The sequence below is a fragment of the Megalops cyprinoides genome, chromosome 23, assembly GCF_013368585.1.
Source record: "Megalops cyprinoides isolate fMegCyp1 chromosome 23, fMegCyp1.pri, whole genome shotgun sequence".
NCBI classification, from domain to species: Eukaryota; Metazoa; Chordata; class Actinopteri; order Elopiformes; family Megalopidae; genus Megalops; species Megalops cyprinoides.
The window spans coordinates 10757-80262 of record NC_050605.1 but is presented as its reverse complement, the minus strand read 5'-3'; the positions used below and the strand labels follow the sequence as shown (position 1 = coordinate 80262).

The 69506-nt window shown below is 42.6% G+C and overlaps 2 pseudogenes; one reads left to right on the top strand and one right to left on the bottom strand.

Annotated features, from left to right (window-relative positions):
- The first annotated feature begins 24860 nt into the window (after positions 1-24860).
- Positions 24861-27292, top strand: LOC118770623 (annotated as a pseudogene).
- A 5832-nt stretch (positions 27293-33124) lies between these two features.
- On the bottom strand, positions 33125-40523 carry LOC118770622 (annotated as a pseudogene).
- Positions 40524-69506: the final 28983 nt, after the last annotated feature.

Sequence of the window (69506 nt, the reverse complement as noted above, 5' to 3'; positions counted from 1 at the left end):
TTGCCGCTGGACAAGAGGCTTATACTGGGGTCAGAGGTGGACCAGGTTGTGATCCGATCTGCCAAGTGGGGGCAGCTATTGTGAATTACACACAATGCCAGTCACAGCGCAGCAGCAAACAGATTGCTCTATTTCAGCTTTTGTTATTTTTGATGCTGATATGAGCAAGAGAGTCCCAGACATCGTCAGACTAACAAGCAGTTCCCCTGTAGGATGATGATCCTATAGGCCAGCATTTCCCAAACCTCTCCTGGAAGAAACCTTGTCCTGCATGTTTTAGATCTCTCCCTGCTCCAACATAGCTGATTCAAATGATCAACTCATTATGAACTCCTGAAACAGCTTAATAACAAACTGATTGTGAGGCACATGCAGAGCTTGCATTTTGTTCCCCTAAAATGATTCAGGTGCTGGCAGGTGCAGAGGAGCTCACTGAGGTCACTGACCTCTGAAAACAATGACCTGTATTGTTTTTACTCAAAGAAGGCTATTTCTGGTCCTGTACCAGACCTCTGTGAAGTCACTTTCCCTTTGTATGACGTAGAATGTAACAGTACATTTAAGCTCCTCCTCTTTTCGTTCTTTACCTAACTCGTAATCCTTGTATGGGCATTCTAGTACAACTGTGCTACCTGCTGGAGGCTGGACACACTACAGCCTATACACCTTACACCCATGGTCCTTATGTACTTTCCCCCACCTGCTGAATGGATGTGGAGGCCAGTAGGGCTGCAACCATACACCCTTCCTCCATGGAAAACTGTGTGAAAAACCCTATTCATGTCACTTTAGATGGTCTGACTTTGATGTGGCTGGTGAACTGCTTGTTGAACAGTTGCACAGGAGACAGGGAAACACCAACATTTTGGCATGAAAATGTTAGTTTTAATCTGTTGTTTTCAACCTGATCTTGATAAAACATTGTCGAATTCATCTCTTTCATCAGACGCTGGTTTGTGTGTCCTGAATTTGCAGCCTGGGGGAACAGTATTCTAGCATCTTACACTACCAGCAAAAATACACAAGCAAAGCAAGTCTGCTTTCCACTGCATCACATGAAGACATGAGGAAGCAATTTTGCTTTGTAGCAATCCTGAAATTCTCCAGAATGGCCTGTAAGTGGTGGATCCAGCATGAAAACAATGACAGGAAGTTAGGACATGACATCAGAGTTACTGCTGTGTATGCACTTGTCCATGTCAGATGTACTTTATATTAAATGCATATCCTTAAATAGGTTTATAATAATCGTCATTACAATAATTACAACATCCCTGAGGCAGAAGATGCTAGTCTCTGATATTCCCATGTTCAATGTATTTGATACATGTAGGGAGGTTCAAGGAAAAACAAGGCACAATTCCGATCTTCGCAGAAAAGACTTCTTTATTTACAGGAATGGCAGTTGTCAGAAATACGTGAAAACGCACTCTGGGTTCAGCTGAGTCGATCTGAACCCCGAGCACTCAGCGAAAGCATTCTTTATACTGATATAGAGCTTTGATCAGGATCGACAATAATTAGCATACAGGTGGTGAAATACAGGAGGTCTGGTAATTGCATTATCTTCCCTTGCAAGAACAGTTCTCAATCACCCATCACCGGTTTCTTTAGAAGTACCAATTGCTGCAATGGCCAGCCACGGCCAAAGTGACAATTGAAGTCTATATAAGGTATTAGCATACCTTAAGTGAGAGGATCTGTGCTATCTTATGCTGCACTGAGTGAGTTAGTTTAGGGATCTGGACCAAAATCTTACAGAGGCAATTAAGCAACTAATCTGCCTGAACAAAGACTGCCTACAGTCAGCCCCTCAGTGATCCATTTTTTCACTTATGATCAGGTAGATTCATATTTAAATGTGTTCTTTGGATGAATACAACTCTAAGTCATTTTCCTGACTGATTAGAACTAGCTAACACTCAGTGTACAAACACCCTACTGAGAAAAATAACACTACAACTAACTCATTATGGGTGGGTCTATGGCAAGCTTTAGATGACTCATTACAGTGAACCAATCATAATGGTGGGGAGGGCAAAGTGTCCTGATCAGCCCATGAGTTAGCCCATGAGTGAGCCCATGGGCCAGCCCAGCGAGGTGTTGACCATCACCAGGTGGTGAGTGGTGTCCAGAGCTGCCCATTCAATCGTGAGGATCTCAATGGCAAGACTGACTGAGATGCATAAAATCTGTTGTGGGTCTAAATTCAGCCATTATTTACAAAGCTTTTGGTGGCCTAACAGTCTAAACTAAAGTTTTAAGTCCTAGCGGTAGTGGCTGGAAATGTTATGGTTGCATGATTATATTTCAGCCTCATTTTAATGCACTCCAATTGTGTTTCTGCTGTTCTGAGTCTGTGCTCCTGTCACACACATTCATCCTGTCGCAATGGCCTTCTAAGGTACGTAAGAGCATCTACTGAAAAGCTACTGAAAAGCTATGACACACTTAGATCCGTGCTGTGCTTCTCAGAGGAATACTGATTCAAAGAGCAGAGTATGGGAACACTGCGTATGTCAGGCTCATGTCTCGGGGGTGACCTTCACTATACTCGACCACTTAACCCGCATCAGGGTCCAACACGATGGCCCGCGGCTCGTCTAGCCCCTGCAACACCTGGACCCTGTGGACGTCCTCACTCAATGCGGTTGGTCCTGGTGTCAGTCCAGTCCACAGCAATGCTGTCCACTTGGCTAAGCTGTGACACAGTGACCAGCGTTCGGGCATGACCACTATCCAGGCCTGCCTGGCAGAGGATGCGTGCCTCATCGCCTGCCTAGCACACACTGCTGTCAATGGGGTCGTAGCAGCAGGTAAGGAGCAGGAGCTGGCTGGCACCTGGGTGGGGAGCCAGGCGAGTGCATGTCACTTTACCAGCCATCTCAGACTGCCGTAACCCCTGCCAAACCCATTACCACACTCATTTTCATTCAGAATGTACTCACTTCTATATACAGTTATGTTTTACAAAATGAGTCATATTTCACATTTAACATTGATCACATGCTAAGTTAGCAAGTAATAAGATTTGTATTTCAGTGATGATGTACAACATCAATCTGGAGTTCTGTATGTAATTGTATATATCAGGCTTAAAATGTGACACTTAGTTAAAACAACAAATCTGACAATTCCAGCAGGTGAGGCAGTATCTGGACTGCATCAGTTCTAACTGAGAGGTAAGGCAGTCCTCTCTGAGAGGAACGGCAGTATTTAGACTGAGTCAGTTCTCTCTGGGAAGTAAGGCAGCATCTGGACTTAATCAGTCAGCAATGAAAAGCCTGTTTGCTGAAAATGGGCTGAGTATTAAGTTTTGAGAAGCTGCTGTTGTAGTTGCATAATGCAGTCCCTTCGCCAAGCTGTGGAGCAGCACTGCTCCTGAAACACTTGATCAAATCTGAGCTTGTTTACGAGTTGCAAAACTGCCCCCCGATAGGCCTGTTCCTGTTCGGACCCTCTTTCCTACGTGTTTGTGAGAAGAGGACTGAAAAGTATCATTTGCTGAGCTCAGATCAATGGATGGTCAGCTTTCAACAGCCAACCATGACCCCTGCAAGCCATGCTTAGTGCTGGGGTACGTGTTAATCAATGCTGGGGGCACGTGCGAATCCAAGAGCCCCATTCAACCCCAGCCCTTTCTCTGCCTCTACATTGGAAATGCCACAGCGCCATGCACAAAGAGCACGTGCTCAGTTAGGTGACTCAGCCCCATCTGAACTTCATCAGGATTGTTACAACTCAATTGATGTGTTTCTCCTTTAACTGATGCAGAATGTAGTTCATGGTCAGTGCTGACCTTATCACAGTGCAATTGTGTCGCATCTGAACACTGTTTGGCCTGGCTGTGTCAAGTTATTAAACTTCATATATGAAATATGTTTCCCTCTTTGTCTGTTCTGAGGTCCCCACTGCCCAGGGGTGGCACGTGCACTCCTCTTGTTCTGCAGGGGGGCAAGCGCAGAGAAATCTCTGCATTTATTGCCGCTAAGGATAGTCCAACCAGATATTAGGTTTAAGTGGGCATTTACTTTTTCACAGTAGTGATGGGTGTATGTTAACTATTTTCACTGAAGGAACAAAATAAACATAAAAATACTGTATTTTGTGTTTACTCATATTCCTTGGTTCCCCCTAGGTACAATATTACATTTTGTTTGAAAATCTGAAATCATTCAGTGCTCCACATAAGCAATCATAGAGAATATCAAGAAGGGGGCAAATACTTTTTTATGCCACTCTACTTGGCACTGCTAATTACAAAGTAATATATAAAGTTATCCACAGGTTACAAAACTGAACAACATTACACACACATACATGTCCTGCTCTCAAATCCTGCAAATGGTAGGCTCTAAAAATAGTGTTTTAAAATCTCACACACAGTATCAAAACTTTGACCCATGCATTTATCAGAAAAAAAGGTTTTCCCTTACCTTTACCTTACCTTTCCCTTTTGTAAACTTGAATGGAATGGCCACCACAACAGAAACTGGTAGATTCATCTCTTGGTTTTATTGGTTTTATTTCTAGACAATTATTATTATTATTATTATTATTAGTAGTAGTAGTAGTAGTAGAAGTAGTAGTAGTAGTAGTAGTAGTATTGCTCTGTGTTGTGTAAATAACATTAAAATGTTCCATAACAATGTGCGAATGACATGTATTTAAGAGGCACTTTTACAGTTAAATAATCTGCCTTTCAGCTGAAAACTACCTTGCGTGATACTGACCCAAACCTATCAAATAGTTTTGCAGCCGGTTAAATCTGACGTCTGTCCTCCTAGGAGCAGTCCACCTCTTGAGCTCATGGTCTGTACATGAAATTCTTGCCTGACGTCAAGGACATGTTCAGCACAAAGTACAACTGGATTGGTAAGATCGGAATGGGTTTTGAAAGCAAATCCGTATTTTTGTCTGTCATACCAACAGAATTTGTTTTATTCAAGAGAAAAACAAATTCTGGGCTATATTTTTCAAACAAAAATATGAAATATATACACATATCAGATACAGCTCCTGTTTTAGATATTTTACCCAAAAGAAGTACTATGTGCTACAAATAAAAATTATATACTGTATCATCAGGAGAAAATACTCCTTTAGTTTTAAGAATAATAGGAGTCACATTTTTGTTCCTAAGAGCAAATGCTAAAAAAAAAAGAGAAAAAATGTAATGATATCTACTGTAGTATAGTTAATCCAGCAGAGTGGATTACAGGGAAATTTATGTAATTACAATTGATTCTGTCCTGACTTCAGATTTTGGCTATCGCAGTGATGGTAGTTCATTCGGTGAGGGGCTGTAGGAACAGCTCCTGCAGGAGTCCTTCCTTTTTTGGGTGAGTGCTGCAGTGTGAGTCGAAGTAGAAGACATCAGTGCTGCAGTAAAGGGAGTCCCTTTGGAAGGATAGCTGGAAAAATTGTTGCTAAACCAACAATTTCTACTACTTTGCACCCAAGACCCCAGTAAAATGATCTTCCCTCTGGCAACCATTGCAGACCACAAAAGTAAACAAAACATCAAGGGAATTGATCAAGGGAATATATACTTTAATATTTCAACTGAATAAAATCAATTCAGACCAGTTTCAGTTCCAGTTCATGGTGATTATTAGTTTAGGCACAGCTTCAGCATCAGTTATCCTGAATCTGATTCTATCCTCACACAAGATTGGAAAGCAGATTAAAGTGAACCAGGGTCAGTGCCAGGAGAAGAATTGGAACCCACTGCTTTTGAACAAGGGAGTTTACTTCCATTACTCCAGTAAAAACCTTGTGACAACTGCACAAATATCATATAGAATTTGTTGGACAGTATGTAAGCAATGTAAATAAATAGCCAAATAGGGAATTTTAAGAGAGTAATTCAACACTGACATCAAATCAATTATTATGTGCAGTCAAACTTTATTTGCTAATAACAAAACTTTTTTCACTTACAAATGATAATCCATTACTGCACAGAATTACACTACTGTTGCACCTACAGATTGAAACTCTTTGAGACATTTTAAATGAAGTACAATTCAAACATCTGATCAACTGTATCATTTTTAGCAAAGTTCTTACTTTTAATTTGTGAAACAATATTTACTCAGTCAATACCACAGTAACTGCTGACACAATTTACCTGCATGAGAACCAATATGTGGCAGAGACCAGATAATATGCTGCTCCCTTCTGGCAAATGAGAAAAATCATATTGAAGATTTTTAAAACAGATTTTTTTCTAACAAGACAGAATAACAATTTGAAGTACAAAGAGAGTAGACAATGAAAACAATGTTTGCCATCATATTTTCTACAAGCAGCAGAAATATGGTTTCATCATATTTAGAGTAGATATGCCCTACAAGGTGGAGGATGTCATTGTTAATTCTGACAATTTCATTTGATCAGATGGTACTACAGTTTTGTGAATGTCAGAAATGGAGATATTGGCACTTTCTTCATTTATTGACATTTTTCAGTTCTCAGATAAAGCCCTCCCCCTGATTAGGCTCACCAATGAAGCGATGACAGTGCGTCTTTTCTAATTAATGGAAAGTCGGTGTGTGTGTGTGTGTGTGTGTGTATAAATATATATATAATATACATATATATATATATATATATATATATATATATATATATATACACTATATGGACAAAAGTATTTGGCCACACCTGTTTTTCAGGGTTTGGACTAGGCCCCTTATCTCCAGTGAAGGGCAATCTTAATGCTTCAGCATACCAAGACATTTTGGACAATGCTATGCTTCCAACTTTGTGGCAACAGTTTGGGGAAGGCCCTTTTCTATTCCAACATGACTGTACCCCAGTGCACAAAGCAAGGACTATAAAGACATGGTTTGATGAGTTCCGTGTTGAAGAACTTGACTGGACCGCACAGAGCCCTGACCTCAACCCCATCCAGCACCTTTGGGATGAACTGGAACAGAGATTGCGAGCCAGGCCTTCTCGTCCAACATCAGTGCCTGACCTCATAAACGCTCTACAGAATGAATGGCCACAAATTCCCACAGAAACACTCCAAAATCTTATGGAAAGCCTTCCAAGAAGAGTGGAAGCTGTTATAGCTGCAAAAGGGGGACCAACTCCATATTAAAGTATATGTATTTGAATACAATGTCATTACAATGTAATGGTCAGGCGTCCGAATACTTTTGTCCATATAGTCTATATGTAAAACTTCATTCAGACTAATTTTATAACAATTTTCATTAGGGGATGAGGTTTTGGAAAGTCTACATAGGGCTTTTTATCTGGTCATTAATTTGTATATTTTAGTCTCCTTTTTTATTGAAGTATTTGTATACTTGTAAGTCTATTGATTATTTAGGTCTAGGTTTTCCTCAGCTATGTAAAAACATCTCATTTCATGTTTACAAATATGTGTGTGTGTGTGTGTGAGACAATATATTTCTGTCCACTGATGTTGTTTTACAGTTAACTGGAATTTCAGTTTAACTTGGACAGAAGGACTGCAGGCTGTGCAGTCCCTCAGGGCGGGGTTTGAGTAGCCCCTGCTCCTCCCTGCATGTTTCTCTGCCCTGTCCTTGAATTGGCCGAGTTCACATGTCGTACTGCAGGTCGTTCAGTTCCAGACGCGTGTACTTTCTCCGGCTGAATGACTCTGTGGCCTTCCTTCCCGCCACCAGCGCAGCAAAAGTCAGCAGCAGCAGCCCGGCCACCACTGCAGCCACTAGGCTGCCCTGCAGGGCACCCTGGGGACCATGGACCCGCTCCGTGGGAGGGGTGGAACTCCCGGGGTGGGCATGGTTATGGAAGGGCAGGGCAGGCACAGCTGTGGGCTGTTCATTGACAGATAACTCTGTCACTCTCTGTGTGGGTGTTGTTGTAGTAGCAGTTGTTGTGGTTACTGCAGTAGTTGTTGTGGTTAGTGTGGTGATCTTTGCATTTGCTTTTGTAGTAGTTTTTGGCAAAACTTTGACTGGTTTGGGAATTTGGGGTCCTGTTTTTTTGCCAGGTTTTCTAACAGCCAGCTTTTGTTTTTTGGCAGGTGTAGTTGTAGTAGTGGTTGTTGTTGTAGTAGTATGTGTTGTAGTGCTTGTGGTAGGTGTTGAAGTAGTGATGGTAGGTGCTGTATTGTCAATGATAATTGCTGTATTATCAATGGTAGGTGTTGTAGTAGTTGTAGGTTTAGTAGTAGTTGCTGTGTCAATTATTATGTCCAAACCTAAAGTATGAAACAAATGAAAAATGTGTACAGGGCTCATTCAACATTAGTTTTCACTCATATAGTAAATATTACATAACAGTAATATTTTTCCAGTGAATCATATAGCTTTATCCACTTTTAAATTTGACAGAAAACCTCAAATCTTATAAATAAAATAAATATGTAACAAAACAAGCAACATAGAAATACATAAAAATGAATGGAAATATTAATGGGGTATCCTTAAAAATATGAAGATATGCTGAAACAGAAAACCATACAGCTAAACAAGATATCTTTGAAATATATAAAAACACACTTTCTAGTGAGCAGGCATAATTATAATGTAATAAAAAGTATTCTACAATGTGTGCATACAATTATAAATGTGAATGTGGCAATATTTGTGTTATTCTCCATACATTTTTACATATGCTGATAATATATTGATAATATGCACAAATATTATATATACACTATATTTTTAATCTGAAGCAACTGTTTTTTACCCTCAGCCTTCAGCATTTTAATTATGGTGTTCATGTATTGAAGTGAAGGATAGCAACAAGTATGTGCTTAACATCAGATGGGGAGAGGTTCTAGCTCACCAAAGGTGGAAGTAAAGCTTCATTTCAGTGGCCAGTCACTACCACACCAAAACTGTCAACTACTTTTGCCTATCAATGTAAGAAATGTGTCTCTCTCATTTAAGCTGTGTGTGTTTGTTTGTATTGAAAGTGTTGAAATGTATGCCATGTAGGATTACGCTAGTAACAGGCAATTACATTTACTAATCTCTGATTGGGTAGTCACCACCTGTCAATCACTGTTCTATCTTACTTGCGCCATCACCTTTTATGTTGCTGCTGAGTTTGTTCTCAGTGTGTGCCTCTGTGCGTCATGGTTGCGATAGAACATCACTTAAAGACCACTCAGTGTATTGTGCTAATCATCCCAGTGTTAGTGAACATAAACAGGGCATTTGCAATGGCAAGCTGAGTTTCTAGTCCAGGAGATACTTTTCAGAAGATTTGCACACCACTGTTTGGAAAATAAAGGGCTTTAACATACAGGTTAGCTATTACCCCTTCTAGAAGTCACATAACTTACTCCAATTCTATGATGTTGCAAACAGTGCAGGTGCTTTATGACTTGTAGTGTGGCATAGCAATAAGGAGCATGGCTTGTACCCTAAAGATTTCTGTTTCGCCATCGCCAGCTGTTGTTAGGAAATTAACCTGAAGTGCCTCTTTAAATGGGTAATAACAAAATACTGTAGGGTATGTAAGTCACACTGGATAAGACTCTCTGCTGATCCACATTGAATGTACGCCTACTGTCATTGGAGAAGATGGAATGTTTTTAGAGCAGAAAATGATTGCTGTAACCTACCTTTATAAATGTGAAAGCTGTTTACCCCCTTCATGAGTATCAGTGGACAATCTTCATCTTTGATGCACTGGAACAGGTAGCAGTTCTCATTTTCTGCTGGTTTGCCAGGCCTAAAAATGACTAGATTACAGATGAAACCTGCAGGAAACACAGTTTCACTGGGTAAGAGTTGCTGCAAAAAGCACAGAGATATCCATTTGCAGTAATTATGAACAGAAGTTTTTTTGGGGAAAACCCATTCAATATTTAAAAATTTCTAAGTGTTTAGTTGTAGATGTACCTGGCCAAACAATAGGACCCAGGTCTGTGCTTGAGATTCAGGAACATGACTAACCAGCTCTGGACAAATTTCCCATCAGCCCCTGGGCAAAACATGCCAAGGTGTTTTGCTAAGGGTTGAGAAATCCCATTCATACACACAGAGCCCCTAAGGTGGCATGGACAGAGATATGTATCTGGAGGGAATGATTTAATATATAAAAAGGAATGAATTTTTAAAGGAACAAGATCATTATAAGTTTCCCTTTAGATATTCAATTTTTACCTTCGGACGTAAAGTCATACCCTTTAGATATGCCATAGAACCTGTTTGCTTCAGTTATTCAATTATTCCCCATAGTTTTTCTCCTTTATGTCCCCTTTGGGATGAGGAAGTTTTCTTACCTGGCATGTCGCTGGAGCAGCACTCTATGAGACAGTCTTGTTGGGTTGGCCTATAGTACGCCTTCATGATCATCTTCCTGGCTAAAGCCACTCTCACGTTGAGGGTCCTCTCCTGGTATACTTTGGAGAAACACTGAGCATTTCTTTGGGCTGAGGATGTGCAGACAGCTTCTAGCAGCAACACCAGCACCACCAGTAGGCCAGCCCAGGCTCTGGACTCAGCATGAGGCATCACTTCAGTAGAGCACTGTGGAGCAGCGGTGTGGAGTATCACAGTGGAATGTTACAGCAATGTGGAGGAGTAGAGTGGAAGGGTTACAGGGCAGGACTCTCAGGTAGATAGCACAATGCATTGTGTGATAGCACAATGCTGTGATGAGCTGGGGGTGGGTGGAGAGCCAGGGTTAGGTGGTGAGTTGGGGGTAGGCGGTAAACTGGGGTTGGGTGGTGGGCTGGAGTTGGGTGTTGAGCTGGGGTTGAGCTAAACCCAATCTGAGTGACATAATCGTGCCTAGCAGAGTGGTTCCTGCAATACGTGTCTTAAAAAGAAATTTGTTATAATATGATGATTACCATATGTTATGTCCAAGTATAAAAATGCATTTTGGTTGATAGATTGTTGTGATCTAACAATAAATGTACAACACCTATAAAATTAATCATAATATACGTTGCATTTGAGATGAAAATTGGTTTAGAGGAAGCAGCTAATAAAATGACAAATTTATTTCATAAGGATTTCTGAAAGACCCTCTGTGTCTGTGGTTTTATCAAATCCTTCATCACACCTGCACTTCAAAGTTATCTTTTAAATTTCTTTCTGTTTATGCTCTTTGCTATCTGAGTTCAAAGTGCCCTGGAAATTACAGTGGGTGCTTGTCTGCTCCAGTTATTATGAAATGCAAAAACGTATGGCTTCTAAGTGTCTACAGACTTTACTCCACAAGTGTTTGAGTTTTCAGATTTACATTGGCACAGATCATGCTTGTACAAGCAATAAAATACAAAATATGACAAATGAAACCCCAAAGATGGTGTACGCAAAAGATTCATTTGTATAACACAGGAGGTTTTTATGAAGAACACTACCTGCTAATTCAAAATGATTAATCTATTGACAGTTTTGTATTTTGACACAATATTCAACCAAAGCCAGTGGTTCACATTTTATTACTGGAAGAGCCACTCTGGGTTTCTTGCTCCATAGACTTCATCCTCCATCTTAATATCTTCACTGCTGTGATACCACAGCATTGAGAACAACCCAAAAGCCACTCATAATGTATCCATTTTAACTGTTTATCCAATCACATGAAAACAGACCTTTTGAAGTGAATATACTGGGCTATCCCTTTAAAATCAGATCATCTAATCAATCAAGTTTTACTTTTAGCGCCATAGGAATCTGATAGTCATCATGACAGACTGGTATCTACATGGTTGCCTATTCATTTCACAAAGCCATTGCCTGATATAGTTTCTTTTTCGCATGCATCTCAAGCCAGAGCAAAGGAGTGGACATGCACAGATTTGACAGCCACCATATACTCACCTAAATACAGCAGCAGGTGCAGTCTGCACTCCAGCAGATGGAACCGTGACTGATGTCCACAGTCCGTCCCCCCACCCCATCCATATCACCATGGGCCAGAACTTTGCCCCATCTTCTGGAACCAATTATCACCTACCTTACAGCTGTCAGCTGTATCTCATTACAAGGTAAACAGCAGGACTCATTACAAGGTAAACAGCAATCAGTTTAAAGGAGCCATGGAGCCACACTACTCACTGCTGTATTAAATACTCACTCACTGAGGCTGTGGTATTAAGTGATCAATCACAGGGGAGGCAACTATATTAAATACTCACTCACAGGGGAGGCTGCTGCATTAAATACTCACTCACAGTTTAGATCCAAGTACTCTAGGCAGAAAATTCCAGATTTTGTAAAGGGGTCTGTGTATTTCTATGCCTATGTAACTCATGGGCAAATAGCAGACCATCATCAAAACAAAAATACAACACTAAAACAATCAATACTTGAGTTTGGAATCCTGTTTGCCACACTGCAGCAGTAGCCTTAGCTGACATTGCTACACTAGATTACTACAGTAAATATCCAGCTGAATGAATGATTAATAAAATATTGGTACGACAATAGCCTGGATAAGACTCACTTTACCCTTAAATAACTCAGACATCAATAAAACTGTGCTGTGTGTGTGCATGTGTGAATCACAAGAATTGAAAACAAAGTATAGTTTTATATATAAAAACGATTTCTCAACTTTCATGAGGATTAGCAAAGTCATTGTTTTTCCACCCTATACTGAAAATTCTGGAAATGTAGAATGTTGTTTAACAAACCTGAGTGAAAACCTGATTTTTTTTCTTGCTCTACACAGAAATGTGCATTCAAACAGTATGCTCTGGAGCCATTCCTAAAACCATGACCACAGCCCTAATCAGCCTTGTGTGAAAACAGAAAACAATCACAGTACAGAGACTGCTCTAACAAAAATAGTCAATGATCTTAGACCCAGTGCTGCTGCAAACAAGGTCTCTGTCCTTATTCTCTTAGACTTGAGTACTGCATTTGACACGATTGACCACAGCATTCTGATCAATCGTCTAGAACCGTGTTTCCCAACCCTGCTCCTGGAGGCACACTGTCCTGCATATCTTCTATGTATCCTTCCTGCTTGACTAAATCAGGTGTGCTCAGCTAATCAAAAGTGCCACTGATGAGTTCAGTCAGGTAGGTAGAGCAGGGATAGACAGAAGATATGCAGGACGGTGTGCCTTCAGGAGCAGGGTTGGGAAACGCTGGTCTAGAACACTGATTCTCAATCCTGCTCCTGGGGCCCCCCTGCTCCGCACGTTTTCCATCTTTCCCTGCTCTACCTACCTGACTGAGCTCATCAGTGGCACTTTTGATTAGCTAAGCACACCTGATTTAATCAAGAGCATGTTAATCATTTCAATCAGGTGTGTTTGGAGCAAGGATAGACTGAAGATATGCAGGACAGGGGGGCTCCAGGAGTAGGATTGAGAAACACTGGTCCATAAAACTTGGTTGGCCTCTCTGAATGTCCTCTTACCTGGTTCTGAACATACATTACAGGGAGACAATTCTATGTTAGCCGTGGAGATCATGTATCAAAGAAATATGACATACCTTTTTGCTAGATATGCTGGTGTTGCACAAGGAAGCTGTCTTGGTCCCCTTCTTTTTTCATTATATTCAATTCAATTCAATTCATTTTTATTTGTATAGCGCTTTTTACAACACAAGTTGTCACAAGGCAGCTTTACATTGTTCCCAGGCCTGAGAGCAAGCCAACAAGGCAACAGTGGCAAGGAAAAACTCCCTATCAGGAAGAAACCTTGAGCAGAACCGGGCTCATGGGGGGGCCCATCTGCTTCTGGCCGGCACTGGGCAGATAGAGTTAGACACAAAATTATGCAATGTACATTTGTGATTGACAAACAATAGCAGTTAACAGTAGAGTGATTATAAGAATGTCTCCTAGGATGTCCGGGTCTTGGAATGCAGTTGGCTTTGATGGGCAGGGCAGCGAGGTAGCAGGACTGGAAAACGAGATGAGACGCTTGGGCTACAGCTCCGGACAGGAGCCCGGAGCAGGGAATAGGAAGCAAACAGAAAACAGTGGTTAGTGGATGATAAGAATGGCAGGGATGTAGAACAGAGAGGCAGGAGAGGAGGGGCAGAGAAAAAGGTGTGCAACAAGGAAAGACCCCGGCAAGCTAACATTATGGCAGCATACCTAGGGGACGGGAGGCAAGGGACCGGCATAGTCATGTGGGCGACCCTAAGACAGTCAACACCAGATCACAGCACAGGGTCCATGAAAGCAATGACCACTTAGTCCACCAGAGACTCTATGATCCACGCCAGCACCAGGCCATGTCCCTCAGCTGAAGGATTTACTATATAGATATGTTTTGAGCCTAGACTTAAAGGTGGAGAGAGAGTCTGTTCCCCGAATCTCAGAGGGTAAACTGTTCCACAGGAGAGGGGCTTGATAGGAAAAGGCTCTACCTACAGTAGTTTTGCCCACTCTTGGAATGGTGAGAAGCCCGGCATTTTGGGAGCGAAGGGCTCTCTGCGGAAGATATGGATGAAGAAGGTCCTTAAGATAGGGGGGGGCAAGCCCATTTAAAGCCTTAAATGTGAGTAAGAGTATTTTAAAAATGATCCGGTATTTAATAGGTAGCCAATGGAGAGAGGCCAGAACTGGGGTGATGTGCTCAAAGCGTTTAGTTTTAGTTAAGATTCGAGCAGCTGCATTTTGCACCAGCTGAAGGGGTTTTAATGAAACGTTTGCACATCCTGACAAGAGGGCATTACAGTAGTCTAATCTGGATGTTACAAAGGCATGGATTAGTTTTTCAACGTCGTTAATTGATACGATTTTCCTGATTTTAGCAATATTTCTCAGATGGAAGAAGGCAGTCCTAGAGGTGTTAGTTATGTGAGTTTCAAAGGAGAGCTCGGGATCAATAACAACACCAAGGTCTTTGATGGCTGCACTCGAGGCAAGGGAGACACCATCAAGGTCCAATGTAAAATGAGTGAGTTTGCTCCTGATTGAATTTTGGCCTATGACCAATATTTCGGTTTTGTCCGGGTTGAGGAGGAGAAAGTTTCGGGCCATCCAATTCTTTACATCTGTTAGGCAGGCCTCCATGTTTGAAATATTCAGAGGGACATCGGGTTTGACTGATATGTATAACTGAGTGTCATCCGCGTAACAGTGGAAATTAATGTCATGTTTACGGATGATATCGCCAAGAGGCAACATGTATAACGAGAAGAGCAGAGGTCCAAGCACAGATCCTTGAGGTATACCATATTTTACTCTGGAACGAGCGGAGGATTCGTTGTTGATGGAGACAAACTGATATCGTTCTGATAGATAAGATCTAAACCAAGATAGGGCATGTCCACTTATGCCAACCAGGTTTTCGAGGCGGTCAAGGAGGATACAATGATCGATGGTATCAAAGGCTGCACTTAGGTCTAGTAGCACAAGAAGAGAGATACAGCCATTGTCACAGGAGAGTAGAAGGTCGTTGAGCACTTTCAGGAGAGCGGTTTCCGTACTGTGGTGAGGTCTAAATCCGGACTGGAAAACTTCCAAAATGTTGTTAGAGTGTAAAAAGGCACAGAGTTGCTTTGATACCACTTTTTCCATGCTTATATATGCTACCGCTAGGTAATATCATCAGGGAACACAATATTAACTTCCATAGCTATGCTGATGATACACAAATATACATTTCGGTTGAACCAAATGACATAAATGCATTATGCTCCCTGACTACCTGCCTGTCCACTATCACTCAATGGATGAGTAATAATTTTTTTAAGTTAAATGAAGATAAGACAGAAATACTATTAGCTGGCCCCAAAACCAGAAGAGATGCTCTTTCTACCAGGCTAAGAAACTTAGGCCATAAAAATAAACTGGAAGTAACAAGTCTGGGTGTAATTTTAGACTCAGATTTAAGTTTCAAACCCCACATAAGCAAGGTAACCAAAGCAGCCTTCTTCCACCTAAGAAATATAGCCAAAGTACGCCCATTTTTAACTCAACAGGATGCTGAGAAGGTCATTCATGCTTTTATTTCAAGTAGACTGGACTACTGTAATTCTCTTTTTACCCGTCTTCCAAAAAAGTCAATTGAGAATCTACAGCTAATTCAGAACTCTGCTGCTAGACTTTGACAAAAACAAGGAAGAGAGAGCATATTACTCCTGTTTTAGCTACACTGCATTGGCTCCCTGTATATTTTAGAATTGATTTTAAACTCCTTCTACTTGTATACAAAGTTCTTCATGGTTTAGCACCCTCTTACATCACCGATTCTTTGTCGTTTTATGTTCCTTCACGAGCCCTCGGGTCCTCTACAGCAGGTCTTTTATGCATTCCAAAAGTCCCCAAAAATAAAATTGGGGAAGCTTTATCCACTATGCACATAAACTGTGGAACACCCTACCAAAAAGTATTAGAGAGGCGTTTTTAAAAGGCAACTAAAAACATACCTTTTCAGTCTAGCATATTATTAGCAATTTTTTGCTTGTTTTATTGGTTTTTATTCATTTTATCCATTCCTTTAATTACTTTTCCTTAAATTGCTTTATTCTTTAACTTAGATGATCATTCCTGTTCTATTCCCTTTGGATTGTGTGGTCTCTTTTTTAATTCATTTTATCCATCCTTTTAATTATTTTACCTTAAACTGTTTTATTCTTTAACTTTGATGATCTTTCCTGTTTTATGCCCCTTGGATTATGTGGTTTATCTTTTTTTTACTGTGTGGTCTACTTATCACTATTTTCATTATTATTACTATTATTTTTTTTTGTTTTCTTTCTTCTGTCATATGCTGAACCGTAAAAGCACTTTGAGCTACATTATTTGTATTAAAAGTGCTATACAAATAAAGTATTATTATTATTATTATAACCCCTCACGCTGCAGCAGCTGTCCAAACCTCTTCTCCATAAACACGGACCTGAACATCAGTTTCCTTTTGAGTAAAATCTGTTCTCCTAAATATATTCTGTGCAGTTCAGTCTCTGTGCTTTGTAGCAGTTAACTGTGTAATATTGCATGCTCAGACTATATGTCCCATTTTGTCAAATATTTCTTCAACCCTAAGGGATATTTGGCTTTCCAGCATGAACCACTGGCTGAGTTAAACATGTATATACCTTTCCCCACCTACCAATAATCATCAGTCATGTCTAAGCCTTTGATACTCTGAAGAGGAAGCAGGCATGGCTCCCCATTCTCACCATTACAGGTCTATATATTTATGAGTGGGGCCTACAGGGGTTTCAAACACTGCATGTCACACATATGGCCCCACCCATCTAAATGAAGGTGTCCTCCAGGAAAGTACAGAAATGCACTGTGCTGGTATGTCAAAACCAAAATAGGACCATTTATATAATGTCTGGTGTATTGCAAACTACACCCCCAAGAGGTCACAGACAGTACAGCATCCATGGAGCTCTTTTTGGAGCATGTGGTATTGATACAGTGGTTGTCGGCACCATGGGGACTTCTGTAGCAGCATAGGAGCTTAGCTGGGATCTTAACCCCACATCCACCTGGACCCACAGCCTCACACAGGTGCGACTCACACCGCTGCAGTTGTGCCAAAGCTTGGTTCTAAGAAAGGTATTTTAAGGAATGTTACCTTAAGTGAAATCAGCCACCAAAATTTCACATCTGATGACAAAGTGTATGGTTGGCCAGAATTATTTCTGATAGCTTACCTAGAAAGACTCCCTAATTGAAGTTCATTCTCAAATATAGACTTTTTTTCCTTAAAACCTTTAAGGTTTTCCTTTAACCTTAAAATGAATCTCAAGTTCTATTCAGGTACACAACCCACACAATAATTGTGCAACAAGCAAGAAAAACCAGTACAGTGCAGTCTACTAGAAGAAGACATTTCGCGTGCACTTCTGACAGACAAGTAAACTGGTTCAGCCATCCTGCAATGAGGAAGTGGGACAGATTTCTCTGCACTGGTTTGCATTGCAGTCATTCCCGCCTCAGCATTATTCAGTAAATACTTCCACAGAGACATACCAGCATGCCAGCAGAGCAATGTTGCACTTAGTCATAAGAGCGCTCCCCGTGCCTATCCAGCTTTGCATTTGCAATAAAGCCCTTTACATATGCTTCATATATATGTTTGTGTGTGTGTGTGTGTGTGTGTGTGTGTGTGTGTGTGTTTGACTATATCTGTTTAAATGGAGGCACACATTTTACAGGCACAGAGGTGATAAATTGAAAGAGAGAGAATGAAAGAAGAGAAAGAGGAAGTGCCGATTAAAGAGATGAAGGATTGAGCAATCAAACCATAAATGAGGCACCATGTATTTATAGTCCAGTGAGCAATATGCTGCAGAGCAGAGGAACACAGAAACTGCACAGTTTACACACTGTAGCACAGTGTAGACAGAGGCGCATGTACAGTATATCTCTCCCTTCCCCATTGTACAGAATACATTTACATTTATTTATTTAGCAGACGCTTTTATCCAAAGCGACTTACAAGAGTGCATACAGCAAGTATAGCGACAGTACGGGGACAGGATGTGTACAGTTCCACAATGAGACAGTTCTCAGCTGAGAGCAAGGTCTGTTTGAGGACACAGTACTATTAGATTTGTACAATTACAGCCTATAGGGCAACTAATACGATACACAACTTCGGCGCAATGAGCGTCAGGGTAAAGGCGGCAACAAGAAACAATTTAAAAAGTACAGCAATTTACGACAGCACTGATTGGGGGGGGGGGGCAGCAATTGTGTGCTGGGTCAGTCCAGGTAGAGTCTGAAGAGGTGCGTCTTCAGGCCCCGTCTGAAGGAATGGGGTGAAGAAGCTGTACGTAGCGAGACAGGGAGTTCGTTCCACCACTGGGGAGCGATGTATGTGAAACGCTGATGTCTGGCAGAACGAGCACCTCCTGCCTTGACCATGCAAGGAGCGAGGCGTCCAGTTGCTGCTGGGTGCAGGGGTCGGACTGGTGTGTAGGGCTGGATGAGTTCTTGGAGGTAGGCAGGGGCTGTCCTGTTGATTGCAGAGAAGGCGAGAGTCAGGGTCTTGAATCTGATCCTGGCAGCGACAGGAAGCCAGTGGAGAGATTTCAGCAGGGGAGTAACATGGGAGAATTTGGGGAGGTTGAAGATCAGTCGGGCAGCTGCATTCTGGATGAGCTGGAGAGGCTGGGTGGTGCAGGCTGGGAGGCCTGCGAGGAGGGCGTTGCAGTAGTCCAGTCGAGGGAGAACTGTGGCCTGGATAAGGAGCTGCGTCACGTATGTTGTCAGGAACGGACGAATCCTCCTGATGTTGTGGAGGAGGAATCGGCAGGCCTGTGATGTGCAAGCAATGTACTCCTTGAAGTCCAGGTTACTGTCGAGGAATACCCCCCAAACACATACAAACACGCATACTTGCACACACACACACACAATCCACATATGCAATCTCTCTGCCAGCAATTTTGTATTTAGCTGGAATCACATCACAAAACCCCACCGTACAATACTGTACAAGATAGGATGCTTGGCTTTATTCACTAGAATGTTCAAGACGGCTAAAATGCAGTTAGAATGCTTAGTATTATTCATTACAACGTTCAAGTATTCTTTGCTCTCTCAGTTACAATACTATATTCTTTAGAATGTTCGAGTGTTCTTAGGCCTATCAGTTAGAATGCTTATTTTAATAGAGTACCGAGGTGGCTACGTCACACTGGTGTCGGAAGTGAAATTCCCCATTCATTTTAGTCATAGACATTTTTTAAAAAGCACTTTTAAAGTACTTCTAGTGATTTATGGTTTACCGGATTATACATTGTGATCCCAACTTGCGACTTATATTGAGGGATAGACCTACAGGGTGTCGGTGAGTGTAGGCCAGTGTAACGTTAGGTAGCATAGCTAACCAGCTAGCTAGCTAGCAAAGTCAGGTTACCACATCATCACCCATCGAGCTTGCTAAGTGGACTGATTGTTTACCCACGATTCTGAATGATGAAAAAAGCCGGTAGCCTTTGAGACATATCTACAGAGTCAGAAACACCTTGATTTTTAAGCAAAAAGATAATTCTGCTTAAACGTGTAGATTTGAGCACTCGACTTGAGTGAAAATGCACATTCAGTTAGCTACATTTGATAGATGTCTCTCTGATGGTATGCTTACAGAGATAACCTTCATGGTTTCCATGATGTAAAACTATGCTGTGGGGCATTTTGGAAACCTGAAAAATTTACAGTTGTTCACATATGTACAGTGGCTGCAGTCTGGGACAAAGCACTGAACCATTTTATAACAATTACGGTTGTTTGTTAGCTAGCTAACTACCAACTGTCGTCATCTTTGCTACTGTGTCTTCCACTAGCAAATCTAGCTGGGTTCAGAGCCAACAGTTTTCTAAACCAAAGATCCCAGAATGCCCAGATGAGATGGTGATGGCTGATTTGTCAGGACACCCCCCCACACCACCCCCACATTGCTCTATTGGATATGTCATTCGAAAAGTGGACTACAAAACGAACTACAAGTCTTAAATCTTAACATTTTCGGAAAACATCGAAACATTTGGCGAGTCCAAATATATCCTCACACTGAACAGGTTAATTCAGGAAATTCCCAGCTCCTGAAATGAATCCGAACTTGAGTAAAGATGGATAGTGTGCGAAGCCCAATGTAATTTCCCATAGGGAATTTACCTCCGACACCAGGAAGAACCAGTGATGACGAACCCACCTCAGTACTCTATTTATTCAAAAGTTCCAACACTCTTAACTCTGTTAGAATGCTTAGCTCAGAGGCAGTGAGACTGTATTCTGGCTGTCAGGGGCAGTTCTCAGCTGGTGCAAGTCTGTCAGAGAGGGCTGTGTCTTCAGTGCCTTCAGCTGTCTGTCTGCTCTTGTGGCTCTGTGACGCCCTGATTCTGGTCTTCCACAACACAGTAACCACAGCACAGATAATCCCAAGGATCACACAGCTAATGATCACAGCGCTTACTGTGTACAGTGTAGAGTCCTTGTTGTTTCTCTTTGGGACATATGTCAAAATGGTCCTTCGCCTGGAAATGCACTGGTCCACATAGTCATCCTCCCACAACATGCTGTCCCCCCCACTCAGGTTGATGTCATCACTGACCTTGTGGCCTTCACCATGTGAATAGTCATCACTTTCAGGGTAGTCTTCACTCTCTGGGTAGTCATCACTCTTCAGGGGGATATTACCATCCAGATGACTGTCTCCATCCATGTAATCATAGCCGCTTAAGACGACACACCAGTACTCTCCATTGTCCTCTGATGAGAGGTTGAAGAGCAGCAGAGAGGAATTTAATTCGGACATGTTCACCCTCCCTCTCAGCTCCTTGGGAACTGGCAGAGAGGAATCCTCACTGTCCACTATGAGGATGTCCTGCTGTGGTCTGGTGTGGCGGTACCACAGCACTCTGGAGGACTCCTTAGGAACAGGATCACAGTTCAAAACAACTCTGTCACCAAGCCCAAAGACTGCTGAGTCGGGGTCCAGCTCAGGGCAAACGTACAGCAAGTACTCTGTGACATAAGGCCGTGAGAGGCATGTGTATACTCCAGAGTGATTCACTGAGAGAAAAGGGATGGCTAAGGAGTGGTTCCTGGACTTGCCATCAAACATGTAGGCCAGCCCCCTCTGAGCCCCGGGCCTAGATGTCTGGTTGATGCGACCAAATGGGGTGTCCCAGCCAAGCTCCTGGTTCTGATCCTGGGAGAGGCAGGGCAGCAGGACTCCCTCTCCCACAGAGCGGAAGATAGCCTGAGCCTCAGGCTCGCTCGGCAGCACCAGCTTTTGGAAGCTGTGGCATCGCTCACCCTCCATCACCAGGCAGTAGTAGGACTGGCTTTTCATCACCATCTCGCTGAGGATGTGCAGGAGGGAGCCATTGTCACTCACCTGCATGTGGCCCCGCAGGTCATCCAACAGGGGCCCCTGAGACACCCCTGTGTCCAGGAACAAGGTCCTGGTTTTGCTGGGTTTTACCTCATGGTACCATCGGATTGTCCATCCTGGGCCGAGCGGGCCCAGTTTGCAGCGTAGGTTGGCAGCCCCTCCTGGCAGCAGAGAGACCTCCTGATAGCTGCCCTCCTGGAGGCACACGGAGAGCCTATGCTCTTTCTTGTTGACAAGCCGCTGGTCCTTCCAACATTCCCAGCGGTAGACACCGGAGTCAGAGCGCCTGAGGGCATGGATCTCCAGGCCCAGCAGCTCCGTGATGTAGTGCGTGGCAGTGACCCGGCTCCTCAGGTCAGCTGCGAGTGAGCTAGCAGGCTCAGGTGGCTGTACCTCATGGGATGAGTTTCCCAGCAGCAGGTCACCCCCAGGGCCAGACTTGTAGCCTGCAATGTAATCTGCGCCAAAACAGAAGCCCAGTTCTATTTGGCCACCTTCGGGGCGGAATATGGGCTCCGGCGAAGAGAGAATGGCAGGCACCTTCAGCAGAGCAATCACCAGGAATCCAGTCACACTAACAGCAGCCATACTGCCTCTTTAGCCCTGTGCGTTCATCTGTGTCTCACACTGCACTGAGCTGCTCCTCTTTAGTGGCAGCTCCCTCATAACTGCTCTGTGAGTAAGTCAAGGACCCGCCCTCTTCCCTCTCTCTCTCATTCACTCTCTCCCTGTGTATCCCATACCATTATTCTCTTGAAGGAGCAGTGGGTTCGCTTTAACATCATGAGCACTATGAACTGTAATTTATGTAATGTTTTTGTTCAGGAACTTTGTGAATATTTCACAAATGATTCTGAAACACATATGTGAAAAAAGGAGCAAACGGTTAGAAAGTGGTTAGACTGGTTTTACATAGATATGGGTGCAGTGCCACAGGCAGCTAAGGGAGCAAGTAGGGTGTGTGTGTGTTTCTGCATGTGTCCTCTTCATGATAAACTTACATACTGCATAGACTAGAAACCGATTCAAACAGTATGTTTCAGCTCATTTGCCAAACATGCTTGAAAGGAATTTCCTCACCACTGAAGAGGTAAATGACTTTGTTATCTTTATTATATATCATTGTTCAAATATCTTAAAAGCTTTCAAACACCAGAAGGCTTGGCTTGGCTGATAAGAGTTTCAAAGCTGTGAACTTGGGACTCTCAGTGGGACTAAGAAAGAAGTGAGAAGCCAGGTTAGGCAAGCATGGACACTAAACTCAGAGATACCTTTATGTGAAATTCAGACATTCAACTCAGACATACCTTTGGGTCAAACAGTGCTAGAAAGCATTTACGTGTAATAAAAAACCTAGTGTAAATACAGTGGAGAACACTTTAATGATACGAAACCCAGCAAGAACTGGCTCTATTTTTGATTTGATGCGTTGAACTGTCAACTACAATAAATAATTGCAGCGAAACAAAACTGACCAGATTATTACAACAATTATTACACTCCTCCCCGTCACACACACACAAAACACATCAAAAAAAGTCACAAGTCACTCCTATTGTCTCATGACATGTAATGTTCAAATGTTTAGTCTTTTAACTTTGGGGGATCCAATTCTAAAATCCGAAAGCTTCTAAATTGTGTTACACACTACTTAACTGATCAAATTGTAAATAAATTTGTGGCCATCAGAGAATGGCATCAGAATTTACTGAAATTTATGACCAAGGAATAGAAAGACAGTGCTTTTAATGGCTGTAGGCTAAAAGGTCTCCTGTTATTACAACATACATGCAATGTATGATCACTTCTGCCATCCTGACTTGTAGAGACGATTTAGGTCATGCCCAAAGTAACAATTAATTTGATAAAAGGCATTGTTTTTTGGGTTAATAGCTGAGTGTCAACTCAGTTCCAAGTTTAGCCCTGAGAACTTCACGCCCTCTGCTGGATTAATCACAGAGAGGAAAATTCAGTTGCTCAGATGATATCAGCACCTATCCACCAATGGGCACCCACTTCACTGTGATGAACTGTGGGCTGTGTGGTGTGAGAAAATAAGAGCAAAGTGCATATGAGGATTGCATATGTCCTGCTTCAGCGCTCCTGAATGGGTGCAGAGGTGACATGGTGAGACAAGCTTAATGAACAGTTGGTGACTCCAAAAACAGGGCTGCATAAACACAGAAGCATAAAAACAAAACTGAAAAGTGGCATAGAATATGTTTCTTAAATTCAAGCACATTTTACCAAACTTCACATGCAGTACATCAAAATGTTTACATTTAGTTGCTTAGCAGACACGCTTATGCAGAGTGGCTGATATAGGTTACTATTCTTGCATATTATGCATTTATACACTTGGTCTGTTTTGTCTCTCTGGAAAGGTTGTGTGCGGAAAAGGCAATCCAGCAATACAAAAATACATTAGTGTATACATTCTAGGGGTAAATAACTCCAAGATAACCATAAAGGCTTATGGCACCAACATTTCATGGCCCTTGGATGCATTGCAGTGTATCAAGAGCTTCATTTCACACCCTACCCTTCCATGAACTTTTGTGATGCTAATCCTGGAGTCACTTTAGGTCCAGTAGCACTCAATCCTGGTTTTGTGAAGTAATTAAACACTGAGACACCCAAGCGTGACACGGGATGGGACATGAATGATCTGGCATGTGATAGGATGCTTCAGCTAAACCAGACTCCCTCATGCACTAGAAAGGAGTGAGGCCATAATTCCCACCTTGTGGTCTGGCAAAAGGTCCCCTAAATTTAAATAGGGGGGGGGGGGGGGGGGGGGGGTTGTCAAGGATAAGTAAACAGCCCAAAGTGTGAAGTCAAAATGCCTTTAATTCAACTGAATTACTGAGTAGTGGGCTTGTATTGTCTCCTGAAAAGCAGAGCCCCCAGCACAATCACACAGACTACTGCAGCCACCACTCCAGCCAGGATCACAACAGCTAGGGAGCCACCTGCTCAAGGAGAGGGCAAGATTTACCAACTCGCCACTGAAAGATCATTTCTATTTGAGGCACCCAGCATGCTGGAATTAGGTACCTGTTGGTATAGGACCCTCTGCTTTAAGGAGAGAGCTCTGAGACTCTGGCACCACTTCATGGACTGCAGGATGCTGGATCAAGTTGGAGCCAAGGGTAGTATCATCTTCCCACTGTGTGGCTGCAAAGAGCAGGAGAACCCAAGTCAGATTCAACCCTAGGCGACTGTTAGCGAACCAAAGCTCCCACGAGTTCAGGTTCCTTCTCGCCCGTCTGTGTTGCCACCCACAGCGGTTCCTTTGCCTCCTAAGGTTGTAATGGAGGCCCCATGGCCTGTGAGGCCTGATGTTGTGAAGGTGCAGTGTGGGGAGAGCTCTGTCCAGGTACAAGTGGAGATGGATATGTTTGGCATCAGCCACCTGATCGACCTAGCTGATGTTGCCATGGGAGATTGTGGTTCCACCGGACAGGACAATTCTGGCCAGGTGCTGGTGTTCAAGACGGAGCTGCAGGGGTGTGACAGCGCACTGACGGTATAGTGACCACTCGTGGTGTAATGTGTAAAGTCTGCTTAAGTCAGCTCATTTCTGTGGCTAAAGGCTAGCTCTAAATAGTGATCCTTTTCCAGATGACAGAGGACTCTCTGATCTACACCTTTATCCTGGTCTATGAGCCAAGAGCACTTGGTGCCACTCCAATTGTAAGGACTAACGGTGCTCAGGTCCTCATCGAGTGCCACTACATGAGGTGAGGTGTGACAGGCATCACAGGCAATGGTTCTTACTGTGGAAATGGTAAATGGTGGCTGTTGTGTGGAAAGGTTAACTCATTTCCCACCCCCATACTGAGGACTGCTTGGATGAACTTGAAACCCAAAGTGAGGCTTAGGTTGTCCACTAATTGCATAGTACAAATGGATAAGGAAGCTACTGGGCAGATGGGGTGGTTACTGGGTGGAGAGATGTGTTGCTGTGATTCTTGCTGAAGTGCATGTAATTGCTCCCTTAGGCTTCACAATGTGAACAGCAATGCCCTGAAGCTGACCTGGATCCCGTACCACTCTACCATGTCTGCCGAGGAGCTCCTCGTTTTCTCCCTGAAGCTCATGACTAGTAGGTAGAACTATCTATGAGGCTGGCTTTGTGTGGCACAATACTGACTGTCCACCTGACTGCAGGTGACTGGCGGGACGAGAGGTCATCCAACGTGTTTTTCCTGGGAGATGTGATCAACATGGAAGCCTCTGTGGTCCAGGCCATCCATGTGCCCCTCTGTGTCTTTATGGACAGCTGCGTGGCCACCTTGGTCCCTGAGATGGATGCAGTCCCCAGATATGCCTTCATTGAGAACCATGGGTCAATGGTCTGCCACACTAATGACCTGCCCATTTGAAATGCTTTTACCTGCAGTGTCTGCCTTTCAGGTGCCTGCTGGATGCCAAGCTAACAGGCTACCGCTCAAAGTTCCTGCCCAGAGTCCAGGATGACAAGCTGCAGCCTCAGCTGGATGCCTTCAGGTTCTACCAGGAGAGCAGGAGCTTGGTGTGTAAGATTCATTACCTTGCACAAGCTGGGCTTCATGTCACTGTTTGTCTGGACTATTGATTGTAACCAGTAATGTTAATCCTTTCTCCCTCACTGAATCCTTACAGATCTACATTTCCTGCCATCTGAAAGCAACTGCTGCCTCTGCTGCAACAGATTCTTAGAACAAGGCTTGCTCATTCTCTGAGGCTAATGGGTCAGTCTTGAATGGCGGTAGAGGTGATAGGTTATAGTGGGTGCGGATCAGTTACAGTAACCTAATCGTCCTCTAGGTGGAGTGCTGCAGGTGGGAATAACCAGATGTGTGGCTGCTGTGAAGCAAGCTGTGGCATCAGGAAGGGGAGGAGCCTGGGAGATGGAGGTATAACCTGTTCCACAGTATTGCTGTCATTGTTCGTATTTCAACTTGACTTGGGTTCTCCTGCTCTTTGCAGCTACACAGTGGGAAGATGACACTACCCTTGGCTCCATCTTGATCCGGCATCCTGCTGTCTGGATACAGTGCAATGCGTCCAAGGGCCATGAAATGTTGGTGCCAATTACAAACTGTATAGCACAACCTGTTTGCAGTTTGAAATCCTGTAATGTCACTCACTAGCTTGCTATATATGGATACTCTTGAAATTACTGATACACTTATGACTATTCAGCTGCAGTGTTTCCAGTTAAAGGATTTAAGAGGGGGTGGTTTCACTGAGGAGCCTTCTTTGCTCAGTTGCTTCAATCTCAAAATAAGAAGGGTATGGGCAATTAGGTGTTTTAGGTTGCCTGAACTTTTTCATCAAGGACTTTAGGTTACAGTAGTTAGACTCAGATTTCACATGCAGTCACAATGTCCTTAACCAGAATATACACAACTACCATTAATCATTAATATCCACTCATGGGTTTGAAGGGAGTGGACTAATGTTCTCTAAATGTGTATTCTAACTGGAAATCCATCTTACTCCAAGTGTGCTGCTTGTGTAAAGTCTGGTCTCAGTACCCTTTCCCTCATTTGCAGGTGACTGAGGCATTAATCTGACATTTCTAAAGCCTTTATGGTTATCTTGGAGTTATTTACCCCTAGAATGTATACACTAATGTATTTTTGTATTGCTGGATTGCCTTTTTCGCACACAACTTTTCCAGAGAGACAAAACGGATCAAGTGTGTTACCCCACATTTTTAAATCAAGCACAATTCCAAGGACAATCAGTAAGTAAAAAACTTCCTGTCCACCACTGAGCTGGGATCTGCTGCGCTAAATCAAACTGACTAACAGTTTTATAAAGGGTACAGGGACAGCAGTGTGTGGAGAAGGGGGGGGGGGGGGTTGAATCCACAATCTCCATTCTAGTAACCATATTTTATAAAGTCCAGTTTGCTTGCAATACTTGCAAAAAAAGGTGTGTTCAAGTTTCACACATTGCATAATATATACGATGTTCCTGGGAGGAGCGTAACGACCGAGAAGGAGAGTAAGCCTGTATGATTGAGCTCAGGTATGTCGGAGCAGACCCAGAAGTCACTGTGTAGGCAAGCATGAGAGACTTGAATTTGATACAGGCAGCCACGGGTAGCCAATGGAGCTCAATGAGCAATGGAGTGACATGGGCCCTCTTGGGCTGATTGAAAACCAGATGCACCACCGCGTTCTGAACCACTTGTAGTGGTTTCACCGCACATGCTGGGAGGCCAGCCAGGAAGGCATTGCAATAGTCGAGGCGGGAGATAACCATGGCCTGTACCAGAAGCTGGGTAGCATATTGAGTCAGGTAGGGCCGGATTTTGTGGATATTGTATAGTGCAAAGCGGCACGATTGAGAGACTGAGGCAACATGGTTCGAGAAGGACAATTGGTCATCAATCATGACACCCAGGTTTCTTGCAACCTTAGAAGGCTGAGAGTATTTGAGGCAAGCTTTAAATTTATGCTGTGATGCATGGATGGCTTTCATCATTTTCACCATACTGAAGTCTAATATACCAGTGTTTTGTATGCTGCCAGACTATAACCTATATTTTATGTGTTTTACCCTTGTAAGTGGTGCAATACACCATTTCGTTATATTGTAGAACCTGTCCTACTATATGAAACTACATACATATTTCACAAGAGTACATTACAAACAAATGACAGCACTCACAGTTATAAAACTGTTCTTAACATTGCGCTGCACTGATTTGGAAGTTGCTCTGGCTCTGACGTAATGTAATAAAAACTATAGCAACTGAAATGTGGATATTGTTATTTTAAGCATATCCTTGACCAAAAGTGGCTGCAAAACAATAGAGGTGAGCCATAAAGTACAGAACAGTGGAAAGGACTCACCTTGCCTCACCTGCACAGAAGAAAATTGCTCTGTTTCTGGCCTGTGACAGGCACCGCTGCTGCCTAAAACACAGAAAACGCAAAGGGGGTGTATTCATTTCTCTGAAATGCTGTTATTATTTCAGGTCATCACTAATAGCAAACAAACTTAAAAACATATGGTTTCAGCTATGAGGTTTGCATCCAGCTCAGCAAACAACACTAGTCTGGAGTATGCCAAACTGATATCTGATAATCAATGATCCCACAACATATTGGATAAACTATATCAACTTTCCCTCTGTTCCCTCCTGTAGATGTGGATCATCAGCTTCATCAGCTGGCCATGTCATCTACCAAAAATAATGGGGAGCCCCCAGCATCAGAAGAAACTGGCTTCTGTTCCACCTCAGATAGGAGTGGGTAGGTCAGCCAGGATTTCCTCTTCTCACTGCTCTCAGGCATTCTGTGATTCTGTGAGCTGCTGAAATGATGTTAGTGGAGTAATGCCTATCCCCCAATGACAGCCCACTCCACTGTAGTGCACTGTGTGACATGTGGTGGAGGATTGCACTCATCTCCCCTCAGCTCTCCTGCATTGTGAAATTGTGAAAAATCATTTTCACCTGTCAAACTATAGGCCCATCTCGAATCTTCCATTCCTCTCAAAAATCCTGGAAAAAGCAGTATCAAAGCAACTCTGTGCATTTTTACACGCTAACAACATTTTGGAAGTCTTTCAGTCCGGGTTTAGACCTCATCATAGTACGGAAACCGCTCTCCTGAAAGTGCTCAATGATCTTCTACTCTCCTGCGACAATGGCTGTATCTCTTTTCTTGTGCTACTTGACCTGAGTGCTGCCTTTGATACCATCGATCATCGTATCCTCCTCGACCGCCTCGAAAACCTGGTTGGCATAAGTAGACAGGCTCTATCCCGGTCCTATCTATCAGAACGATATCAGTTTGTCTCCATTAACAATGAATCTTCTGCTCGTTCCAGAGTAAGATGTGGTATAACACAAGGATCTGTGCTTGGGCCTCTGCTTTTCTTGTTATACATGTTGCCTCTTGGCAATATCATCCGTAAACATGACACTAGTTTCCACTGTTATGCGGATGACACTCAGTTATACATATCAGTCAAACCTGATGTCCCTCTGAATATCTCAAACAAGGAGGCCTGCCTAACAGATGTAAAGAATTGGATGGCCCAAAATTTTCTCCTCCTTAACTCAGACAAAACCGAAATATTGGTCGTTGGCCAAAATTCAATCAGGAGCAAATTCACTCACTTTATACTGGACCTTGATGGTGTCTCCCTCTCCTCGAGTGCAGCTATCAAAGACCTTGGTGCCGTTATTGATCCTGAGCTCTCTTTTGGAACTCAAATAACTAACACCTCTAGGACAGCCTTCTTCCATTTGAGAAATATAGCCAAAATCAGGAAAAATGTATCAATTAATGATGCTGAAAAGTTAATCCACGCCTTTGTAACATCCAGATTAGACTACTGTAATGCCCTCTTGTCAGGATGTGCAAATGTCTCACTAAACCCCCTTCCTCCCCTACTGACTATGCCGGTTCCTTGCCTCCCATCCCCTAGTTATGATTCCATAAAGTTAGTGTGCAGGGGTTTTTTCCTTGTTGCACACTGGCACCTTTTTTCCCTGCCCCTCCTCTCCCGCCTCTCTGCTTTACATTCATGTCATTCTTACCATCCACTAATCATTGTTCTCTGTTTGTTTCCTGTCCCTGCTCTGGGCTCCTGCCTGGAGCTGTAGTCTAAGCATGACACCCCAATCTCCAGTCCTGCTACTTCGCTGCCCTGCCTATCAAGCCAACTGCGTGCCAAGAACCAGACATTCTCTAGGATACATTTTATAATTACTCTGTTATTTACTGCTGTCTATCAAAGCTCAAATGTCTTAAAGTACATTGTACAATTTCAAGTATTCTATGTAATTCTATCTGCCCAGTGCTGGCCAGAAGCAGATGGGCTCCCCCTCTGAGCCGGGTTCTGCTCAAGGTTTCTTCCTGTAAATTAGGGAGTTTTTCCTTGCCACTGTTGCCTTAGGCTTGTTCTCAGGGGGTCTCAGGCCTGGGAACAACATAAAGCTGCTTTGTGACAACTTGTGTTGTGAAAAGCGCTATACAAATAAAATTGAATTGAATTGAATTTTCTTTCATAAGAATAAATATAATATATATAAAAGAAGTATTTAAGACGAGTAATTAGGACTGCACAGGAAATCATAGGGACACAAGTCCTAGACATTGAGACCATCTACAGCTCACGCTGTCTGCGGCGGGCACACAACGTTATCAGGGACTTGACTCACCCCAGCAACCACCTGTTCAATCTCCTCCCATCTGGCAGGAGATTCAGAAGTATTTCAGCTTGCACAATCAGACTGAAGAACAGCTTTTTCCTCTGAGCTGTAATGCATTTCAACACATCCCCCCAACTCCACCTCCCATAGAAGTGACAGCAATGATGGACATGTGCAATAATGTCAGTATTATGTGCAATGCAATCCAAATCTTCCTCTTGTGCAATAATATGGGCCATGTACACCACACTTTAATACAGTACAATGTTATACAATAACACGGGCATGTGCAATAACAACATACTGTAAATCTCCATTTCACACGTAACAGCTAGGAGTACTTTTCCTGTCACTGCACAGACACTTTTACTACTATTGTCTCTTAGGAACATAAGAACAAATTATGACGAGGCCATTCGGCCCAACTAAGCTCGCCATTTCAATTAAAGGGTATCCAAAAATGCATCAAGTCTGGACTTGAACACAGCAAGGGTCTCTGCTTTCAACTACATAACCTGGCAACCTATTCCATATATTGTTGACTCTCTGTGTAAAATAATACTTCCTTGTATCAGTGCAGAACTTACTCTTAACTAGTTTCCATTTCTGTCCCCTTGTTCTACAGACTGAACTCACCCTAAAAATGTATTTTAGTTAACCTTGAGTCCTTTTATAAATTTAAAAACCTCTATTAAATCACCCCTAATCCTCCTCTCGCTAAGTCTAAATAGGTTAAGTAACTTGAATCTTTCCTCGTAGCCTTTATATTTCATGCCAGGAACTAATTTAGTTGTCCCTCTCTGAACTTTTTCAAGAACCTCAATATCTCTCTTACAGTGCGGTGCCCAGAACTGCCATATTATTCCAAGTGAGGTCTGACTAAAGCATTGTATAATTTCAATATAACCTCCTTAGATTTATAATCAGTAATTTTGGCTATATATCCCAGCATCCTGTTGGCCTTTTGTACTGCTACTGAGTCAACTATTACTCCCAAGTCTTTTTCAAATTGTGCACATTCTAGTTTTTTCCCCCCATGAAGTAGTCTTGCCTAAGGTCTCCTATTTCCCACATACAAGACTTTACATTTAGCTAAATTGAATGTCATCTGCCAGGTATCTGCCCACTTTTGGATGCTGTTTAGGTCTTCCTGTATTACCTTAGTTGATTCTATACTGTTGGCTAGACCCCCTAGTTTTGTATCATCTGCAAATTTTACTGCTTAGCTTTGCATCAAGATTATTTATGAATATAAGGAATAACAAAGGCCGATCCCTGCGGGACTCCACTTCGTGACACCTGACACAATTCCTCCCACAGTTACAGTCTGCTTTCTACTAGACAACCAACTTCATACCCACTCAGTGATAGCTCCTCTAATTCCTGCAGATTTCATTTTCACTATGAGCCTCTCATGCGGTACTTTGTCAGATGCCTTTTGAAAGTCCAAATAGATAATATCAAAAGCTTGGTTTGAGTCTAAACACACTGTAGCTTCCTCAAAAAAGGCCTGGAAGTTTGTTAAGCATGACCTCCCTCTGCGAAAACCATGCTGGTTATAACTTAAGATACCATTTTTGTCAAGGTATAATTCCACATTGTCCCTAATAATGGATTTATTAGTTAGTTAAGTGGACATGAAACAGCCTAATTTTGACGAGTTTTGTACACAATTAAGTGTGTTGGAATTTATTTTGAGAAAATTTTAGATATGACTCTCATCTACATCGTCCTCGTTTACAAAGTGCTCGCTACAAACCCTAACATCATGGCTAACTGGGGGATTCTTTCGTTTCAGTGCAGCTAGCCAACAATAAAGAACCGCTTGCCACTTAAGAGGCAAAGTATGAAAGTGGACAATCTTCAGTTTTTGACTCTATACAATTCATTGCTGCATCCAGGGGCAATACAAAAGCGACACCCCTTGCATCACTTTTTAGTTTGGCTTTTCTTATTTTCCATTGGGTCAGTGATTGTCAGTGCAGTCACTAGTTAGCTACTGTGAACTAATGTAGAATTTCCAAGACAACCAACCTCATGACGTCTCATTCTATGCTAAAACAAGATGGCGCTACACTTGATTCAAAAATGTAATTTAGATTGCTTATTATTTTTAATCCAGTTTCATTGACAGTGTTAAACCTATAAGGATTTTTAGAGTGGGAATCCATCTTGTAAATTATGTTAACTACATCTAGTGTTTCATGTCTACTCTAAGCTGACAGGCCTATAATTTCCTGGATCAGTCCGGTCTCCGAGGACTGAGGGGGAAAGCCCTCCCCCTCATCTGCATTGCTAGGGGTACAGGGCACAGTGGGCAGCAGACCTGGGGAGGGCGAAGTGTGATTAGAAAGCACTACGCACTGTATGCTGTATCAGGGTCTGCCTCACCCAAACCCTGCCCTACACTACTCCATCCTGCCTTACCTAGACCCCTACCCTACACCACCCCACACTGCCTTACCCAAAGCCTACCCCCACACAACCCCACACTGCCTTAGCTGCCTTCTGCACGCTGCCCAGGGCACTCCAAGGGTCATAGATGTACTTGGCCAGGAATCCCCTCAGAATTGGCAGGTAACGTATTCGGGGAGTTAGGGGGCATATAGTTAACATAGCATATCAAAGGTAAGCCAGCAGATGTATAACAGCATATTTCATCGAGAAAATCATTCTGATAGCCACCAATCAAGGTAATTTGCACAGTGTGGACCTTCATTCTGTTGTTCCTTACCACCAAGACCAGTGCTGTGACTCCCCCTGACGTGACAGCTTGATGGAGGCATGGGAGTGGTTCACCAGATGTAGCCTCTAATATGACTGCCTGACATGGACATGGGATGCACGATACCAACCTGATGTAGTCTCCGTTTGGGTCAGTCCTGCGGCTGAAGCCCATGGGGCAGTAGCAGTGGAACAATTGCTGGGAGAAGGAGCAACAGGAGCCACATCCAGCTGCCCGCATTCACACTCCAATCAGCATCCAGCAACAGCTCTTCAAACACCTGCAAACCCCAGCTCCCATTACACTGAGTAATACTACAGCACGCAACAACCACCATCTCAGAGCCACTGTTGCATTGAGTAACACTACATCACACAAATACCTCAGTACCTTCATGCCCTCCTCCCAGCTGATCCAAAGGTCCCCGTGGGTGAGGAAGCAAGCCACTGCGTGCCGTGCCAAGTGGTAGATCCAGCCCTCCTGCTGCAGCTGGGTCATGATAGCATCAATCCAGGTAAAGCCGCTCTTGGCCTCGGTCCACCTGGTCAGCGCCTCAGGGTTGCGGTCCTGTGGGATCTGCACGCAGATGGGGTTGCCCTCCATCTTGTCGAAGCATGGGTTGTTGGTGGCAGCCATGTAGAAGAACTCACGCCACAGCAGCTGCCCATACAGGGACGGGGGGGTAAGCTGTTCTTTTTCACCTTAACCAGCAGAGGGCACAGGCGTCACACATCACCTTTCTCACTCCTACTGCACTTTTCTCTCTCTATATATCAGTGTCCGAGAGGCTCATTAGAGATAGAAAGATACATTTTCAGCTGTATTCCGTTCTGGCACTGTAGTACACCTGAGCACTTGAGTAAGAACTTTTATAGATAAACTGTATATCTTGTGTGCTCTGATACAGGTTCTAAAGGCAGGCACATATTCAGAAACACAGGGCTTCTGTGCTTGTAGTAGAGTGTTTGACGAGGAGTCGGTAGTATGAGTTAGAGTGTGAATGTCCATCGGACAGTGAGGTCGTGCCATTCAGGTGTGGTATGAGTGCCCTGGCCTTTAACCCTTTCGCACGCAACATATTTTATGCTATGTAGCACACTTGTTATGTTACATGGTCCGTTATGTTTTCATTAGCATTATTAAGCTTCTCATAGTTTTCACGGCTGCATTTGCTATACTTTTTTAACATTAAATTGCTTTTTCCTCAAAGCTAACATTAGCTGGAAATTTTCCAATCTACTGTTCTAATCGCACTGGTTTGACCATAAGCGTTAAACGGCTAATCACACCAATGTGACTGTATGCGCAAAAGGGTTAACTCAGAGGGCCGCACCTAAAAACCCTTAGCAGACCCAGACCTGTTTCACATACTGAGATGTACCTGTCTTTACGGTCACTGAAATACCCTTATAAAATAGCTTAATGATACATGCCAAATGAGACATACTAGAATAATTCTGCTGTATATATAAAGCCAGGGGTGTCGGACCACGGGTAATGGTGGACCTGACTAACCAGGGCCCTGTTGGGGGGCCCTCCAAAAGCCTACTGTGTCCGGGGTCCAAAATTTGGTGCTACGCCCCTGTATAAAGCATACAGTCTCCTTCCCCATTTGTGTAATTGTACTGTGTAGTATGTTGTAGCTTTGTTGTTATGTGTTGTAGTTTTTCTATTGGGTATTTTTCTGCTTACTAAATATACTCTAGATGTTACGCATGGATGCAAAATGCTTGTATGAGGCCATCGTGCTGGATACATACAGATGTGTGTATGTTACGTGCGGCGCACTGGGCGTGTGGAGTCTGGGTCGCCTGCGTCAGCCCCCCCCCACCCCCCTCCCCCTCCCCCACCCCCTCCTCTTCCGCTCTCTCTCTCCTGATGCAAGTATCCCGCGGCGCTGCGCCCCGCCTCCTCGTTCCGGTTCGGCCAACCAGAAAACGGGGCGCCCCAATTTAAAGATGCTGGATGCTTGGGATCATCGTCTCGCTGTTTTTTTTTTTTTTTTTGGATCCGCCTTGTTCATCATTTCTAACAAACTTGCATGTACCGTGTTTTTGATATTGCATCGTTTATTGACTTCGATTGTGGATCTTGTCTCTGATTTGGTTGCATTCGGTTGTCGTGGGAAGAGGACAGGTAAGCTAGGGGATCCCCGTGTGAGGGTTTGCTGTGTTAGGGTTAGGTTAGAGGCGGGTGCCGCTCCTGTGTATTTTTGGTTAAGTTAGTTAGAGTAGGTAGGTTTTGTTTGGCTCTGCCACCCCTTTTGTTTTTTGTATTCAGTTGGATTTGTATAGGTATGTAGGGTTGGTTTTGTTTTGTTTTGTTCTTTTCTTTGGCACCGTCTGTTGTCCTCCCTCCCCCCTTTTCCCTGTGAATGCTTGTCATTGTATATCGTCTTGTAAATATTGTAATATATCGTGTTCCCCTACATTGCTCCCGTGTCTGTGCTTTCTTTGCCCCCCGCACTGTCCAAGCCAGCGGGGGCTGGTTGTTTCCTTTTGTGTTGCGTCCCACATACGTACCCCTGGACGCCATTACCCATCTGGGACGTAACAGTGTACAATTGCATGTTTCAATGCAAACTTTTCCTTAACACAAATCATCATTGTGAGTACACACTCAAGGGTTAAAGAAGCTCTGGCCTCACGTTCAGTGCTGGTGCAGTGATGGGTTAATGTGCTGGTCTTGCAGGGTGTACACATTGTTACGGTAGATGTGTTAACGTGCTGGTCTCGCAGGGGTTGTACAGTGTTATGTTAAATGTGTTAACATGTTGGTCTTGCACGGTGCATACACTGTGATGTTAGATGTGTTAATGTGCTGGTATTAGTGTTATGTTGATGCATAGGTCTTGCAGGGTGCATATGTAACGGAGTTAAAAATGCATTCTTGGTTTTAGTGACTTTCACCAAAATTTAAATTTCAGTTCTATGTAAATAAGTTTGAGAGACCTCTACTGATTAAATATGGCAACTGCATCTGTGCATTATTAGTACTGTGTGGTTTCTACCTCTGGCAGAAGCCACTATACAATCTGCAAGAGGTAGGTGACAATTTACAATTTACAATTTGGTATTACAGATGCTTTTAAACCAAAGCGACTCACAATTAGTGCATCAATCAGGTTTGGCTAACTACCTCATAAGCAAAAGATCGCAGTAGGAATGCAAATTAATTATCTACAGTACCATGCTCCTGTATATCCTGCAACAATAAAACAGAAATCTGCAAACAAAACCTGCAACACAGAGACAAGGTTAGTAGAGAAGATTTTTTATACCATAAAATATAAAAACATAACATAACAGAAAGGTTACATAATGAGGGACAGGTGGATTCTGAAAAGGTGGGTTTTCCGGATGCTGCGGAAGATGGCAAGTGATTCTGCAATTCTGACCGGGTGAGGAGGGTCATTCCACCACCGTGGAACGAGGGCAGAAAAAAGACATGGCTGAGTGGAATGGCTGCCAGGTCCCCGAAGTGAGGGGACAGCCAGCTGCCTAGAGGAGGTTGAGCGGAGAGATCTGGTTGGAGTGTATGGAGTGATCAAAGACTGAAGGTAGGATGGGGCAGAGCCTCTTGTGGCCTGGTAAGCCAGCACCAGTGTCTTAAACTGAATGCGGGCTGCTACCGGAAGCCACTCAAGTGCAGTGAGTAGCGGAGTGACGTGTGTGAATGCCAGGTGGGCAGCAGCATTCTGAACTAGCTGAAGCGACCTGATAGCGCACACTGGTAAGCTAGCCAGTAAGGCGTTGCAGTAATCAAGGTGGGAGATGACTAGTGCTTGAACTAGGAGCTGGGTTGCTTGTTGGGTAGGGTAAGGTGGCTTGAGAAGTTTAGCTGGTCATCCAGGGTCACGCCCAGGTTTTTGGCTGACCTGGGGGGGGGTCACCACAGAACCCTCAATGGTGATCGGAGCATTGATCGTTGGCAAGCTCTTTGCTGGAAAAAAGAAAAGCTCAGTCTTCTCCAGATTGAGTTTAAGATGGTTAGCGGACATCCAGGAGGCAACGTCGGCTAGGCAGGCTGCATGGCTGGACCTGAGAGTCAGAGGGGAAGAAAGAGAAGAACAACTGTGTGTCATGTGCATAGCAGTGGTAGGAAAGGACCATGGGCAGAGAACCTGTGCAGCAAGCCTGAACTCACAATTCACAATTTTTCTAAAGTGTAAAGCAACATCATATGTAGTTGAAATAATATATTGTTATAGCTATGCATACTCTTGAGCAATGCTAAGTACAATGTACAGTATTTTCCATGCATTCATGATATGAAATTGTAGCTATCCACTGTTGTCTAGCTAGAGGCTGTGTGTGAAACGAATGTGATGATAGCTATGCATAATGATGACATGAACCAAAAAAATTGATATCATTTTATTTCTATTGTGATTTGCACAGATTGCCAGTTGCCTAACTTTATGCTGATGACATACTGTGTTGTATGTTTGTCTTGTTGTCAGGTATGTTAATGCATTTTGTACAATTTTATGATATCTAAACCTAGCTAATGTTAGCCAGCTAAGCCACGTGTCATTCGTAGCGAAGCTAGATTCTAGAATCTAAAATGGTGTTCCATAATCCCTAGTAGAATGTTATTTATCAAAGCCAACTGCGTTACAAGAACCGGACATACTAGGAGACATTCTTATAATCGCTCTGCTGTTAACTACTATTGTCTATCGATCGTAAATGTCTTAAATTACATTGTATAACTTGTCTTTAACTCTATCTGCCCAGTGCCGGCCAGAAGCAGATGGGCTCCCCCTCTGAGCCCGGTTCTGCTCAAGGTTTCTTTTGTATGAGTTTGTAAGAGTTTTTCCTTGCCACTGTTGCCTTAGGCTTGCTCTCAGGGGGTCTCAGGCCTGGGAACAATGTAAAGCTGCTTTGTGACAACTTGTGTTGTAAAAAGCGCTACACAAATAAAAATGAATTGAATTGAATTGAATTTAAGAATTGAACATAGTTCTTGTTAAATGTTCATGTAATAGTTTACACGTATGTGCATTTCCCTATATTACGAATATATGTAGAAATTGCCAGCTGCCTAACTTTATGCTGACAACATACATGCTGTATGTAAGTCAGCTCGTCATAATAAAAGGGAATTGCATAACTTTGCGTGTCCCTGGTCCTTCCTGCTGAACAAATGAGCGCGGGTTCGCTGCCTTGGTGACTACCTTACACATACAGTGTTATGTTAATCTGCAGGTCTTGCAAGGTGCATGCAGCGTTCTGGTAATGCACAGTTCTTGCAAGGTGCATACAGTGTTATGTTAGATATGTTCATGTTCTGGGAGCAGGCTGACCTTCTTGTAGAGGTCAGTGAGTCTGAAGTAGAAGAGGCAGCAGGAGAGGCAGCCAATTTGCAGGTAGGGGCTCAGGCCTGTGGGACTCGCTAGCAGAGAGTTGGCGTTCATCTGGGGCCTCCCAAAGTTGGCCACCCATGCCTGGAAGACAAGGGACTGAGTCAGTTACAAGTGGAAAGCACAGCTGTCTGTGGCCGCCTCTCTTCCTTTTCCTCTCCACTCCAGTTTAACCCCTCCTCATCCAGGGAGGTGATCCAGTCAACACCAACGCTTACACATTTACTTTTCTAGAGTATTCATTTATACATCTTGGTATTTTACAGAGGTAAAGTGGTAAAGTTTAGGCAGTTCCTGCTTTTTTTGCATGCCAGTTTCAGGGAAACTACATTCTAAACCAGAAAGCTGAGAAATTAATCCTAGTTTTCTTTCAGACACAATGTTATACAGTAGTTATGGCACAGGATAGAAATCAATTTTTTCCTACTAAAGAGGCTTGATAAATATGGGGTAATGTCAAAAATTCATGAGCTATTAACACTGTATTTATATTTGTCTATTTAAATATAGGCATACATTAAATATATACAAATATTCAGTATTCTCAATGTCAGTTTTGGGAATAATGTGGAGAACAGCAAGGATCAACTCCTGCTTGCCCGACAGATGCATACACTCAAAGGATAAATTCAGTAAATCATGTTCAGTTCCCCTTCACTAGTTCACTGCATGAAAACAAGCTAAAATAAGAACAACAGCTACACAGACAAGTTGCCCTGTTCCTTCTAGTTCCTGGTACAGTTTTTTGACAATCCCAGCCTGTGTTGGCACTGATCAGAGGTGGTAAAGGGATGGGGTGCAGGGCACGCAGGTTTGGGGTGGAGCCTCTCTTACCTTCCAGCTGCCTCTCCAGACGGGTAAGGGCTTCCGTCTCTCCCCCTGGCCACACTGCTGAAGGCAGTCCTGTGTCAAAACCTGAGGCCCACACAGACAAAACAGGGGTCAGCACAGTCAGAAACAGGGGCCTGACATGGGGGTCTGCAGAGAGAGAGATTCACCCAGCTCCTCCAGGGAGGGCAACCCAAACTTGTCATTGTGGTCATTGAAAATGGGCATGGTGCATCTCCCCATGATTTCGGCTGTGATCGCCTCAGCTGGCATTTCCACGGCATCCATGTTTCCAATCACTGCCTGGAAACGCTTGCAGGTCAGGGGATAAAAGTTAAAAATTAGATTAGAGATAAAAATTGTTCTGCTGTTCTGAGCACAGAGAGGGGGAGAATGAGAGAGAAGGCAAGAGTAGGGGGCTCACCTGTCCAGGTTGTAGAGGGTGTGGGAGGTCTGCATGATGACCTCCACCCCTGCCTCACTGGCCAGTTTACACACAGCCGCACCCCGCTCCTTTCTGAAGGGCTTTGAGTCATACTCATAGGACAGGCGCATGATTCTCCATTCTTGGGGGTGGGGCACAGAGGGACAGCATAGTGGGCATAAGCCCCTGCAATAGGTCTACAGCCCTACCATCACTACTATATCTATCTGCATGTGACACACTTGGGGAGCATTCAGGGAACATGGACATGGTGTAGGTGCCTGTGTAACATAATGCAATGTTGCCCTTATAGATCCTCTTTGGGCAGTATATCCATGCTATAAGCTAATGTTGCCTTTATGACCATTTAAACACTGTGCATGGTAAAACATCTGCTTTTGTGTGTATATATGCTTACTAACCTTGGGCCACTGTTTCACCAGAGCAATCCAACAATCTCCACTGCATTTAGTATTCACAGCTCCTTTGGGATGCTGCATTTACTAATAATAAAGTTCATCTGGATCACACACATGATTTTCAAAAAGATTATATATTATATAATTGTGTAAAATAAGCAACAATGCAAGTCTTCTACGGTGCTGTTCCATTTAATGTTAACTGGCTAGCTAGTCAACGATGGCTGCAATCATTTCTCAAAGGATGTGCATAGCTGGACAGCTACCAAGATTAGTAAGTATGCTAGAACTGTGTAGCTAGATATACAAAGTGTTCAAAGACAGCTAGATACCTCATGCAGTAGGGTCACAGTTCACCACATGTGGCTGGCCTTTCATGCAGGTAAGTCATCCTTTCAGGTATAATTAACTAGCTACCTCACTAACTAACTATCAGAAAAAGCAAAGTTAGGGGGGTGCTGTCGAGCTAGTGATGGAGTAGAAAGTGTGTGAGTGAGCGCCGCAGAAAATATCAAAATTATATTTTAAGAGGCATTCTATCTTCAATAGTATACCGAACAACAGTGTTCAACGTTACTCGACCTACATCTGATTAGAATTATGTCGAACAAGAATTTAAGAGCACGCAAATGCCAACTGAACTGTAGCAAGGCTTACATTTACATTTACATTTACATTTATTTATCTAGCAGACGCTTTTATCCAAAGCGACGTACAAAAGTGCATACAGTAAGTATAGCAACAGTACAGGGACAGGATGTGTACAGTTCCACAATGAGACAGTAGTTCTCAGCTGAGAGCAAAGTCTGTTTGAGGACACAGTACTAGCTAATTTATACAACTACAGGGTATAGGGCAACTAACAAGATCTTCAAAACAGCGCAATGAGTGCCTGAGTAAAGGTGGTAACAAGAAAACAACAACACAGAATTTTTTAACAGCACTGATGCAGATGGGGAGCTGAAAGATGACAGCAGACAGGAGATGGTCGGAGGGGGGGCGCGATTGTGTGATAGGTCAGTCCAGGTAGAGTCAGAAGAGATGTGTCTTCAGACCACATCTCAAGGATTGAAGTGATGGAGCTGTCCATAGCAGAACAGGGAGTTCGTTCCACCACTGGGCTCCCGCTTTGTCTGTGCGAGGAGCAAGGTGTCCAGTTGCTGCTGAGTGCAGGGGCCGGGCAGGTGTGTAGGGCTGGATGAGTTCTTGGATGAGGGGCTGTCCTGTTGACTGCAGAAAAGGCAAGAGTCAGTGTTTTGAATCAGATAACGGCTGCGAGAGGAAGCCAGTGGAGAGATTTAAGCAGGGGAGAAACATGGCAGAATTTGGGGAGGTTGAAGATTAGTCAGGCAGCTGCATTCTGAATGAGCTGCAGAGATTGTGTGGTTGCAGGATGGGAGGACAGTGAGGAGCGGGTTGCAGTAGTCCAGGGGAGGAAGCACTGTGGCCTGGACAAGGAGCTGTGTGGCGTATGTTGTCAAGAAGAAAGGACGAATCCTCCTGATTTTAACATCATTCGACGTGCAGTTTCAACGATATTGCCAAAAACGCTGTTTTCAACACTTTCAGAGCGCAAAAACACGATTCGCAAGTTTTCAACATCGCTCAGCATTCAATTTAAAGGAGAATGCCTGAAAAGGTTTTTGGAGTCACTCAGAGCCCAAAAACTCTGTTCTCAGCTTTGAACAACACTCAGCATTCAGATTTCAGTAGACTATCAGAAACACAATTTTCACACTCTCCAAGCCCAAAAACTCTGTTCCCAGCTTTGAACAACACACAGCATTCATTTTCCAGAAGTGCATCAGAAACGCTGTTTTCGACACTTTCACAACGCAAAAACGCGATTCCCGGGTTTTAACATCATTCAGCGTGCAGTTTCAACTATATTGCCAGAAACACGGTTTTCAACACTTTCAGAGCGCAAAAACGCGATTCCCGGGTTTTAACATCATTCAACGTGCAGTTTCAACTATATCGCCAGAAACACGGTTTTCAACACTTTCAGAGCGCAAAAACACGATTCCCATGTTTTCAACATCGCTCAGCATTCAATTTAAAGGAGAATGCCTGGAAACCTTTTTGGAGTCACTCAGAGCCCAAAAACTCTGTTCTCAGCTTTGAACAACACTCAGCATTCAGATTTCAGTAGACTATCAGAAACACAATTTTCACACTCTCCAAGCCCAAAAAGTCTGTTCCCAGCTTTGAACAACACACAGCATTCATTTTCCAGAAGTGCATCAGAAACGCTGTTTTCGACACTTTCACAACGCAAAAACGCGATTCCCGGGTTTTAACATCATTCAGGGTGCAGTTTCAACTATATTGCCAGAAACACGGTTTTCAACACTTTCAGAGCGCAAAAACGCGATTCCCGGGTTTTAACATCATTCAACGTGCAGTTTCAACTATATTGCCAGAAACACGGTTTTCAACACTTTCAGAGCGCAAAAACACGATTCCCACGTTTTCAACATCGCTCAGCATTCAATTTAAAGGAGACAGCCTGTAAAGGTTTTTGGAGTCACTCAGAGCCAAAAAACTCTGTTCTTAGCTTTGAACAACACTCAGCATTCAGATTTCAGTAGACTATCAGAAACACAATTTTCACACTCTCCAAGCCCAAAAACTCTGTTCCCAGCTTTGAACAACACTCAGCATTCAGATTTCAGTAGACTATCAGAAACACAATTTTCACACTCTCCAAGCCCAAAAAGTCTGTTCCCAGCTTTGAACAACACACAGCATTCATTTTCCAGAAGTGCATCAGAAACGCTGTTTTCGACACTTTCACAACGCAAAAACGCGATTCCCGGGTTTTAACATCATTCAGCGTGCAGTTTCAACTATATTGCCAGAAACACGGTTTTCAACAGTTTCAGAGTGCAAAAACGCGATTCCCGGGTTTTAACATCATTCAACGTGCAGTTTCAACTATATTGCCAGAAACACGGTTTTCAACACTTTCAGAGCGCAAAAACACGATTCCCACGTTTTCAACATCGCTCAGCATTCAATTTAAAGGAGAATGCCTGGAAACCTTTTTGGAGTCACTCAGAGGCCAAAAACTCTGTTCTCAGCTTTGAACAACACTCAGCATTCAGATTTCAGTAGACTATCAGAAACACAATTTTCACACTCTCCAAGCCCAAAAAGTCTGTTCCCAGCTTTGAACAACACACAGCATTCATTTTCCAGAAGTGCATCAGAAACGCTGTTTTCGACACTTTCACAACGCAAAAACGCGATTCCCGGGTTTTAACATCATTCAGCGTGCAGTTTCAACTATATTGCCAGAAACACGGTTTTCAACACTTTCAGAGCGCAAAAACGCGATTCCCGGGTTTTAACATCATTCAACGTGCAGTTTCAACTATATTGCCAGAAACACGGTTTTCAACACTTTCAGAGCGCAAAAACACGATTCCCACGTTTTCAACATCGCTCAGCATTCAATTTAAAGGAGAATGCCTGGAAACCTTTTTGGAGTCACTCAGAGCCAAAAAACTCTGTTCTCAGCTTTGAACAACACTCGGCATTCAGATTTCAGTAGACTATCAGAAACACAATTTTCACACTCTCCAAGCCCAAAAAGTCTGTTCCCAGCTTTGAACAACACACAGAATTCATTTTCCAGAAGTGCATCAGAAACGCTGTTTTCGACACTTTCAGAGCGCAAAAACACGATTCCCGGGTTTTAACATCATTCAACGTGCAGTTTCAACTATATTGCCAGAAACACGGTTTTCAACACTTTCAGAGCGCAAAAACACGATTCCCACGTTTTCAACATCGCCCAGCATTCAATTTAAAGGAGAATGCCTGGAAACCTTTTTGGAGTCACTCAGAGCCAAAAAACTCTGTTCTCAGCTTTGAACAACACTCAGCATTCAGATTTCAGTAGACTATCAGAAACACAATTTTCACACTCTCCAAGCCCAAAAAGTCTGTTCCCAGCTTTGAACAACACACAGAATTCATTTTCCAGAAGTGCATCAGAAACGCTGTTTTCGACACTTTCAGAGCGCAAAAAAGCGATTCCCGGGTTTTAACATCATTCAACGTGCAGTTTCAACTATATTGCCAGAAACACGGTTTTCAACACTTTCAGAGCGCAAAAACACGATTCCCACGTTTTCAACATCGCTCAGCATTCAATTTAAAGGAGAATGCTTGAAAAGGTTTTTGGAGTCACTCAGAGCCCAAAAACTCTGTTCTCAGCTTTGAACAACACTCAGCATTCAGATTTCAGTAGACTATCAGAAACACAATTTTCACACTCTCCAAGCCCAAAAACTCTGTTCTCAGCTTTGAACAATACACAGCATTCATTTTCCAGAAGTGCATCAGAAACGCTGTTTTCGACACTTTCACAACGCAAAAACGCGATTCCCGGGTTTTAACATCATTCAGCGTGCAGTTTCAAATATATTGCCAGAAACACGGTTTTCAACACTTTCAGAGCGCAAAAACGCGATTCCCGGGTTTTAACATCATTCAGCGTGCAGTTTCAACTATATTGCCAGAAACACGGTTTTCAACACTTTCAGAGCGCAAAAACACGATTCCCACGTTTTCAACATCGCTCAGCATTCAATTTAAAGGAGAATGCCTAGAAACCTTTTTGGAGTCACTCAGAGCCCAAAAACTCTGTTCTCAGCTTTGAACAACACTCAGCATTCAGATTTCAGTAGACTATCAGAAACACAATTTTCACACTCTCCAAGCCCAAAAAGTCTGTTCCCAGCTTTGAACAACACACAGCGTTCATTTTCCAGAAGTGCATCAGAAACGCTGTTTTCGACACTTTCACAACGCAAAAACGGGATTCCCGGGTTTTAACATCATTCAGCGTGCAGTTTCAACTATATTGCCAGAAACACGGTTTTCAACAGTTTCAGAGTGCAAAAACGCGATTCCCGGGTTTTAACATCATTCAACGTGCAGTTTCAACTATATTGCCAGAAACACGGTTTTCAACACTTTCAGAGCGCAAAAACACGTTTCCCACGTTTTCAACATCGCTCAGCATTCAATTTAAAGGAGAATGCCTGGAAACCTTTTTGGAGTCACTCAGAGGCCAAAAACTCTGTTCTCAGCTTTGAACAACACTCAGCATTCAGATTTCAGTAGACTATCAGAAACACAATTTTCACACTCTCCAAGCCCAAAAAGTCTGTTCCCAGCTTTGAACAACACACAGCATTCATTTTCCAGAAGTGCATCAGAAACGCTGTTTTCAACACTTTCAGAGCGCAAAAACGCGATTCCCGGGTTTTAACATCATTCAACGTGCAGTTTCAACTATATTGCCAGAAACACGGTTTTCAACACTTTCAGAGCGCAAAAACACGATTCCCACGTTTTCAACATCGCTCAGCATTCAATTTAAAGGAGAATGCCTGGAAACCTTTTTGGAGTCACTCAGAGCCAAAAAACTCTGTTCTCAGCTTTGAACAACACTCGGCATTCAGATTTCAGTAGACTATCAGAAACACAATTTTCACACTCTCCAAGCCCAAAAAGTCTGTTCCCAGCTTTGAACAACACACAGAATTCATTTTCCAGAAGTGCATCAGAAACGCTGTTTTCGACACTTCCACAACGCAAAAACGCGATTCCCGGGTTTTAACATCATTCAGGCTGCAGATTCAACTATATTGCCAGAAACACGGTTTTCAACACTTTCAGAGCGCAAAAACGCGATTCCCGGGTTTTAACATCATTCAACGCGCAGTTTCAACAATATTGCCAGAAACATGGTTTTCAACACTTTCAGAGCGCAAAAACACGATTCCCACGTTTTCAACATCGCTCAGCATTCAATTTAAAGGAGAATGCCTGAAAAGGTTTTTGTAGTCACTCAGAGCCAAAAAACTCTGTTCTCAGCTTTGAACAACACTCAGCATTCAGATTTCAGTAGACTATCAGAAATACAATTTTCACACTCTCCAAGCCCAAAAAGTCTGTTCCCAGCTTTGAACAACACACAGCTTTCATTTTCCAGAAGTGCATCAGAAACGCTGTTTTCGACACTTTCAGAGCGCAAAAACGCGATTCCCGGGTTTTAACATCATTCAACGTGCAGTTTCAACTATATTGCCAGAAACACGGTTTTCAGCACTTTCAGAGCGCAAAAACACGATTCCCACGTTTTCAACATCGCTCAGAATTCAATTTAAAGGAGAATGCCTGAAAACCTTTTTGGAGTCACTCAGAGCCCAAAAACTCTGTTCTCAGCTTTGAACAACACTCAGCATTCAGATTTCAGTAGACTATCAGAAACACAATTTTCACACTCTCCAAGCACAAAAAGTCTGTTCCCAGCTTTGAACAACACGCAGCATTCAGATTTCAGTAGACTATCAGAAACACAATTTTCACACTCTCCAAGCCCAAAAACTCTGTTCCCAGCTTTGAACAACACTCAGCATTCAGATTTCAGTAGACTATCAGAAACACAATTTTCACACTCTCCAAGCCCAAAAACTCTGTTCCCAGCTTTGAACAACACACAGCATTCATTTTCCAGAAATGCATCAGAAACGCTGTTTTCGACACTTTCACAACGCAAAAACGCGATTCCCGGGTTTTAACATCATTCAGCGTGCAGTTTCAACTATATTGCCAGAAACACGGTTTTCAACACTTTCAGAGCGCAAAAACGCGATTCCCGGGTTTTAACATCATTCAACATGCAGTTTCAACTATATTGCCAGAAACACGGTTTTCAACACTTTCAGAGCGTAAAAACACGATTCCCACGTTTTCAACATCGCTCAGCATTCAATTTAAAGGAGAATGCCTGGAAAGGTTTTTAGAGTCACTCAGAGCCCAAAAACTCAGTTCTCAGCTTTGAACAATACTCAGCATTCAGATTTCAGTAGACTGTCAGAAACACAATTTTCACACTCTCCAAGCCCAAAAACTCTGTTCCCAGCTTTGAACAACACACAGCACTCATTTTCCAGAAGTGCATCAGAAAAGCTGTTTTCGACACTTTCACAACGCAAAAACGCGATTCCCGGGTTTTAACATCATTCAGCGTGCAGTTTCAATGATATTGCGAGAAACCCTGTTTTCGACACTTTCAGAGCGCAAAAACGCGATTCCTGGGTTTTAACATCATTCAACGTGCAGTTTCAACTATATTGCCAGAAACACGGTTTTCAACACTTTCAGAGCGCAAAAACACGATTCCCACGTTTTCAACATCGCTCAGCATTCACTGAGCTGCCAGAAACACAATTTTCACACTCTCCAAGCCCAAAAACTCTGTTCTCAGCTTTGAACAACACTCAGCATTCAGATTTCAGTAGACTATCAGAAACACAATTTTCACCCTCTCCAAGCCCAAAAACTCTGTTCCCAGCTTTGAACAACACACAGCATTCATTTTCCAGAAGTGCATCAGAAACGTCGTTTTCTACACTTTCACAACGCAAAAATGCGATTCCCGGGTTTTAACATCATTCAGCGTGCAGTTTCAATGATATTGCGAGCAACCCTGTTTTCGACACTTTCAGAGCGCAAAAACGCGATTCCTGGGTTTTAACATCATTCAACGTGCAATTTCAACTATATTGCCAGAAACACGGTTTTCAACACTTTCAGAGCACAAAAACACGATTCCCACGTTTTCCACATCGCTCAGCATTCAATTTAAAGGAGAATGCCTGGAAAGGTTTTTGGAGTCACTCAGAGCCCAAAAACTCTGTTCTCAGCTTTGAACAATACTCAGCATTCAGATTTCAGTAGACTGTCAGAAACACAATTTTCACCCTCTCCAAGCCCAAAAACTCTGTTCCCAGCTTTGAACAACACACAGCACTCATTTTCCAGAAGTGCATCAGAAAAGCTGTTTTCGACACTTTCAGAGCGCAAAAACGCGATTCCCGGGTTTTAACATCATTCAGCGTGCAGTTTCAATGATATTGCGAAAAACCCTGTTTTCGACACTTTCAGAGCGCAAAAACGCGATTCCTGGGTTTTAACATCATTCAACGTGCAGTTTCAACTATATTGCCAGAAACACGGTTTTCAACACTTTCAGAGCGCAAAAACACGATTCCCACGTTTTCAACATCGCTCAGCATTCAATTTAAAGGAGAATGCCTGGAAAGGTTTTTGGAGTCACTCAGAGCCCAAAAACTCTGTTCTCAGCTTTGAACAATACTCAGCATTCAGTTTTCAGTAGACTGTCAGAAACACAATTTTCACCCTCTCCAAGCCCAAAAACTCTGTTCCCAGCTTTGAACAACACAAAGCACTCATTTTCCAGATGTGCATCAGAAAAGCTGTTTTCGACACTTTCAGAGCGCAAAAACGCGATTCCTGGGTTTTAACATCATTCAGCCTGCAGTTTCAACTATATTGCCAGAAACACGGTTTTCAACACTTTCAGAGCGCAAAAACACGATTCCCACGTTTTCAACATCGCTCAGAATTCAATTTAAAGGAGAATGCCTGAAAACCTTTTTGGAGTCACTCAGAGCCCAAAAACTCTGTTCTCAGCTTTGAACAACACTCAGCATTCAGATTTCGGTAGACTATCAGAAACACAATTTTCACACTCTCCAAGCACAAAAAGTCTGTTCCCAGCTTTGAACAACACGCAGCATTCAGATTTCAGTAGACTATCAGAAACACAATTTTCACACTCTCCAAGCCCAAAAACTCTGTTCCCAGCTTTGAACAACACTCAGCATTCAGATTTCAGTAGACTATCAGAAACACAATTTTCACACTCTCCAAGCCCAAAAAGTCTGTTCCCAGCTTTGAACAACACACAGCATTCATTTTCCAGAAGTGCATCAGAAACGCTGTTTTCGACACTTTCACAACGCAAAAACGCGATTCCCGGGTTTTAACATCATTCAGCGTGCAGTTTCAACTATATTGCCAGAAACACGGTTTTCAACACTTTCAGAGCGCAAAAACGCGATTCCCGGGTTTTAACATCATTCAATGTGCAGTTTCAACTATATTGCCAGAAACACGGTTTTCAACACTTTCAGAGCGCAAAAACACGATTCCCACATGTTCAACATCATTCAGGATTCAATTTAAAGGAGAAAGCCTGTAAAGGTTTTTGGAGTCACTCAGAGCCAAAAAACTCTGTTCTCAGCTTTGAACAACACTCAGCATTCAGATTTCAGTAGACTATCAGAAATACAATTTTCACACTCTCCAAGCCCAAAAAGTCTGTTCCCAGTTTGAACAACACACAGCTTTCATTTTCCAGAAGTGCATCAGAAACGCAGTTTTCGACACTTTCACAACGTAAAAACGCGATTCCCGGGTTTTAACATCATTCAGCGTGCAGTTTCAAATATATTGCCAGAAACACGGTTTTCAACACTTTCAGAGCGCAAAAACGCGATTCCCGGGTTTTAACATCATTCAGCGTGCAGTTTCAACTATATTGCCAGAAACACGGTTTTCAACACTTTCAGAGCGCAAAAACACGATTCCCACGTTTTCAACATCGCTCAGCATTCAATTTAAAGGAGAATGCCTAGAAACCTTTTTGGAGTCACTCAGAGCCCAAAAACTCTGTTCTCAGCTTTGAACAACACTCAGCATTCAGATTTCAGTAGACTATCAGAAACACAATTTTCACACTCTCCAAGCCCAAAAAGTCTGTTCCCAGCTTTGAACAACACACAGCGTTCATTTTCCAGAAGTGCATCAGAAACGCTGTTTTCGACACTTTCACAACGCAAAAACGGGATTCCCGGGTTTTAACATCATTCAGCGTGCAGTTTCAACTATATTGCCAGAAACACGGTTTTCAACAGTTTCAGAGTGCAAAAACGCGATTCCCGGGTTTTAACATCATTCAACGTGCAGTTTCAACTATATTGCCAGAAACACGGTTTTCAACACTTTCAGAGCGCAAAAACACGTTTCCCACGTTTTCAACATCGCTCAGCATTCAATTTAAAGGAGAATGCCTGGAAACCTTTTTGGAGTCACTCAGAGGCCAAAAACTCTGTTCTCAGCTTTGAACAACACTCAGCATTCAGATTTCAGTAGACTATCAGAAACACAATTTTCACACTCTCCAAGCCCAAAAACTCTGTTCCCAGCTTTGAACAACACACAGCATTCATTTTCCAGAAGTGCATCAGAAACGCTGTTTTCAACACTTTCAGAGCGCAAAAACGCGATTCCCGGGTTTTAACATCATTCAACGTGCAGTTTCAACTATATTGCCAGAAACACGGTTTTCAACACTTTCAGAGCGCAAAAACACGATTCCCACGTTTTCAACATCGCTCAGCATTCAATTTAAAGGAGAATGCCTGGAAACCTTTTTGGAGTCACTCAGAGCCAAAAAACTCTGTTCTCAGCTTTGAACAACACTCGGCATTCAGATTTCAGTAGACTATCAGAAACACAATTTTCACACTCTCCAAGCCCAAAAAGTCTGTTCCCAGCTTTGAACAACACACAGAATTCATTTTCCAGAAGTGCATCAGAAACGCTGTTTTCGACACTTCCACAACGCAAAAACGCGATTCCCGGGTTTTAACATCATTCAGGCTGCAGATTCAACTATATTGCCAGAAACACGGTTTTCAACACTTTCAGAGCGCAAAAACGCGATTCCCGGGTTTTAACATCATTCAACGCGCAGTTTCAACAATATTGCCAGAAACATGGTTTTCAACACTTTCAGAGCGCAAAAACACGATTCCCACGTTTTCAACATCGCTCAGCATTCAATTTAAAGGAGAATGCCTGAAAAGGTTTTTGTAGTCACTCAGAGCCAAAAAACTCTGTTCTCAGCTTTGAACAACACTCAGCATTCAGATTTCAGTAGACTATCAGAAATACAATTTTCACACTCTCCAAGCCCAAAAAGTCTGTTCCCAGCTTTGAACAACACACAGCTTTCATTTTCCAGAAGTGCATCAGAAACGCTGTTTTCGACACTTTCAGAGCGCAAAAACGCGATTCCCGGGTTTTAACATCATTCAACGTGCAGTTTCAACTATATTGCCAGAAACACGGTTTTCAGCACTTTCAGAGCGCAAAAACACGATTCCCACGTTTTCAACATCGCTCAGAATTCAATTTAAAGGAGAATGCCTGAAAACCTTTTTGGAGTCACTCAGAGCCCAAAAACTCTGTTCTCAGCTTTGAACAACACTCAGCATTCAGATTTCAGTAGACTATCAGAAACACAATTTTCACACTCTCCAAGCACAAAAAGTCTGTTCCCAGCTTTGAACAACACGCAGCATTCAGATTTCAGTAGACTATCAGAAACACAATTTTCACACTCTCCAAGCCCAAAAACTCTGTTCCCAGCTTTGAACAACACTCAGCATTCAGATTTCAGTAGACTATCAGAAACACAATTTTCACACTCTCCAAGCCCAAAAACTCTGTTCCCAGCTTTGAACAACACACAGCATTCATTTTCCAGAAGTGCATCAGAAACGCTGTTTTCGACACTTTCACAACGCAAAAACGCGATTCCGGGTTTTAACATCATTCAGCGTGCAGTTTCAACTATATTGCCAGAAACACAGTTTTCAACACTTTCAGAGCGCAAAAACGCGATTCCTGGGTTTTAACATCATTCAACGTGCAGTTTCAACTATATTGCCAGAAACACGGTTTTCAACACTTTCAGAGCGTAAAAACACGATTCCCACGTTTTCAACATCGCTCAGCATTCAATTTAAAGGAGAATGCCTGGAAAGGTTTTTAGAGTCACTCAGAGCCCAAAAACTCAGTTCTCAGCTTTGAACAATACTCAGCATTCAGATTTCAGTAGACTGTCAGAAACACAATTTTCACACTCTCCAAGCCCAAAAACTCTGTTCCCAGCTTTGAACAACACACAGCACTCATTTTCCAGAAGTGCATCAGAAAAGCTGTTTTCGACACTTTCACAACGCAAAAACGCGATTCCCGGGTTTTAACATCATTCAGCGTGCAGTTTCAATGATATTGCGAGAAACCCTGTTTTCGACACTTTCAGAGCGCAAAAACGCGATTCCTGGGTTTTAACATCATTCAACGTGCAGTTTCAACTATATTGCCAGAAACACGGTTTTCAACACTTTCAGAGCGCAAAAACACGATTCCCACGTTTTCAACATCGCTCAGCATTCACTGAGCTGTCAGAAACACAATTTTCACACTCTCCAAGCCCAAAAACTCTGTTCTCAGCTTTGAACAACACTCAGCATTCAGATTTCAGTAGACTATCAGAAACACAATTTTCACCCTCTCCAAGCCCAAAAACTCTGTTCCCAGCTTTGAACAACACACAGCATTCATTTTCCAGAAGTGCATCAGAAACGTCGTTTTCTACACTTTCACAACGCAAAAATGCGATTCCCGGGTTTTAACATCATTCAGCGTGCAGTTTCAATGATATTGCGAGAAACCCTGTTTTCGACACTTTCAGAGCGCAAAAACGCGATTCCTGGGTTTTAACATCATTCAACGTGCAGTTTCAACTATATTGCCAGAAACACGGTTTTCAACACTTTCAGAGCGCAAAAACACGATTCCCACGTTTTCCACATCGCTCAGCATTCAATTTAAAGGAGAATGCCTGGAAAGGTTTTTGGAGTCACTCAGAGCCCAAAAACTCTGTTCTCAGCTTTGAACAATACTCAGCATTCAGATTTCAGTAGACTGTCAGAAACACAATTTTCACCCTCTCCAAGCCCAAAAACTCTGTTCCCAGCTTTGAACAACACACAGCACTCATTTTCCAGAAGTGCATCAGAAAAGCTGTTTTCGACACTTTCAGAGCGCAAAAACGCGATTCCCGGGTTTTAACATCATTCAGCGTGCAGTTTCAATGATATTGCGAAAAACCCTGTTTTCGACACTTTCAGAGCGCAAAAACGCGATTCCTGGGTTTTAACATCATTCAACGTGCAGTTTCAACTATATTGCCAGAAACACGGTTTTCAACACTTTCAGAGCGCAAAAACACGATTCCCACGTTTTCAACATCGCTCAGCATTCAATTTAAAGGAGAATGCCTGGAAAGGTTTTTGGAGTCACTCAGAGCCCAAAAACTCTGTTCTCAGCTTTGAACAATACTCAGCATTCAGATTTTCAGTAGACTGTCAGAAACACAATTTTCACCCTCTCCAAGCCCAAAAACTCTGTTCCCAGCTTTGAACAACACAAAGCACTCATTTTCCAGAATGTGCATCAGAAAAGCTGTTTTCGACACTTTCAGAGCGCAAAAACGCGATTCCTGGGTTTTAACATCATTCAGCCGTGCAGTTTCAACTATATTGCCAGAAACACGGTTTTCAACACTTTCAGAGCGCAAAAACACGATTCCCACGTTTTCAACATCGCTCAGAATTCAATTTAAAGGAGAATGCCTGAAAACCTTTTTGGAGTCACTCAGAGCCCAAAAACTCTGTTCTCAGCTTTGAACAACACTCAGCATTCAGATTTCGGTAGACTATCAGAAACACAATTTTCACACTCTCCAAGCACAAAAAGTCTGTTCCCAGCTTTGAACAACACGCAGCATTCAGATTTCAGTAGACTATCAGAAACACAATTTTCACACTCTCCAAGCCCAAAAACTCTGTTCCCAGCTTTGAACAACACTCAGCATTCAGATTTCAGTAGACTATCAGAAACACAATTTTCACACTCTCCAAGCCCAAAAGTCTGTTCCCAGCTTTGAACAACACACAGCATTCATTTTCCAGAAGTGCATCAGAAACGCTGTTTTCGACACTTTAACAACGCAAAAACGCGATTCCCGGGTTTTAACATCATTCAGCGTGCAGTTTCAACTATATTGCCAGAAACACGGTTTTCAACACTTTCAGAGCGCAAAAACGCGATTCCCGGGTTTTAACATCATTCAATGTGCAGTTTCAACTATATTGCCAGAAACACGGTTTTCAACACTTTCAGAGCGCAAAAACACGATTCCCACATGTTCAACATCATTCAGGATTCAATTTAAAGGAGAAAGCCTGTAAAGGTTTTTGGAGTCACTCAGAGCCCAAAAACTCAGTTCTCAGCTTTGAACAATACTCAGCATTCAGATTTCAGTAGACTGTCAGAAACACAATTTTCACACTCTCCAAGCCCAAAAACTCTGTTCCCAGCTTTGAACAACACACAGCATTCATTTTCCAGAAGTGCATCAGAAACGTCGTTTTCTACACTTTCACAACGCAAAAATGCGATTCCCGGGTTTTAACATCATTCAGCGTGCAGTTTCAATGATATTGCGAGAAACCCTGTTTTCGACACTTTCAGAGCGCAAAAAACGCGATTCCTGGGTTTTAACATCATTCAACGTGCAGTTTCAACTATATTGCCAGAAACACGGTTTTCAACACTTTCAGAGCGCAAAAACACGATTCCCACGTTTTCAACATCGCTCAGCATTCAATTTAAAGGAGAATGCCTGGAAAGGTTTTTGGAGTCACTCAGAGCCCAAAAACTCTGTTCTCAGCTTTGAACAATACTCAGCTTTCAGATTTCAGTAGACTGTCAGAAACACATTTTTCACACTCTCCAAGCCCAAAAACTCTGTTCCCAGCTTTGAACAACACACAGCACTCATTTTCCAGAAGTGCATCAGAAAAGCTGTTTTCGACACTTTCAGAGCGCAAAAACGCGATTCCCGGGTTTTTAACATCATTCAGCGTGCAGTTTCAATGATATTGCGAAAAACCCTGTTTTCGACACTTTCAGAGCGCAAAAAACGCGATTCCTGGGTTTTAACATCATTCAACGTGCAGTTTCAACTATATTGCCAGAAACACGGTTTTCAACACTTTCAGAGCGCAAAAACACGATTCCCACGTTTTCAACATCGCTCAGCATTCAATTAAAGGAGAATGCCTGGAAAGGTTTTTGGAGTCACTCAGAGCCCAAAAACTCTGTTCTCAGCTTTGAACAATACTCAGCATTCAGATTTCAGTAGACTGTCAGAAACACAATTTTCACCCTCTCCAAGCCCAAAAACTCTGTTCCAAGCTTTGAACAACACACAGCACTCATTTTCCAGAAGTGCATCAGAAAAGCTGTTTTCGACACTTTCAGAGCGCAAAAACGCGATTCCCGGGTTTTAACATCATTCAGCGTGCAGTTTCAATGATATTGCGAGAAACCCTGTTTTCGACACTTTCAGAGCGCAAAAACGCGATTCCTGGGTTTTAACATCATTCAACGTGCAGTTTCAACTATATTGCCAGAAACACGGTTTTCAACACTTTCAGAGCGCAAAAACACGATTCCCACGTTTTCAACATCGCTCAGCATTCAATTTAAAGGAGAATGCCTGGAAAGGTTTTTGGAGTCACTCAGAGCCCAAAAACTCTGTTCTCAGCTTTGAACAATACTCAGCATTCAGATTTCAGTAGACTGTCAGAAACACAATTTTCACCCTCTCCAAGCCCAAAAACTCTGTTCCCAGCTTTGAACAACACACAGCACTTCATTTTCCAGAAGTGCATCAGAAAACGTCGTTTTCTACACTTTCACAACGCAAAAATGCGATTCCCGGGTTTTAACATCATTTAGCGTGCAGTTTCAATGATATTGCGAGAAACCCTGTTTTCGACACTTTCAGAGCGCAAAAACGCGATTCCTGGGTTTTAACATCATTCAACGTGCAGTTTCAACTATATTGCCAGAAACACGGTTTTCAACACTTTCAGAGCGCAAAAACACGATTCCCACGTTTTCAACATCGCTCAGCATTCAATTTAAAGGAGAATGCCTGGAAAGGTTTTTGGAGTCACTCAGAGCCCAAAAACTCTGTTCTCAGCTTTGAACAATACTCAGCATTCAGATTTCAGTAGACTGTCAGAAACACAATTTTCACCCTCTTCAAGCCCAAAAAACTCTGTTCCCAGCTTTGAACAACACTCAGCATTCAGATTTCAGTAGACTATCAGAAACACAATTTTCACACTCTCCAAGCACAAAAAGTCTGTTCCCAGCTTTGAACAACACGCAGCATTTAGATTTCAGTAGACTATCAGAAACACAATTTTCACACTCTCCAAGCCCAAAAACTCTGTTCCCAGCTTTGAACAACACTCAGCATTCAGATTTCAGTAGACTATCAGAAACACAATTTTCACACTCTCCAAGCCCAAAAACTCTGTTCCCAGCTTTGAACAACACACAGCATTCATTTTCCAGAAATGCATCAGAAACGCTGTTTTCGACACTTTCACAACGCAAAAAACGCGATTCCCGGGTTTTAACATCATTCAGCGTGCAGTTTCAACTATATTGCCAGAAACACGGTTTTCAACACTTTCAGAGCGCAAAAACGCGATTCCTGGGTTTTAACATCATTCAACATGCAGTTTCAACTATATTGCCAGAAACACGGTTTTCAACACTTTCAGAGCGCAAAAACACGATTCCCACGTTTTCAACATCGCTCAGCATTCAATTTAAAGGAGAATGCCTGGAAAGGTTTTTAGAGTCACTCAGAGCCCAAAAACTCAGTTCTCAGCTTTGAACAATACTCAGCATTCAGATTTCAGTAGACTGTCAGAAACACAATTTTCACACTCTCCAAGCCCAAAAACTCTGTTCCCAGCTTTGAACAACACACAGCACTCATTTTCCAGAAGTGCATCAGAAAAGCTGTTTTCGACACTTTCACAACGCAAAAACGCGATTCCCGGGTTTTAACATCATTCAGCGTGCAGTTTCAATGATATTGCGAGAAACCCTGTTTTCGACACTTTCAGAGCGCAAAAACGCGATTCCTGGGTTTTAACATCATTCAACGTGCAGTTTCAACTATATTGCCAGAAACACGGTTTTCAACACTTTCAGAGCGCAAAAACACGATTCCCACGTTTTCAACATCGCTCAGCATTCAGTAGACTGTCAGAAACACAATTTTCACACTCTCCAAGCCCAAAAACTCTGTTCTCAGCTTTGAACAACACTCAGCATTCAGATTTCAGTAGACTATGAGAAACACAATTTTCACCCTCTCCAAGCCCAAAAACTCTGTTCCCAGCTTTGAACAACACACAGCATTCATTTTCCAGAAGTGCATCAGAAACGTCGTTTTCTACACTTTCACAACGCAAAAAATGCGATTCCCGGGTTTTAACATCATTCAGCGTGCAGTTTCAATGATATTGCGAGAAACCCTGTTTTCGACACTTTCAGAGCGCAAAAACGCGATTCCTGGGTTTTAACATCATTCAACGTGCAGTTTCAACTATATTGCCAGAAACACGGTTTTCAACACTTTCAGAGCGCAAAAACACGATTCCCACGTTTTCAACATCGCTCAGCATTCAATTTAAAGGAGAATGCCTGGAAAGGTTTTTGGAGTCACTCAGAGCCCAAAAACTCTGTTCTCAGCTTTGAACAATACTCAGCATTCAGATTTCAGTAGACTGTCAGAAACACAATTTTCACCCTCTCCAAGCCCAAAAACTCTGTTCCCAGCTTTGAACAACACACAGCACTCATTTTCCAGAAGTGCATCAGAAAAGCTGTTTTCGACACTTTCAGAGCGCAAAAACGCGATTCCCGGGTTTTAACATCATTCAGCGTGCAGTTTCAATGATATTGCGAAAAACCCTGTTTTCGACACTTTCAGAGCGCAAAAACGCGATTCCTGGGTTTTAACATCATTCAACGTGCAGTTTCAACTATATTGCCAGAAACACGGTTTTCAACACTTTCAGAGCGCAAAAACACGATTCCCACGTTTTCAACATCGCTCAGCATTCAATTTAAAGGAGAATGCCTGGAAAGGTTTTTGGAGTCACTCAGAGCCCAAAAACTCTGTTCTCAGCTTTGAACAATACTCAGCATTCAGATTTCAGTAGACTGTCAGAAACACAATTTTCACCCTCTCCAAGCCCAAAAACTCTGTTCCCAGCTTCTAAACAACACAAAGCACTCATTTTCCAGAAGTGCATCAGAAAAGCTGTTTTCGACACTTTCAGAGCGCAAAAACGCGATTCCTGGGTTTTAACATCATTCAGCGTGCAGTTTCAACTATATTGCCAGAAACACGGTTTTCAACACTTTCAGAGCGCAAAAACACGATTCCCACGTTTCAACATCGCTCAGCATTCAATTTAAAGGAGAATGCCTGAAAACCTTTTTGGAGTCACTCAGAGCCCAAAAACTCTGTTCTCAGCTTTGAACAACACTCAGCATTCAGATTTCGGTAGACTATCAGAAACACAATTTTCACACTCTCCAAGCACAAAAAGTCTGTTCCCAGCTTTGAACAACACGCAGCATTCAGATTTCAGTAGACTATCAGAAACACAATTTTCACACTCTCCAAGCCCAAAAAAGTCTGTTCCCAGCTTTGAACAACACACAGCATTCATTTTCCAGAAGTGCATCAGAAACGCTGTTTTCGACACTTTCACAACGCAAAACGCGATTCCCGGGTTTTTAACATCATTCAGCGTGCAGTTTCAACTATATTGCCAGAACCACGGTTTTCAACACTTTCAGAGCGCAAAAACGCGATTCCCGGGTTTTAAACATCATTCAATGTGCAGTTTCAACTATATTGCCAGAAAACACGGTTTTCAACACTTTCAGAGCGCAAAAACACGATTCCCACATGTTCAACATTCATTCAGGATTCAATTTAAAGGAGAAAGCCTGTAAAGGTTTTTGGAGTCACTCAGAGCCAAAAAACTCTGTTCTCAGCTTTGAACAACACTCAGCATTCAGATTTCAGTAGACTATCAGAAATACAATTTTCACACTCTCCAAGCCCAAAAAGTCTGTTCCCAGTTTTGAACAACACACAGCTTTCATTTTCCAGAAGTGCATCAGAAAAGCAGTTTTCGACACTTTCACAACGTAAAAACGCGATTCCCGGGTTTTAACATCATTCAACGTGCAGTTTCAACTATATTGCCAGAAACACGGTTTTCAACACTTTCAGAGCGCAAAAACACGATTCCCACGTTTTCAACATCGCTCAGCATTCAATTTAAAGGAGAATGCCTGAAACCTTTTTGGAGTCACTCAGAGCCCAAAAAACTCTGTTCTCAGCTTTGAACAACACTCAGCATTCAGATTTCAGTAGACTGTCAGAAACACAATTTTCACCCTCTCCAAGCCCAAAAACTCTGTTCCCAGCTTTGAACAACACACAGCACTCATTTTCCAGAAGTGCATCAGAAACGCTGTTTTCGACACTTTCACAACGCAAAAACGCGATTCCCGGGTTTTAACATCATTCAGCGTGCAGTTTCAATGATATTGCGAAAAACACTGTTTTCGACACTTTCAGAGCGCAAAAACGCGATTCCTGGGTTTTAACATCATTCAACGTGCAGTTTCAACTATATTGCCAGAAACACGGTTTTCAACACTTTCAGAGCGCAAAAACACGATTCCCACGTTTTCAACATCGCTCAGCATTCAATTTAAAGGAGAATGCCTGGAAAGGTTTTTGGAGTCACTCAGAGCCAAAAACTCTGTTCTCAGCTTTGAACAATACTCAGCATTCAGATTTCAGTAGACTATCAGAAACACAATTTTCACACTCTCCAAGCCCAAAAACTCTGTTCCCAGCTTTGAACAACACACAGCATTCATTTTCCAGAAGTGCATCAGAAACGCTGTTTTCGACACTTTCAGAGCGCAAAAACTCGAATCCTGGGTTTTAACATCATTCAGCGTGCAGTTTTCAATGATATTGCGAAAAACCCTGTTTTCGACACTTTCAGAGCGCAAAAAACGCGATTCCTGGGTTTTAACATCATTCAACGTGCAGTTTCAACTATATTGCCAGAAACACGGTTTTCAACACTTTCAGAGCGCAAAAACACGATTCCCACGTTTTCAACATCGCTCAGCATTCAATTTAAAGGAGAATGCCTGGAAAGGTTTTTGGAGTCACTCAGAGCCCAAAAACTCTGTTCTCAGCTTTGAACAATACTCAGCATTCAGATTTCGGTAGACTATCAGAAACACAATTTTCACACTCTCCAAGCACAAACGTCTGTTCCCAGCTTTGAACAACACGCAGCATTCAGATTTCAGTAGACTATCAGAAACACAATTTTCACACTCTCCAAGCCCAAAAAGTCTGTTCCCAGCTTTGAACAACACACAGCATTCATTTTCCAGAAGTGCATCAGAAACGCTGTTTTCGACACTTTCACAACGCAAAACGCGATTCCCGGGTTTTAACATCATTCAGCGTGCAGTTTCAACTATATTGCCAGAAACACGGTTTTCAACACTTTCAGAGCGCAAAAACGCGATTCCCGGGTTTTAACATCATTCAACGTGCAGTTTCAACTATATTGCCAGAAACACGGTTTTCAACACTTTCAGAGCGCAAAAACACGATTCCCACGTTTTCAACATCGCTCAGCATTCAATTTAAAGGAGAATGCCTGGAAAGGTTTTTGGAGTCACTCAGAGCCCAAAAACTCAGTTCTCAGCTTTGAACAATACTCAGCATTCAGATTTCAGTAGACTGTCAGAAACACAATTTTCACACTCTCCAAGCCCAAAAACTCTGTTCCCAGCTTTGAACAACACACAGCACTCATTTTCCAGAAGTGCATCAGAAAAGCCGTTTTCTACACTTTCACAACGCAAAAACGCGATTCCCGGGTTTTAACATCATTCAGCGTGCAGTTTCAATGATATTGCGAGAAACCCTGTTTTCGACACTTTCAGAGCGCAAAAACGCGATTCCTGGGTTTTAACATCATTCAACGTGCAGTTTCAACTATATTGCCAGAAACACGGTTTTCAACACTTTCAGAGCGCAAAAACACGATTCCCACGTTTTCAACATCGCTCAGCATTCACTTAAGGAGAATGCCTGAAACACAATTTTCACACTCTCCAAGCCCAAAAACTCTATTCTCAGCTTTGAACAACACTCAGCATTCAGATTTCAGTAGACTATCAGAAACACAATTTTCACCCTCTCCAAGCCCAAAAACTCTGTTCCCAGCTTTGAACAACACACAGCATTCATTTTCCAGAAGTGCATCAGAAACGTCGTTTTCTACACTTTCACAACGCAAAAATGCGATTCCCGGGTTTTAACATCATTCAGCGTGCAGTTTCAATGATATTGCGAGAAACCCTGTTTTCGACACTTTCAGAGCGCAAAAACGCGATTCCTGGGTTTTAACATCATTCAACGTGCAATTTCAACTATATTGCCAGAAACACGGTTTTCAACACTTTCAGAGCACAAAAACACGATTCCCACGTTTTCCACATCGCTCAGCATTCAATTTAAAGGAGAATGCCTGGAAAGGTTTTTGGAGTCACTCAGAGCCCAAAAACTATGTTCTCAGCTTTGAACAATACTCAGCATTCAGATTTCAGTAGACTGTCAGAAACACAATTTTCACCCTCTCCAAGCCCAAAAACTCTGTTCCCAGCTTTGAACAACACACAGCACTCATTTTCCAGAAGTGCATCAGAAAAGCTGTTTTCGACACTTTCAGAGCGCAAAAACGCGATTCCCGGGTTTTAACATCATTCAGCGTGCAGTTTCAATGATATTGCGAGAAAACCCTGTTTTCGACACTTTCAGAGCGCAAAAACGCGATTCCTGGGTTTTAACATCATTCAACGTGCAGTTTCAACTATATTGCCAGAAACACGGTTTTCAACACTTTCAGAGCGCAAAAACACGATTCCCACGTTTTCAACATCGCTCAGCATTCAATTTAAAGGAGAATGCCTGGAAAGGTTTTTGGAGTCACTCAGAGCCCAAAAACTCTGTTCTCAGCTTTGAACAATACTCAGCATTCAGTTTTCAGTAGACTGTCAGAAACACAATTTTCACCCTCTCCAAGCCCAAAAACTCTGTTCCCAGCTTTGAACAACACACAGCACTCATTTTCCAGATGTGCATCAGAAAAGCTGTTTTCGACACTTTCAGAGCGCAAAAACGCGATTCCTGGGTTTTAACATCATTCAGCCTGCAGTTTCAACTATATTGCCAGAAACACGGTTTTCAACACTTTCAGAGCGCAAAAACACGATTCCCACGTTTTCAACATCGCTCAGAATTCAATTTAAAGGAGAATGCCTGAAAACCTTTTTGGAGTCACTCAGAGCCCAAAAACTCTGTTCTCAGCTTTGAACAATACTCAGCATTCAGATTTCGGTAGACTATCAGAAACACAATTTTCACACTCTCCAAGCACAAAAAGTCTGTTCCCAGCTTTGAACAACACGCAGCATTCAAATTTCAGTAGACTATCAGAAACACAATTTTCACACTCTCCAAGCCCAAAAACTCTGTTCCCAGCTTTGAACAACACTAAGCATTCAGATTTCAGTAGACTATCAGAAACACAATTTTCACACTCTCCAAGCCCAAAAAGTCTGTTCCCAGCTTTGAACAACACACAGCATTCATTTTCCAGAAGTGCATCAGAAACGCTGTTTTCGACACTTTCACAACGCAAAAACGCGATTCCCGGGTTTTAACATCATTCAGCGTGCAGTTTCAACTATATTGCCAGAAACACGGTTTTCAACACTTTCAGAGCGCAAAAACGCGATTCCCGGGTTTTAACATCATTCAATGTGCAGTTTCAACTATATTGCCAGAAACACGGTTTTCAACACTTTCAGAGCGCAAAAACACGATTCCCACATGTTCAACATCATTCAGGATTCAATTTAAAGGAGAAAGCCTGTAAAGGTTTTTGGAGTCACTCAGAGCCAAAAAACTCTGTTCTCAGCTTTGAACAACACTCAGCATTCAGATTTCAGTAGACTATCAGAAATACAATTTTCACACTCTCCAAGCCCAAAAAGTCTGTTCCCAGTTTTGAACAACACACAGCTTTCATTTTCCAGAAGTGCATCAGAAACGCAGTTTTCGACACTTTCACAACGTAAAAACGCGATTCCCGGGTTTTAACATCATTCAACGTGCAGTTTCAACTATATTGCCAGAAACACGGTTTTCAACACTTTCAGAGCGCAAAAACACGATTCCCACGTTTTCAACATCGCTCAGCATTCAATTTAAAGGAGAATGCCTGAAAACCTTTTTGGAGTCACTCAGAGCCCAAAAACTCTGTTCTCAGCTTTGAACAACACTCAGCATTCAGATTTCAGTAGACTGTCAGAAACACAATTTTCACCCTCTCCAAGCCCAAAAACTCTGTTCCCAGCTTTGAACAACACAAAGCACTCATTTTCCAGAAGTGCATCAGAAAAGCTGTTTTCGACACTTTCAGAGCGCAAAAACGCGATTCCCGGGTTTTAACATCATTCAACGTGCAGTTTCAACTATATTGCCAGAAACACGGTTTTCAACACTTTCAGAGCGCAAAAACACGATTCCCACGTTTTCAACATCGCTCAGCATTCAATTTAAAGGAGAATGCCTGGAAAGGTTTTTAGAGTCACTCAGAGCCCAAAAACTCAGTTCTCAGCTTTGAACAATACTCAGCATTCAGATTTCAGTAGACTGTCAGAAACACAATTTTCACCCTCTCCAAGCCCAAAAACTCTGTTCCCAGCTTTGAACAACACACAGCATTCATTTTCCAGAAGTGCATCAGAAACGTCGTTTTCTACACTTTCACAACGCAAAAATGCGATTCCCGGGTTTTAACATCATTCAGCGTGCAGTTTCAATGATATTGCGAGAAACCCTGTTTTCGACACTTTCAGAGCGCAAAAACGCGATTCCTGGGTTTTAACATCATTCAACGTGCAGTTTCAACTATATTGCCAGAAACACGGTTTTCAACACTTTCAGAGCGCAAAAACACGATTCCCACGTTTTCAACATCGCTCAGCATTCAATTTAAAGGAGAATGCCTGGAAAGGTTTTTGGAGTCACTCAGAGCCCAAAAACTCTGTTCTCAGCTTTGAACAATACTCAGCATTCAGATTTCAGTAGACTGTCAGAAACACAATTTTCACCCTCTCCAAGCCCAAAAGCTCTGTTCCCAGCTTTGAACAACACACAGCACTCATTTTCCAGAAGTGCATCAGAAAAGCTGTTTTCGACACTTTCAGAGCGCAAAAACGCGATTCCCGGGTTTTAACATCATTCAGCGTGCAGTTTCAATGATATTGCGAAAAACCCTGTTTTCGACACTTTCAGAGCGCAAAAACGCGATTCCTGGGTTTTAACATCATTCAACGTGCATTTTCAACTATATTGCCAGAAACACGGTTTTCAACACTTTCAGAGCGCAAAAACACGATTCCCACGTTTTCAACATCGCTCAGCATTCAATTTAAAGGAGAATGCCTGGAAAGGTTTTTGGAGTCACTCAGAGCCCAAAAACTCTGTTCTCAGCTTTGAACAATACTCAGCATTCAGATTTCAGTAGACTGTCAGAAACACAATTTTCACCCTCTCCAAGCCCAAAAACTCTGTTCCCAGCTTTGAACAACACAAAGCACTCATCTTCCAGAAGTGCATCAGAAAAGCTGTTTTCGACACTTTCAGAGCGCAAAAACGCGATTCCTGGGTTTTAACATCATTCAGCGTGCAGTTTCAACTATATTGCCAGAAACACGGTTTTCAACACTTTCAGAGCGCAAAAACACGATTCCCACGTTTTCAACATCGCTCAGCATTCAATTTAAAGGAGAATGCCTGAAAAGGTTTTTAGAGTCACTCAGAGCCCAAAAACTCAGTTCTCAGCTTTGAACAACACCCAGCATTCAGATTTCAGTAGACTGCCAGAAACACAATTTTCACACTCTCCAAGCCCAAAAACTCTGTTCCCAGCTTTGAACAACACACAGCATTCATGTTCCAGAAGTGCATCAGAAACGCCGTTTTCTACACTTTCACAACGCAAAAACGCGATTCCCGGGTTTTAACATCATTCAGCGTGCAGTTTCAATGATATTGCGACAAACCCTGTTTTCGACACTTTCAGAGCGCAAAAACGCGATTCCTGGGTTTTAACATCATTCAACGTGCAGTTTCAACTATATTGCCAGAAACACGGTTTTCAACACTTTCAGAGCGCAAAAACACGATTCCCACGTTTTCAACATCGCTCAGCATTCAATTTAAAGAAGAATGCCTGGAAAGGTTTTTGGAGTCACTCAGAGCCCAAAAACTCAGTTCTCAGCTTTGAACAATACTCAGCATTCAGATTTCAGTAGACTGTCAGAAACACAATTTTCACCCTCTCCAAGCCCAAAAACTCTGTTCCCAGCTTTGAACAACACACAGCATTCATTTTCCAGAAGTGCATCAGAAACGTCGTTTTCTACACTTTCACAACGCAAAAATGCGATTCCCGGGTTTTAACATCATTCAGCGTGCAGTTTCAATGATATTGCGAGAAACCCTGTTTTCGACACTTTCAGAGCGCAAAAACGCGATTCCTGGGTTTTAACATCATTCAACGTGCAGTTTCAACTATATTGCCAGAAACACGGTTTTCAACACTTTCAGAGCGCAAAAACACGATTCCCACGTTTTCAACATCGCTCAGCATTCAATTTAAAGGAGAATGCCTGGAAAGGTTTTTGGAGTCACTCAGAGCCCAAAAACTCTGTTCTCAGCTTTGAACAATACTCAGCTTTCAGATTTCAGTAGACTGTCAGAAACACAATTTTCACACTCTCCAAGCCCAAAAACTCTGTTCCCAGCTTTGAACAACACACAGCACTCATTTTCCAGAAGTGCATCAGAAAAGCTGTTTTCGACACTTTCAGAGCGCAAAAACGCGATTCCCGGGTTTTAACATCATTCAGCGTGCAGTTTCAATGATATTGCGAAAAACCCTGTTTTCGACACTTTCAGAGCGCAAAAACGCGATTCCTGGGTTTTAACATCATTCAACGTGCAGTTTCAACTATATTGCCAGAAACACGGTTTTCAACACTTTCAGAGCGCAAAAACACGATTCCCACATGTTCAACATCATTCAGGATTCAATTTAAAGGAGAAAGCCTGTAAAGGTTTTTGGAGTCACTCAGAGCCAAAAAACTCTGTTCTCAGCTTTGAACAATACTCAGCATTCAGATTTCGGTAGACTATCAGAAACACAATTTTCACACTCTCCAAGCACAAAAAGTCTGTTCCCAGCTTTGAACAACACGCAGCATTCAGATTTCAGTAGACTATCAGAAACACAATTTTCACACTCTCCAAGCCCAAAAAGTCTGTTCCCAGCTTTGAACAACACACAGCATTCATTTTCCAGAAGTGCATCAGAAACGCTGTTTTCGACACTTTCACAACGCAAAAACGCGATTCCCGGGTTTTAACATCATTCAGCGTGCAGTTTCAACTATATTGCCAGAAACACGGTTTTCAACACTTTCAGAGCGCAAAAACGCGATTCCCGGGTTTTAACATCATTCAATGTGCAGTTTCAACTATATTGCCAGAAACACGGTTTTCAACACTTTCAGAGCGCAAAAACACGATTCCCACATGTTCAACATCATTCAGGATTCAATTTAAAGGAGAAAGCCTGTAAAGGTTTTTGGAGTCACTCAGAGCCAAAAAACTCTGTTCTCAGCTTTGAACAACACTCAGCATTCAGATTTCAGTAGACTATCAGAAACACAATTTTCACCCTCTCCAAGCCCAAAAACTCTGTTCCCAGCTTTGAACAACACACAGCACTCATTTTCCAGAAGTGCATCAGAAACGTCGTTTTCTACACTTTCACAACGCAAAAACGCGATTCCCGGGTTTTAACATCATTCAGCGTGCAGTTTCAATGATATTGCGAGAAACCCTGTTTTCGACACTTTCAGAGCGCAAAAACGCGATTCCTGGGTTTTAACATCATTCAACGTGCAGTTTCAACTATATTGCCAGAAACACGGTTTTCAACACTTTCAGAGCGCAAAAACACGATTCCCACGTTTTCAACATCGCTCAGCATTCAATTTAAAGGAGAATGCCTGGAAAGGTTTTTGGAGTCACTCAGAGCCCAAAAACTCTGTTCTCAGCTTTGAACAATACTCAGCTTTCAGATTTCAGTAGACTGTCAGAAACACAATTTTCACCCTCTCCAAGCCCAAAAACTCTGTTCCCAGCTTTGAACAACACACAGCACTCATTTTCCAGAAGTGCATCAGAAAAGCTGTTTTCGACACTTTCAGAGCGCAAAAACGCGATTCCCGGGTTTTAACATCATTCAGCGTGCAGTTTCAATGATATTGCGAGAAACCCTGTTTTCGACACTTTCAGAGCGCAAAAACGCGATTCCTGGGTTTTAACATCATTCAACGTGCATTTTCAACTATATTGCCAGAAACACGGTTTTCAACACTTTCAGAGCGCAAAAACGCGATTCCTGGGTTTTAACATCATTCAGCGTGCAGTTTCAACTATATTGCCAGAAACACGGTTTTCAACACTTTCAGAGCGCAAAAACACGATTCCCACGTTTTCAACATCGCTCAGCATTCAATTTAAAGGAGAATGCCTGAAAAGGTTTTTAGAGTCACTCAGAGCCCAAAAACTCAGTTCTCAGCTTTGAACAACACCCAGCATTCAGATTTCAGTAGACTGCCAGAAACACAATTTTCACACTCTCCAAGCCCAAAAACTCTGTTCCCAGCTTTGAACAACACACAGCATTCATGTTCCAGAAGTGCATCAGAAACGCCGTTTTCTACACTTTCACAACGCAAAAACGCGATTCCCGGGTTTTAACATCATTCAGCGTGCAGTTTCAATGATATTGCGAGAAACCCTGTTTTCGACACTTTCAGAGCGCAAAACCGCGATTCCTGGGTTTTAACATCATTCAACGTGCAGTTTCAACTATATTGCCAGAAACACGGTTTTCAACACTTTCAGAACGCAAAAACACGATTCCCATGTTTTCAACATCGCTCAGCATTCAATTTAAAGGAGAATGCCTGAAAAGGTTTTTAGAGTCACTCAGAGCCCAAAAACTCTATTCTCAGCTTTGAACAACACTCAGCATTCAGATTTCAGTAGACTGCCAGAAACACAATTTTCACACTCTCCAAGCCCAAAAACTCTGTTCCCAGCTTTGAACAACACACAGCATTCATTTTCCAGAAGTGCATCAGAAACGCCGTTTTCTACACTTTCACAACGCAAAAACGCGATTCCCGGGTTTTAACATCATTCAGCGTGCAGTTTCAATGATATTGCGACAAACCCTGTTTTCGACACTTTCAGAGCGCAAAAACGCGATTCCTGGGTTTTAACATCATTCAACGTGCAGTTTCAACTATATTGCCAGAAACACGGTTTTCAACACTTTCAGAGCGCAAAAACACGATTCCCACGTTTTCAACATCGCTCAGCATTCAATTTAAAGAAGAATGCCTGGAAAGGTTTTTGGAGTCACTCAGAGCCCAAAAACTCAGTTCTCAGCTTTGAACAATACTCAGCATTCAGATTTCAGTAGACTGTCAGAAACACAATTTTCACCCTCTCCAAGCCCAAAAACTCTGTTCCCAGCTTTGAACAACACACAGCATTCATTTTCCAGAAGTGCATCAGAAACGTCGTTTTCTACACTTTCACAACGCAAAAATGCGATTCCCGGATTTTAACATCATTCAGCGTGCAGTTTCAATGATATTGCGAGAAACCCTGTTTTCGACACTTTCAGAGCGCAAAAACGCGATTCCTGGGTTTTAACATCATTCAGCGTGCAGTTTCAATGATATTGCGAAAAACCCTGTTTTCGACACTTTCAGAGCGCAAAAACGCGATTCCTGGGTTTTAACATCATTCAACGTGCAGTTTCAACTATATTGCCAGAAACACGGTTTTCAACACTTTCAGAGCGCAAAAACACGATTCCCACGTTTTCAACATCGCTCAGCATTCAATTTAAAGGAGAATGCCTGGAAAGGTTTT